This window comes from Lactuca serriola, chromosome 9 (assembly GCF_051521515.1).
Source record: "Lactuca serriola cultivar US96UC23 chromosome 9, Lser_US96UC23_V15, whole genome shotgun sequence".
NCBI classification, from domain to species: Eukaryota; Viridiplantae; Streptophyta; class Magnoliopsida; order Asterales; family Asteraceae; genus Lactuca; species Lactuca serriola.
This window is the reverse complement of record NC_136416.1, coordinates 152,703,213-152,775,301: the sequence shown is the minus strand read 5'-3', so window position 1 is coordinate 152,775,301 and position 72,089 is coordinate 152,703,213. Positions and strand designations below refer to the sequence as shown.

General features: G+C 39.2%; 2 protein-coding genes across 4 annotated transcripts; one reads left to right on the top strand and one right to left on the bottom strand.

Moving 5' to 3' along the window:
* The first annotated feature begins 40,930 nt into the window (after positions 1 to 40,930).
* On the top strand, positions 40,931 to 42,991 carry LOC145072683 (autophagy-related protein 18a-like). 2 transcript variants are annotated; one of them, XM_079019149.1, is made up of 4 exons: positions 40,931 to 41,917; positions 42,221 to 42,428; positions 42,530 to 42,653; positions 42,754 to 42,991. In XM_079019149.1, the coding sequence occupies exons 1-4, from the start codon at positions 41,084 to 41,086 to the stop codon at positions 42,845 to 42,847; spliced, it is 1,260 nt and encodes a 419-aa protein (XP_078875275.1). In that variant the 5' UTR covers positions 40,931 to 41,083; the 3' UTR covers positions 42,848 to 42,991. The 2 variants fall into 2 exon arrangements, with proteins under 2 accessions (XP_078875275.1, XP_078875274.1); XM_079019148.1 differs by having other exon boundaries at positions 42,527 to 42,653.
* Positions 42,992 to 54,092: 11,101 nt separating this feature from the next.
* On the bottom strand, positions 54,093 to 58,138 carry LOC145072591 (PWWP domain-containing protein 1-like). 2 transcript variants are annotated; one of them, XM_079019037.1, is made up of 3 exons: positions 57,997 to 58,138; positions 57,074 to 57,868; positions 54,093 to 56,161 (listed from the first exon to the last, which is right to left on the bottom strand). In XM_079019037.1, exons 2-3 carry the CDS (start codon positions 57,774 to 57,776, stop codon positions 54,303 to 54,305), a joined length of 2,562 nt encoding a protein of 853 aa, XP_078875163.1. In that variant the 5' UTR covers positions 57,777 to 57,868; positions 57,997 to 58,138; the 3' UTR covers positions 54,093 to 54,302. The 2 variants fall into 2 exon arrangements, with proteins under 2 accessions (XP_078875163.1, XP_078875162.1); XM_079019036.1 differs by having other exon boundaries at positions 57,074 to 58,114.
* Positions 58,139 to 72,089: the final 13,951 nt, after the last annotated feature.

The following is a 72,089-nucleotide window of genomic DNA, read 5'->3' as shown; positions in this document are numbered from 1 at the left end:
TAGCTTGAAAATAGTCGTTAGAGAAGCCAAGAATGTTAAGACCCATATTAGGGAAAAGGGTCTGGAGAGAGCTGAAGTTGGCGAGAAAAGGAAGTATGAAGGATCTTCAAAATCCAACAAAGAAAGGAAATTCTCAAAGACTGAAGGAGGAGGAAGAGGAGGTGAAGCTAAGTGGTGTGAGAAGTGTAAAAAGAAACACTTCAGGAAATGTAGCGAGGAGGTGACTTGTTACAAATATGGAAAGATAGGGCATTACGCCAGCAAGTGTACATCCAACAAGAGGGTGTGCTATAGATGTAACAAAGAAGGGCATGTTTCTAAAGACTGCCCAAAGAAAAACGAGGCGGCAAGGACAGAAACGCCACCAAGGCCAAGGGTGTCACACCCCAAAACCGGAACGGTGGAAACGTTCGGGGGTGGAGGACGCCATGTTAAGTATCACGAGATATGTATATGGTAAGCAAGAAATAAACAACCATTTCATTTCAAAAGAAAGTGTTTACAATGTGTGTTCACAAAACATAGAAGTTATACATAAATAACAAAACAAGACTCGAAGCTGTAATGCTTCATCTTCTAAATCCCCAGCACGAGCACCTGTCTAATAGCCTCCTGAGAATACAAGTTATTTGAAAGAGTTGATCAGCAATTAAGCTGGTGAGTTCATAATATTTTAGTGATGTGAGTAAGCTGTAAAGTGTTGTTGAAAATGTATAAGTAAAAGTGGTGTAAGCTGTAAAATGTTGTTGAAAAGGTATATGTAAAAGTGGTGTAAGCTGTAAGTTCTATTTTGAAAAGTTTGCTTGTTCCTCTAGAAAATCATATATTTCCTACTTGAATGAAAGTTAAGTAAAATGACACTATAAGCCTTTCTATGGGTGCTAAGTGGGTACAAGTTATATAAAACTTAGAGTAAACAAACAATCAATTGTGCGCTGCCCTAAGCTCACAACCCAACGGGGAACAGAAAGTAAGGCGGATAGCACACATCCCATTGGTTGTTAGATCGTTGTCATATATAACCCTAGTGTATTCACTTGTTACTCATGGAGTTAATTGTAATGGTTCCTTTATATCTAATGAAAAGTTCTTTAAGAAAACCTATATTTCTTATAGTAAAATAGTGACCACAGTGACTACTTTTATAATAGCTTAGTTTATACTGCTATATATAATCTGATATCGGATAGAAAGTTAATTGTGTGAATCTGCCCTAAGTCCACAACCCAACGAGGAACAGGAAGTAAGGCGGAAAACACACATTTAACTACATATTGGTTATTAGTTTTATATATAAACGTGGTGTATAAACTAAGGTATTATAGAGTTACTCACCTAAAGTCTTTAAAATTGTACCGACTTAATAAAATGGATTAAACCTTTTTCTGGGAAATTTCTAGTTTTGTATACCAAAAGTACTGACTTTGGAAAGTATGTTTTGTACTAGAAAAACTGTGCTTCGACTCTGTGTCCTATAACCTGACCCATACCTAGTACCCTTATGATGACTTAATGTATAATAAGCATACATGTATATAGAATCGGGTAGATAATAGATTGGGTGAATCCGTTCCAAGCCCACAACCCAACGAGGAACAGGAAATGAAGGGTAGAGCACACATCCTATTAGCTGTCGGAACCTATTAGTATATATGTATCCTGTGGTGTATACATTAAGGAATCATAAGACTAGCATTATGGTCCTAACTTTTAAAAGTAGCCTTCTACCAAGATCCGACTGTTTTGAAAGTATCCTTCTACCAAGACCCGACTGTTTTTAAAGTATTCTTTTAGCAAGACCTAACTGTACGACTATTATTATTGAAAGCTAATCCACCTCATCGATTATGTGAATATGACGCATAGTAAAGGTATTAATAATATATTAACCGGAAATGTATATCCTTTTGTAATTGTCGTAAATACTGTAGTATTTGTAATAAGTGACTACTTCTGTACTAACTACCTTAAACCAAATTTATATTAAGGTATTATGTGATTAATTGTACCATACTATTGACTGGTAAACACAACATTGAAGGTCGTAAAAAGGTATGACGTTTGGCACCCGCAGACCTGCAGGTCCGGCTGTAGCTAGCAGCAAGGTGTAGGATAGTCAATCTAGTATAGATCTATACGCAAACTCATGCTCTCCCTATAAGATCCTCTGGCTACAATTCGGGCCATGACATTGAAGGCATGCTCCGATACAGTGGATCACATTTATGTTAATGTATTCAGGTAAGTGTATTGTATTAGTATAGACTCATGAATGAACCGACTCTTTGTATGCTTCATTGTACTAGAAGTAATGAATAGCATTCTCCTAAACTGTACCTATTATAGTTTACTAATGTTCTACTTGGACTGTTATTGAAAAGACTCGTTTATCTACTAAGTTAGCTTGTACCTTAAAAACAGAGTTTTGTATAACTATAAAGTAACATAACCTTTAAAAGAGTTTTGAAACGTATTGACAACTTATAAATAACATAAGCAACATTTTGAAAGATGTTTGTAACAATGAATTACACAATTATCATTGTGTTCAACTTGTATTCCCCCGCCCCCCCTAAAATAGTTAAAACATTTAAAAGATTCATTATGGGGTATGAACTCACCTGATGTGGGTGATTCAAACGGGTACGCGTGTAAGGATGAGAAGTTCCATGAATGAAGTCCCGAGACACAGCAAGTCCTAAATGATATATAATGACACATATTGGCATGAATATAGTGTTTACAACAACTATAAGAAAGGAAACACCTTCCGGGACTAGGAAACACCTTGACCAAGTGTTAGAATCATATGTGATTCAACAAGGGAAGGTAGAATGGCCCTCACATGATTTTACTACCATGGGTTTATGGCCCAAGGGAGTTTATGGCCGTAAACTCATGGTCACTCATGTATAATGGCAAGTTTGAAGGCTGGGGAAGTTTTAGGGACTTTAGCTCTACACAAAGATGACAAAGACAACTTTCTTTGAAGCCTTTGGTGAGTTTACGACCCTAATGAGTTTACTGCCTTAAAATCATGACCATTTATGTTTATAAGAGTTGTTTAAGGTCCTAAACTCATCCATGAAGGGTCCTGGTTCACTAGCTTTGCATCTAGGAGGGTTAATGGCCAAAATGGCAACCTTTAAGGGGTTCACGGCCTTGGGAGATGGCCTGGCCGTAAACTCCATTTCATCTTGTGTTCTTGATGTTTTTAAGTGTCTAAACATGAGTTCTATCTAAATATGTGATATAGGGAAGAGCACTTACGATCTAGAAGCTTGAAATGGTTGATATTGGCCAAGAACACTAGTGTGTGTTCATGGTGAAACTTGAAGATCTAAACAAACATGATTTTCGTGGATGAAATCAATGTAAGAAGCTAGTTAATAAGATGTATCAACTAATCTAGGAAGAATACTTACGTTTTTTGAAGATCTAGGAAGAAGGTTGGATGATAGTTGTGAGAGAATGAAGGACAATCTGCCAAGGAATGATAAAAATGACTAAAATGACCATTTGCCTTATATATGCTCTTAGTTTACGGCCACATGAGTTTACGTCCGTAAACTCATGGTCTTGTGGTCGTGAACTCACTTAGATGAGGTTAGGGTTCGTTTTGCTACACATTAGGCTCAAAACTCCTTAGAATGACCTTAAACCGAGCTAGAACTCCGTACTAATGAGTTTGACACTCAGTTGAGTTGACCGATTGAGCTTATAAAATAAAAAAAATTCGGGTTGTTAGAATGGGCATTCCACATGATCCTCGACGAAGCAGAAAACAACGCAAGGAATCAAGGATGAGGACTTCATATCCAAAGATCGAGTTATGCAGTTGCCGTGTGGATAGTATCGTATGGTGTATTAGAGGCATAGTCTAGGGTGAACTTGAACACCTATGTAATAGTTTCAAGGAATAATAAAACCTTCGCTTTGTTATCTGGTGTGTTAAACTGTTATGTATGGTGACTTGGGAAATTCCGAGACAATACTTGGTACAAGTATGAGTAGGTGTGAATGGTAGTAGAGGCCTATACTACCGGAAGCACAGGACTCACGCTTGGATCAGGAAAAGTCACAAGGTTACCAAGAAGCTAGTAATTGATACCGTTTTATTCAAATATGTCGTTACCATCGTTTCGGTAATGACTAAGAGGATGATTGTTATTCCGACCCTAGTGGTCGTATCGAATTGAGTCCGACTACGATAAGTATGTTACTTGGTTCATAGAACCAAGTTTGATGTAGCATCTGACTAAAGTCAGAAGATTGAAATAAAAGATAATTAAAGAGATCGGTAGAGGTATCGTGATAGTTGCTTGTAGCTAGAAATGCTACCTTTTAGGATGTGATTAGAACATGAAGAAATGTATAGTCTGTTCTAGAAGACTCTAAGAGACATGAGTCTAAGCTTGGGAACATACAATGATAAGTCATTAGAACATGACACATTGGTCCATTGTAAAAATAAAATAACTTATCTTAAGGTTTTTAAGAAGAAGAAACAATCTCCAGTAAGGATCGAGAATGTGACTTGAAGGTCATAATTTGGAGTCTAACGTGAGATAGAGAACAAGTGCAAGATTGAGCACCGCCTGCAATCAGGAAGTCTTAGAGTTTGATACTCGTTCGAAGACACATCAAAGTTACGGTTATTACTTAGGATGAAGAGATAACGTATGGAGTGATCATGTGAGCCCTGTTTCATTGATGCTTTCGGGACGTAATCATCCCGGGGGGGGGGGGGGTAATTATAACGCCTATAGATCCGAGCTAGTTAATTTTGAGATAATAGGGGTTGAAAAAGACTTTTCGACAAAGGATTATTTAGAATAAATAATCTTAACCGGGTTGTAGAATATGTCTCAAGGGTTCCGTACATATAAAGAACGCCGAAATCCGAGTTATAACGAAGAAGTTATGACCCGTCGAAGTTTTACGGCAAAATTGGCACGACACCGGGAGACGTAAATAGTGAATTTTTGATAAAATACTTTTTAGTTTTAGTGATATAAACAAAATTTATAGTATACATTAAACTGAGAACATACAAAAAAATAATGCCCAAATCTGACTTCGTATGAGGAAGTTATGAATTTTCTAAGTTTTGGCGGCCCAAAACTCGAATTTTAGTTTGAGCTGTTTTTGGCCTACGCGACCTAAATGAGAGTTGAATACCTCATTACTAGGAACTCAAAGATAAAAAGACAGACGAAAACGGAGTTTGTATGTAGAAGTTATGAATTTTACGCGGACATTTAACAGTATAATCTCCTCCTACTGTTAAATTTAAGATCGGTCGAGAACCAGCCGACGGAGTCTAAATGAAAGTTGTAGTTCTTGTTTTTACCTACGCGTGGATATAAAAACATCAAAAACGGAGCTTGTATGTGAGATTTATGATTTTTCTAAGTCGGGAGGGTGTTATGCGAGTTTGGGTGACGTGGCGCGATCACAGCCGTTGCTTCCTCCCCAAGGCTAGCCACCTGATGGTGACACCTAGCCTAGAAAGCGACAACTTGGAGACCAAATCGATGAGTATTGGTGATTTCCAAACTATAAATAGAGTGTTGGGGCACCCTCATTTCTCACACCTTCCAACTTCTCTTTCTCTCTCCAGTTTCTCTCTCTAAGCCCCAAAACCCCCACCTAAAGTCTAGGTAAACCCCCTAGCACCCGAAGGAAGCCCTGAGGCTCCCGAAGCCCCGAGAAAAGAACCTTTCGGCTCAGGAACGTTGCTCCAGTGATGCCCGATTTTCGAGAAAACCCGCTGTAAGTGAGCTACGCTTACCCTATCTTTAGTATAAATTATGTTTCAATATAGTAATGTTATTAGGAGCTTATAAGGAATATTTGGGCTATTATTATGGGTTATTTAAGTATTGTTTAATGCTTATATAATACTAATAATAGCTAGACTATTAATTAGTGTCGTCAAACGTTAGACTAAACTCTAGTGGTAATGATACTAGGTTTCATCAAGGGATAATTGTTTTAAGAGTAACGAAGTGTTGTCCGAGTGTCGACTCACCACCTTACCCAGTGAGTGCATGGTCCCTTTCATATTACACATAGATATGAAGTATTTTATATAAACTACGTGCTATATGTGCATATTATATGTATAATTGCTATCTATGCTGGATGAACGATTTTATACAAGTTTTATATGATTTAAACAGTATATGTATTTATATCTACATAATATGTTGGGTAAAACATGGGTAGATGAAATATGAGTTGGATGATGAGTTGAGAGGCGATATAGACCATGAGGTAAGGGTGAGAGGTGGACGATGTGAGAAGCCTTGTTCCCAAATGCGGGCCTCGTCATCTAGCAGAGTATGGATGACAACAACGGACTATTCTAGACAGTCCAGTGGAACACTAGCAGGCTCGCAACCTGTAGGTGTTGTGAACGATGTGTTCACCCAGTGTACTCTAAACCTTGGCGATCATGCAGACTTGATGCCTAAACCCTGGTGACTATGCAGACTTAGTACCTAAACCTTGGAGATTATGCAGACTTGCTGCCTAAACCTTGGTGACTATGCAGACTTAGTGCCTAAACCTTGGCGATCATGCATACTTGATGCCTAAACCCTGGTGACCATGCAAACTTGGTGCCTAATCCCTTGCGACTATGCAGACTTAGTGCCTATTGTGTAAACCATGGCAACGATGGACTTCATGTCGATTCCTTGGGATGGTCCTGAGGAATAAATGAACGAAGAATAGCTGATTCTTAGGGTAGATCCTTAAGAGTAAAAAAGATAATGGGGATGTGTAATTGGGTTGATTGTTTGATGTTTAAACATAATAATTATATTATTGTGGGTTGAAAACCCTATGTACTCACCAGGTTTCCCAACCTGATCCACTCAGTTTATTTATATCACAAGTGTTGATATGAAGTCACATTACACTGATAGATTAAGGAGATATAAATCACTAGTGATAATGAATGTAAGTTCTCTTTATGTTTATGTTTCTGTATTGACGATGACATCCAAATGTTTTTAAATGAATAAAAATACTTTTCTTCGGAAATGATTTGATAATGTATTTATCATGTTTTACTGGGAACAAATTCCGCAACATTTTTATTGAAAGAGGTACTCTGATTTTTATAAAGCATAAACAAAAATCAGTCTTTTCTAGCCGTGAAAATGGGGATGTCATATAAATAATATAACAACCCGAAGTTGTTCATCACCGATAACCCGTACTACCCGTAAAGATTCGCTGTTTGTCAGTCGTTCCGTTTTCATTTTGGGTTGAATAATTTAAATTTATATGTTATTATAAATCCAATGAGTGTCCAAATCCTTTAGGAACTCATGAAATTAGCCCAAAATATTCATTTCATAAGTTTTAGAAACGTCCCCGCCGGGTGACGGAAACTTAATCGGGTGCGACCTAAAGCCCCGTTTAAGGCCGGTATCGGGTAGAATTCCATAGTGTCCAAGTTTTAGGACCTATATAAACGTGTTTAAACATCCATTTGAAGCTTTTTCTTCCTCTCTCTACTCTCTCTCTAACCTCTCTTTTAAATCCAAGTTTAAGGGTCCAAAACTCAATTTTAAGGCCTCAAATCTCTAAGGTACCTTTCTAAACTCATTGTATAGCATATTTGGCCTTCAAATTCGAGATTAATACATGAATTAAGACCATGTAGATGAGTTTACGGCCCTGGAAGGAGCTTGGGCTGTAAACACATATTTAGTGGGTTTTTATGCCTTTAAACCCCTCCTAAACAATTTTGGGACTTAGATATGGCTAGATGGCTTTAAGGAATGAACCTAGAATGCATTAAACTATCATTTAGAGACTTGTATAGGAGTTTACGGCCAAGGATGGTGTTTAGGCCGTAAACTCATAATAATAGGGTTTTTAAGCCCTTAAACCCTTCCTAAACCTCAACAAGACATGGATATGACTTCTAGATTAATTGCTTTAGCCTTGGAACACTTTAAACATAAATTTTGGGGGATTTATATGAGTTTACGGCCAAGGCATGTGCTTGGGCCGTAAACTCCTCAACCTTGGGTGTAAACTCATTTAAGGTGTTAGAAAGCCACTTTAACACCCCTAAAGCCTTAGAATAATTTTTAGAAGTGTTTACAAACAAGTTTTTGGCCTTAAAACATAATAAATCCCTCTCTAGGAAAGTTTACGGCCATGAGGGGGGTCTCATAGGCCGTAAACTCCAAAAACACCTCAAATGTTCCATAGAAATTCATGTAAGGCCTTGAAATAATTTTAGCAATCACATGTGATTTGTTTGGAATCAAAAACACAATTTTTCATGGGTTTATACGAGTTTACGGCCATGAGTCCTATGCTAGGCCGTAAACTCCCTTAAGTATGTCATTTGGTGTTTAAAAATTATTTAAAGCCCTTAAACCAAACCTAGAAATTATCCCCTAAGTGTTTCAAGCCATTTTGCACCATAAACTACCCCACCATGAGTTTACGGCCGTAAACTCATGGGGAGGGGGTCATTAGGGCCGTAAACTCCCTAAGGAGTTTACTCTTGAGGTCCCAAGTCATTATCCTAGCTAAATGTGTCCCCAAATGCCACCCGGGTCCCTCCAAACACTAGTATTGGGTTTTTTCGCGATTAGAAATAATTGTCCCTAACAAATAATCAATCTAAGGCCTAATTAGATACAAATATGTATCTTTACATTATACTTAGGAACCTCGTGCCTTTGCAAGCCCCGGACCAACGTTTAGCATCCGAAATTGTCACGTTTCTCGTCCGGTGAGTTCATACCCCTACGCTTTTTCCGTGTTTTTCAATATTTCCAGGGGGGAATACAAGCAAACTATAACTGTTTTCAAAAACATAACATTGATGTGTTTCATATAATATTTGGAAAATTTATAAACACTTTTACTCCTTATGTATTATGCTGAGCATAAGGAATGATTTATCAATTACAACTAAATGGATTTTAGTTAAGAAAATAACCAAACTAATCAAATTATTATGGGAATAATTTGGGAATTCTTTAGTGTTCGTTTTATCATGTACTGATATCTATATAAAGTTATTAGATAAACTATGTCTGATTCAGTTTATCTCCGTATCATTTGAATGTATTGCCAGATAGTTTCATTGTATGTATCTATATTCAATGTATTATGTTTCATAATCTTTTGTATGTTTGATATCGTATGAGAGCCCTATGAATAGTTTAGTACTAGCTTGTGAGTTTGTCACTACCCTTTATGGATGATCAGTAAATCCTCCCCGGAAGTGTAACCAGAGTCTCCTGGAGGGAGAGCGAGGAATTTGTGAATAGATCTATTCGGGACTGACAATCCCACACCTTAACTGCTAGCTACAGTTAGGCGGGCACGCCTGGGGTGACAAATTCTGGATATCGTCCGACGTCTGACAAACGTCAAGGAGGTCTCGTTGTCGTATCAGCATTGTTACCCGACTCACAATATGTATTAATATAAGTTTATTCACAGCTTTGGTTTTAGAATTTATATCTAGTCTGGGATGGTAGTCTAGTGCGGGATGTTAGTCCCATGGTTTTTAGTATGTATATATCTTATATCTAGTACGGGATGATAGTCCCATGATTTCAATCTATATCTTGTACGGGATGGTAATCCCATGGTTTGAAACTATATCTAGTTCGGGATAGTGATCCCATGGTTTTATCAAACAATCCTATATCTAGTTCGGGATAGTGATCCCATGGTTTTATCAAACAATCTTATATCTAGTTCGGGATAATAGTCCCATGGTTTTCAATCTATAATTTCAAGTATATCAAACTATCTTGTAACTAGTTCGGGATGATAATCCCAAGGTTTTCAAACTACTTTCTATCTACAATTCATGTATATCAAAGTATTTCATATCTAATTCGGGATAGTAATCCCATGATCCTCAATATATAGTTTTGTGTATTAAACTATACTCTGTGTTATTCAATCAATCTTGCATTTAGGAAAATATGGGATTTTCCTGGGGTTAACATATATCGTGTAATTGAACTGTAACGAAAGATAACCAAACTAACTTTACATAAGAAAATATGGGATTTTCTTGGATAACAAACCTTTTCGGAAAACTAAAGGAAACCGATACATTTTCATAAAACAAAACCGCTTATGAACTCACCAGCTTTATGCTGATTTTCAAACTGCTTGTATTCTCAGGTCCACATTAGACAGGTACCCGGCGATATCTTTTGGTGAAGACGGAGTGTTCAGAAGACTCGTCCCAACTTTTGTTTATATGATATATGTATAACACTTGTACAATTTACTTTTGAAACAAATGTAAACTTTCAAATATATGTAATGTAATGGTTGTTTACTGTGATTACTATGTACATTGGATTTGATATCAACATGGAGTCAACCCCGGAAATGTTTCCGCCTTTGGTTTTCGGGGTGTGACAGATTGGTATCAGAGCCCTTGTTTATAGTGAACGGAGTATACCAAACCTTACATGGTGTAAAACTATAAACATTAAGGGGCTTAAGTGTTCTGAACTAAAAGTATCCTACAGAATATAAGTATTTTCAAAAGTATTTAAGTATGCCAAGCCGTCGAAATTCGTAACTACAAGTAGAACAAAACATAAGTAAATGGGTGTTGTATGCTGCAGTTAAACCTGGGCAGTTATGTAGTCGTGTCTAGGGTCAATATAGCCTGGCCAACTATATTCATTCGAGACACGGCCAACATGTGCTTGTGAGTGACTGTGGTATGCGACATACCTAAAACTTACCCAATACCCTAAACAACGAGTCGTCGCTGCAGCGAACCATGAAATACTATGGGAGTATTTCTCGAGCCGATTCTTTGTAGAAAATCCTCGTATACGCGTTGTTCCTTGATCCTTTCTCTGGCGATAAAATGTTCTGTCTTGATAACTCCTTCCTGCTTTATCACTTAGTATGATGTTATATTTGTCTTGATGAGATATCCCCTGTTCCTTATCTCTTGATTCAATTTAGAGGACTTATGATCCTCTCTTTCCTGATCTTTTTAGATCAAGATGTCTCCCAGAAAGAGACCCAGCTCAAAGAACAACAACAATCCTCCTCCGCCACCTCCTCCTCCTCAAATTGATCTTGCATCGCTTCAGACGGTTCTGACTGCTGCAATGGTAGCAGCCATGTCGCAAATGAACCCCGGTAATTCAGGAGGTGGTCCCCAATCCTAAAACCCAGAAGATAGTCAGGGACACCAAAAAGGGGGCTCCTATAAAGACTTCATGAACGCGAAGCCCACATCCTTTGATGGCACTGGAGGTGTCATTTCCCTCACCTGATGGTTCGAGAAAATCGAATCAATCTTTGAAATATGTGCCTATTCGGAGTCTGACAAAGTAAAGTTCGCCGCCTGCACCTTCCTAGACAAAGCCCTGACTTGGTGGAACGGTCGAGTCAAATATTTAACTCTACCTGTAGCGAATGCTATGGGTTGGGAAGCTATGAAGGAGCTTCTACTCGCAAAATATTGCCCTCGGGGCGAACTCCAAAAGCTAGAACACGAACTCTGGAACCTAAAGATGAAGGGTTCCGACATAGCCGCTTATACTTCAAGATTCGACGATCTGGCGTTACTCTGTCCGGGAATGGTTACCCTGGAGAGTAAAAAGATTGAGAGGTTCATCTGGGGGTTGACCCAGCCAACCAAAGGTAATGTCTTAGCTGCAAAGCCAGACAAATATGACAGCGCTAAATGTCTTGCGAAAATTCTAATCGATCACGAAGACAACTCTGATGAGGAGGCTACCACCCTTGAGCCAGTCACAAGTGGAGGTGGAAGCAAAAAGAAATTCTGGAACAAGCGGAAGGCCCAGAGTACGTAAGGGTCTTCTAAGAAACAGAAAACAGTAGCAGTCCATGCTGCTACTGCCCCTATTGTTGTTTCGGCTGTTGGTTCCACGGCCCAAACTCCTACCAGTGGATACACTGGTACTCTTCCTTGGTGTGATAAGTGCAGCTACCATCACCGCATTCCTGGTCCATGTCGCGAAAGGATCTGTGACAACTGTGGCAAGAAGGGCCATCTTGCTCGAACCTGCAGAAAACCAGCCAAATCAACGAACCAATCATCCGGAACGGGAATCAGCCCGACCTGCTACAATTGTGGCGAAGCAGGGCACTTCAAAAGGAATTGCCCCAAAGCAGCTACAATCACTGATCCCTCTGTCGCAGCAGGTATACTTCTCTTTGATAATTCTTATACCTGCAACTCTTTACAATTCTAGTATCAGAAGGGAAACTTTTCACGAAAATACTTTGATGCTATGTTTAACATGAAATGACTGAGTCTCATTCATGTTGTTATCCTCGGTTTCGAAAGGGTCACTCGTCTAGATCTTTCCCTCGACCCGGTTCTCGTGATCTTCGACATCAAACCTTCGTATCATTCCATGCCTTAGAACTCAAAAGTTTTTCCCGATATAAATTACCACGCATCCCTCGTTTCTGTGATCATTGAGAAACGAGAAGTTAGCAGCTCTTTCCTCTAAATGTTTTTCCCGAAGGATTCCCGGGAGTTTCTTTCGAATGTCTAGTTTAGTTCCACATCAGACTTTTCGAGATCTTCGCAGAAATCGATTCTGCAATCGTCAGAATTCGGATGCCCTTAGAGCTTGGTAACATCTATCCAGTACATTATGTCTCGAATCCTTAGAAGCATCTACCCAACAAAACCCTAATGATTCCTTTGAGGAAATCGAAGTCGTCCAGGGTTAGAACTTCCATGAGAGAACCGATTGATATCGTGGATTGAGAGAGAGTCAATGTGCAAAACAAAGACACGTCTCGATAATGAGAATTCGCTAGAACACCCAGTAGAGACCTGATTCCACTTGAGAAAGTGAAGATCCAAGGCAACAAATCCATTCGTTTCTCATTCCAAATTCATGATCTGTACCTTATTCTTTGAATTTCGGGACGAAATTCCCTCTAACGGGGGGATAATGTAACAACCCGAAGTTGTTCATCACCGATAGCCCGTACTACCCGTAAAGATTCGCCGTTTGTCAATCGTTCCGTTTTCATTTTGAGTTGAATAATTTAAATTTATATGTTATTATAAATCCAATGAGTGTCCAAATCCTTTAGGAACTCATGAAATTAGCCCAAAATATTTATTTCATAAGTTTTAGAAACGTCCCCGCCGGGTGACGAAAACTTAATCGGGTGCGACCTAAAGCCCCGTTTAAGGCCGGTATCGGGTAGAATTCCATAGTGTCCAAGTTTTAGGACCTATATAAACGTGTTTAAACATCCATTTGAAGCTTTTTCTTCCTCTCTCTACTCTCTCTCTAACCTCTCTCCTAAATGCAAGTTTAAGGGTCCAAAACTCAATTTTAAGGCCTCAAATCTCTAAGGTACCTTTCTAAACTCATTATATAGCATATTTGGCCTTCAAATTCGAGATTAATACATGAATTAAGACCATGTAGATGAGTTTACGGCCCTGGAAGGAGCTTGGGCTGTAAACACATATTTAGTGGGTTTTTATGCCTTTAAACCCCTCCTAAACAATTTTGGGACTTAGATATGGCTAGATGGCTTTAAGGAATGAACCTAGAATGCATTAAACTATCATTTAGAGACTTGTATAGGAGTTTACGGCCAAGGATGGTGTTTAGGCCGTAAACTCATAATAATAGGGTTTTTAAGCCCTTAAACCCTTCCTAAACCTCAACAAGACATGGATATGACTTCTAGATTAATTGCTTTAGCCTTGGAACACTTTAAACATAAATTTTGGGGGATTTATATGAGTTTACGGCCAAGGCATGTGCTTGGGCCGTAAACTCCTCAACCTTGGGTGTAAACTCATTTTAAGGTGTTAGAAAGCCACTTTAACACCCCTAAAGCCTTAGAATAATTTTTAGAAGTGTTTACAAACAAGTCTTTGGCCTTAAAACATAATAAATCCCTCTCTAGGAGAGTTTACGGCCATGAGGGGGGTCGCATAGGCCGTAAACTCCAAAAACACCTCAAATGTTCCATAGAAATTCATGTAAGGCCTTGAAATAATTTTAGCAATCACATGTGATTTGTTTGGAATCAAAAACACAATTTTTCATGGGTTTATACGAGTTTACGGCCATGAGTCCTATGCTAGGCCGTAAACTCCCTTAAGTATGTCATTTGGTGTTTAAAAATTATTCCAAGCCCTTAAACCAAACCTAGAAATTATCCCCTAAGTGTTTCAAGCCATTTTGCACCATAAACTACCCCACCATGAGTTTACGGCCGTAAACTCATGGGGAGGGGGTCATTAGGGCCGTAAACTCCCTAAGGAGTTTACTCTTGAGGTCCCAAGTCATTATCCTAGCTAAATGTGTCCCCAAATGCCACCCGGGTCCCTCCAAACACTAGTATTGGGTTTTTTCGCGATTAGAAATAATTGTCCCTAACAAATAATCAATATAAGTCCTAATTAGATACAAATGTGTATCTTTACATTATACTTAGGAACCTCGTGCGTTTGCAAGCCCCGGACCAAGGTTTAGCATCCGAAATTGTCACGTTTCTCGTCCGGTGAGTTCATACCCCTACGCTTTTTCCGTGTTTTTCAATATTTTCAGGGGGGAATACAAGCAAACTATAACTGTTTTCAAAAACATAACGTTGATGTGTTTCATATAATAACTGGCAAATTTATAAACACTTTTACTCCTTATGTATTATGCTGAGCATAAGGAATGATTTATCAATTACAACTAAATGGATTTTAGTTAAGAAAATAACCAAACTAATCAAATTATTATGGGAATAATTTGGGAATTCTTTAGTGTTCGTTTTATCATGTACTGATATCTATATAAAGTTATTAGATAAAATATGTCTGATTCAGTTTATCTCCGTATCATTTGAATGTATTGCCAGATAGTTTCATTGTATGTATCTATATTCAATGTATTATGTTTCATAATCTTTTGTATGTTTGATATCGTATGAGAGCCCTATGAATAGTTTAGTACTAGCTTGTGAGTTTGTCACTACCCTTTATGGATGATCAGTAAATCCTCCCCGGAAGTGTAACCAGAGTCTCCTGGAGGGAGAGCGAGGAATTTGTGAATAGATCTATTCGGGACTGACAATCCCACACCTTAACTGCTAGCTACAGTTAGGCGGGCACGCCTGGGGTGACAAATTCTGGATATCGTCTGACGTCTGACAAACGTCAAGGAGGTCTCGTTGTCGTATCAGCATGGTTACCCGACTCACAATATGTATTAATATAAGTTTATTCACAACTTTGGTTTTAGAATTTATATCTAGTCTGGGATGGTAGTCTAGTGCGGGATGTTAGTCCCATGGTTTTTAGTATGTATATATCTTATATCTAGTACGGGATGATAGTCCCATGATTTCAATCTATATCTTGTATGGGATGGTAATCCCATGGTTTGAAACTATATCTAGTTCGGGATAGTGATCCCATGGTTTTATCAAACAATGCTATATCTAGTTCGGGATAGTGATCCCATGGTTTTATCAAACAATCTTATATCTAGTTCGGGATAGTAGTCCCATGGTTTTCAATCTATAATTTCAAGTATATCAAACTATCATGTAACTAGTTCGGGATGATAATCCCAAGGTTTTCAAACTACTTTCTATCTACAATTCATGTATATCAAAGTATTTCATATCTAATTCGGGATAGTAATCCCATGATCCTCAATATATAGTTTTGTGTATTAAACTATACTCTGTGTTATTCAATCAATCTTGCATTTAGGAAAATATGGGATTTTCCTGGGGTTAACATATATCGTGTAATTGAACTGTAACGAAAGATAACCAAACTAACTTTACATAAGAAAATATGGGATTTTCTTGGATAACAAACCTTTTCGGAAAACTAAAGGAAACCGATACATTTTCATAAAACAAAACCGCTTATGAACTCACCAGCTTTATGCTGATTTTCAAACTGCTTGTATTCTCAGGTCCACATTAGACAGGTACCCGACGATATCTTTTGGTGAAGACGGAGTGTTCAGAAGACTCGTCCCAACTTTTGTTTATATGATATATGTATAACACTTGTACAATTTACTTTTGAAACAAATGTAAACTTTCAAATATATGTAATGTAATGGTTGTTTACTGTGATTACTATGTACATTGGATTTGATACTCAACATGGAGTCAACCTCGGAAATGTTTCCGCCTTTGGTTTTCGGGGTGTGACAATAACATTGGTGATGTTTTTATAATAACGCTTTACAAAGACTTCCGCTAATGTATTTTGTTAAATAAGTGTTTTAAAAATAAAAAAATTGGGGTGAAAAATCATGACGTTACAACAATAATGGGCCCAACCTAACATGTCCAACCCAATAAAGCATGCAAATGGGCCCAACACTAGGTTCCAACCCACTGAATCATGTAAATGGGCTCAAGCTTAAGGTCCACCCTAGTAGGTCTAACGCAACAAAGCATGTAAATGGGCACAACCCTAGGGTCCAAACCAACGAAGCATGTAAACGTACAAGCAATACGCATGACCTTACTAGTCTGGCATACCATGTCATAAGTAATATAGTGAGAAGACTCACCTAAATAAAATAGCTGAATCAAACTAGTCGAATTCCCAAATAATCAACAACACGAATTGCCAAACCTTTCATATGCTAAAACTCAGTCTGTAACTTGAAATCCCCCGATTAACCGAAAGTCAATCCAGTCAAAAGTCAAGGGTCTTCATGCCATGACGAACTTCGGATCAAACCGAGATCACGACAAAGATAGTCGTGAATGCCCCTGAGGTCGCAGTGTGACCCTAGGTAAGTTGTGTTGTGATATCCAGCCTAACAACCTTCTTCATAAAGGACTCAATCCTTTAAGTCCAAAACCCTAAATTCTCATATCTGACTCTTCTAGTTGACTTAATGGATAAAATTTCCAACTTTATCCATTATCATGCCTAAATCTCTTCAAAACTTGTAACGTCCTGACTTTTACCATAAACTATTCATTTTTAGTTATTCAATTAAATCATAGTATACTTAAATTATGCGAAAAACATGATGTCAATGCATGTGTGTACAGTGAAGCCTTGGCCTTCTAATGATCCGAAGAAGTATCAGAAAACATTTATAATCAACTGGGTAAGCATGAAGCTTAGTGAGTTCCCCAAAATATCATATATCATGATACATATACATGCATACAAATAATGGCTATTGACTTTTTGCCGATCCACCAATTGGACCACGACCTTTCGCTAATCCATCAATAATACATATATCTAGACTTACGACCTACTTGCCATTTCGTCATCAACACTCGGGTTTATAGGCTCCCGAGATGTCGTTGTTCCTCCATCAACCTGTTTTCTAACTGTAACGAATAATTCAAGTACAATAACATTTAAGGACATAGAGGCTATACTTTTGGCTCTACTAGTACATAAACATAGGGACTATACTTCTTTCTCTACTAGCTTCAAGTACACTAACATTAAGCACCTAGAGACTATACTACTAGCTCTTATATCTAAACATACATGTATATATATTGTAATACATAGTATAATGAGATAACTCACTTGATTGAGGAGGAAGATCCTTGGGAAGCTAGCTACTGGGCTAATGCTTCAGCTTATCCCTTTTAAACAACCAAAGTACAAATATTATTGGGCTTCAGTATTCGTTTGTATTTATACTATTTTATCGATTCCTCAACAATCACAATGAATACATCAAGATTGATCAATTAAGGAACAATTAAATAATATAATATTGGAGGTAGGGTTCGTTTGGTATATATGGAATACTGTTTGGAAATCACACTTTAAACACCTCACTAAATCTAGCCTAGACATCATTCTTGTACGTAGATAAATCAATATTATGACTAGAATGATTGATAAATCTTATTTATAGATTCATAATAATGACTATGAATATAAATGTAACATCCCGAATTTCAGAAGTATGATTTAAGGGTTTAAAGTGTAATTTCCAAGAAGGGACTCGACGAGTAGGTATGCTTACTCGTCGAGTCGGAGCGGGTTTACGTCGTGAATTAAGTGACCAACTCGCTGAGTCAGAAGCTGGACTCGATGAGTTGGTGCTGGAATGAGAAAAACCCTAATATCAGGGTTTGCACCCTATTTAAAGGACATTATGTCCTCTCCTCAGCCCCCTTGTCGGCCAGAAGCTTCTATAAGCGATTCCAAACCCTAATTTGAGTAAAAGGAGGAGGAAAGTGAGCTTGGGGCTTTTGTAAGAGGAAGATTTGGAGGATTCGACCACTAAGGAGCTGGAGGATTCAACTCTTTGGTTGTGAGCATCAGTTGAAGGTAACAATCTGTCACTTTGCTTTGTTGCTTCTAGATCTTTCCTTGGATGATGTTTTGGGTCCATTTTGGCATGTTAAGGAGCCATTTCGAGTTAGAACTCCAGATCTGAGGTTGCTACATCAGATCTAGGCTTGTCTTGGTCCAAAAACCCATAAAGTATCAACCTTTGGTGTGTTGGTGAGGCATGTTTGTCATAAACCCTAGCCCTAGGGTGTTCTAAGCTTATAGCTCCTTGGTTTCACGTAAAGTTTGCAACTTTACATGAAGGGTGGGCCTTAGAAGAGTGGATCTACGGTTTGGAGACCCTGCATGGCTCGAAAAGCCATTGTATGGATTAAGAACTGAAGCGACTCGGCGAGTCACATGGGTGGACTCGGCGAGTTGTATGATGATGGGCAAGAACTTGACGAGTTGGAAGAACAACTCGACGAGTTTGTTGAAGATTGCCTTGGACTCGGCGAGTCAGGACGCAGAACCCCAACCTCTTTTGGTTAAAGCCTTGGATTAAGTGAGTCGGTTGGCGACTCAGTGAGTTGGGAAGAATGGGACTTAGAGATCGTTGGACTCAGCAAGCCTTGGGATGAATCGGTGAGTTAAGTTGTGCTATGAGAGCTTTCTGGGTATGGGTACTCAACGAGTCGACGGGTTGACTCAACGAGTAGATTCAACCAGGAAGGTTGACTTTGACTGAGGACTTTGACTTTGACCAAGAGTTGACCAGTTTGACTTCCAATGGTACTTTGGTAATATTGGTATTTATGGAATTGGTTCTTTGGTAGTGTTCTGTGGTGAAGATCGTGTCGGTGGTCAGAGCAGCTTGGTCTTATCTTTTCAGTCGGCAATTGCAGGTGAGTTATCCTCACTATACTAAGGGGTCTAAGGCACCAAGGCCGTCCCATTGGATATGTTATCCTAGTAGTGTTAAATGTTGAGTATGAGTTTGTGTTGCATGCTAGTGGTTATGCCAGTTAGGTATACCTGTAGGATTACCTGTGATGTTATATGATTATTGCATGCTTAGTAGTTATGTTATATGTTATGTGGGTTGGGTTGAGGTTGTACTGCTCCATGCGGTAGCCAAAAAACCCTAGGGTATTCCAAACATGAGCTGAGGGCCCGGTAGGCATTCCAAACTCATACTGAGGACTCGGGGGTATTCCAGATATGAGCTGAGGGTCCGGTAGGCATTCCAGACTCATACTGAGGACTCGGGAGCATTCCAGATATGAGCTGAGGGCACGGTAGGCATTCCATATTCAACTGAGGGCTCGATGGTATTCCAGATATGAGCTGAGGGCCCGGTAGGCATTCCAGACTCATACTGAGGATTCGGGAGCATTCCAGATACGAGATGAGGGCCCGATAGGCATTCCAAACTCGTACTGAGGGCTCGATGGCATTCCAGATATGAGCTGAGGGCCCGGTAGGCATTCCAGACTCGTACTGAGGGCACAGGGGGGTAGTCCAGCTTGTAAAGCTGTAGACCATTACATGTTGTTCAGTTTGTTATGATATGTTATTGCTAACATGGTTATGTGGACTGTATGTGTATCGGTATTTTGGGGGTAACTCACTAAGCTTTCGGGCTTAAAGTTTCAGTTTATTGTTTCAGGTACATCAGGGGATCGTGGCAAGGCAAAGGCGTGATCGTACCGCTCCTCATGTTTTATGATTTATGTGATATGGTTCTGGGGAATACTCTGATGTTTAAACTATTTTGAAAACAAATGTATGAACTTAATGGTTTTTGGAATGAATTAAAATGTTTTAATTTGGCTCGAATTTTATGGTCGTTACAATAAATATAAATTACACTTAAAGTGTAATGCCCGTAGATCCGGGCTAGTCAATTTAGAGACGTTAAGCGTCAAAAATGACTATTTGATAGAAGATTATTTAGAATGAATAATCTTAACTAAGTTATAGTATATGTTACAAGGATTTCGTACATATAAAGAACGTTGAAATCCGAGTTATAACGAAGAAGTTATGACCTGTCGAAGTTTTGCGACAGAACCGGCACGACACAGCGCGACGTAAATAGTGAATTTAAGTTAGAGTAATATTTAGCCTTAGCGATCTAAACGGAAGTTGTAGAGTTCGTTAAACCATGAGCGTGCATAAAAAGAACGGCCAAATCTGACTTCGTATGAGAAAGTTATGATTTTTCTATGTTTCAGCTTAGCAGTATGCAGCCCGAATACTCGATTTGAGATCGAGCGGTTTTTAGCCGAAACAATCTAAACGAGAATCAAAGATATCGTCAATTGTAGTGAAACGATAAAAAGATAGGCGAAAACGGACGTCGGATGAAGAAGTTACTAATTTATAACGGAGTTTTCCTATCCCGGCCTACTAAAATAATATAATAAAAAAAAGTCAAAATTAGCCGACGGAGTCTAAACGAAATATGTAGAGCGTAGTCTCACCTACACAGGGATATACATAACGTCGAAAACAGAGTTCGTTTGAGGAAGATATGAATTTTTGAAGTTTATTAAATAATTTCGATATTTTATTTAATTATAAATTTCGATATTATCCGAAGGGGGGGGGGGGGGGGAGGAGTCAGCGACCCTATCCACATTACGCCCATCGTAATGTAATTTACGCACAACGTAATTTGGGTTTTCAGCTCCCTATAAAAGGAAGTCGAGTGCAACCGAGTTCTATTGCTCCATTCTTCCTTCCTCTCGCGTTTTTACCTCGTTTTTCGTGCAATCCCGAAGCCCCAGTATCATTCCCGAGCCCCGAAGCAAGTCCCGAAGCCCCGAAGATCCCGAAAAGTGAGATTCTCGAGCTGAAGCTCTTCCCGCGAGAAGCAAATTTTTGTGAAGATCTTCCAGATCTACCGAAGAATACTACTTCTACAAGTCGTAGTGTTGTCCGATCATCTTCTAAATCAAGTGAGTGTATGGTCACTTTCTTCTGACACATAAATATTAAGTATTTTATATGAAATACGTGCTATGTGTATAATATATTGTTGTTTATTTGAGATGATTGTGTAATGGATGAATTATATAAGTTTTAATGAGTTAAACTATATATGTATTATGTATCTAAAAATATGTTGGGTAGAACATGAGTAGATGAGGTTGTTGGTAGGTGATAAAAGGTGGGTTGGGCCATGAGATAAAAGCATAAAGAGATAAAGTTGTTTTAGATCCGAGAGTATGGATTAGAGCAGGAGGTTATTTTTAGATCCAAGGGTATGGATCAGATCAAGAGGCTAGTTTTAGATCCGGAAATATGAATTAGGTAATGAGGCAAATTTAAGATCCGGGAGTACGGATTATGTATTTTAGAACTACGTGTTCATCCGATAAGGTATCATGTGTATAGTCCCTTTAAGGAAGGTGATTTTAATACGTGTATTGATTAAAGTATGAAATATACATATGTATGTGAAGTATTTCTTATTATCCGAAATACGGGTTAGATATATTTGATGATATACAACGTGCGAATCAGTTATGGTTCAATATGTGTTAAGATGTGAATATATGATATTATTACTTAAAACTCTGTGTTAAGTATACACTAGTTAGCATTGCCTAAACAAAGATAGTATCAAAAGTTGATTATAAACATTGTAGGTTTTCCTAGTGATGGGTTAAGACTTAAATGGAATGTTTAGTTCAATTAAGTTCGGACAATGGGTAGTCTCTTATTAAGAGTATGTGCGTTGCGAGATTGTTGATCGATGGAGTACGTCCTACGTATAGAAGTACATTTTATGTACGGAGTCTTTTTCAAAGCTCTGTGTCTTGGGTGCTTCTTGTGCCAGGGTACTATTATGTTCTCGGGTACGATTCTTTCGCATACCAGAGTACTATAATGTGCCAGAAGTACTATCATGTACAAAGTCTTTTTGACAATTTTGTGTGTCGGTTACGGGAGCGTACAAGAGTACTTTATTAGTATTTCCCCATACTTTTATTTTGAAGAGATTTGGAGTCAGCGTTTCTTTTATGAAGTGATCGACCGAGCTTCATATGTCAGCGTTTTCTTTCACGAAGTAATTAAGGGAACTTCGTAGACAACCTAATAAAGTGTGTCGGTAATAGACCATTGATAGGTATATCTGGTGTCATATTGCTGGATAGGGTGCGTCTGGGGGTGAAATACCTCATGTATTCAGGCCACTGCTAGGCAAAGTTCGATGCTGGGATAGGTAGAGTCTGGGGGTATAATACCTCATGATAGTCAGACCACGCCTAGGCATTGTTATCTAGATAACTACCCCTGACTTAACTATCTTGTGGTTCTTTCTTTTACGAATGAAGGTTCGTGGTGAAACTTGTTCCATTCCCCTCATTTGATGTCTTTAATGATCCTCGTTTGCTTCCAGGGAATTTCCGAAGCAGCTTCGTCAGTTTGTGGTTCATATCGATTCCTTAGGCTAGATCTCGTAAGATCATCGTATAGGGTCAGTATGCGGGGATCGACGAGAGGGGATATATTGTTTTAGAAATATAATTTATATGTGTTTATGACATTAGTGGTTTCGCAGGATCGAGATATACTTTATTATCACGTTGTTTGAACTAAGAGCTTTCATTCTCTGTGTTCCTTAGGTGATTGGGGTCACCAGGGATATTCGAACTAAGTGTTCATTAGATATTTGAACTTAGTGTTCATCAGGGATATTTGAACTAAGTATTCATTAAGTGTTTGTGAACTAGGTGTTCATTGGGTAATATTGGAACTAAGTGTTCATTAGGTGTTCTTGAACTAGGTGTTCATTAATTATTGGGAATTGCGTGTTCACCAGAGGTAATCTAAGAACCTTGGCAGCACTAGACCTTGTGCCAGTTCCTTAGGGAATGAATGGGAGAAGGGTAATCGGTTCTTAGGATAAATCTTTAAGAAATAAATGGAGATAATGGGGGTGCGTAATTGGATTGATTGTTTGATAATTAAATATAATAATTATATTATTGTGGGTTGAAAACCCTATATGCTCACCAAGCTCCCAAGCCGGACCCACTCAGTTTTCTTTGCATTATAGGTGATGGCACAAGAGTATAAGTTGGTGGACTTGACGAGAGATTTTGGATTATAGGCCAGTAGTTATGAATAATTGTTGTAAGGTCTATTTTGTTCTGTTTATGCTTTTGGTCTGTAATGAACATGACATCTTGAGATTTTGTTATATAATGAAAATACATTTCTTTCAATAAATGCTTCGATAATTTTTATCATATTTTGTTTTGGGAACAAATTTCACAAATGTTTTCTTTAAAAGATTACTTTGATTTTATAAAAAAAGCATAAACAAATCGGTCTTTTCTGGCCGTGAAAATGGGGATGTCACAGTTGGTATCAGAGCATTAGTTTAAGCGAACTAGGAATTTGTAGGAAATTTCTAGACTTAAACTTAGAATGCTAAGTAATGATTGTGAGGAGTGTGTCTAAAATATGTTAGGTAGTACACCTAAATTGACACAAACACTAGTTTATTTTAGGAATGATGCCTAAAATGTTTTTATGTGCTAAATGTTTTGTGTGATAGCTATTTTGATGCTATTATTTGTTCGAATCTATGGTTTTTTGCCGACCGGATCTGGAAACCTTATGTGTGTAGGATTCTAATCGTATGACTACGATATTAGACCTAGCATGTAAACGTTTCAGAGTGATAAGGAGATTTATATGTTTATCGTAAATGAAGCTTTCCTATCTTAAGTTCTCGCTTGGTACACCGAATGTCCGCTTGGGTGCACAAAAGGTCATGGTGAAGACTCGTAGAGCATTGAGTAAATGGAGGAAATGAAAAGGCTTATGATAGTGAATGACACCTATCGGGAGATATCATAAGAGTGGTATCTTGCCTTTAGAATATGTCTTATAAAATAACACTACGTTTAGAGGAGTATGGTACGTCTGAGGTACACCTTCGATTGGCAGGATGATGGAACGATTGATGAAATTCTTGAAGTTGTCTCATCGTCTGATATTTTCATCACCAATCGAGTTGAAGTAGAGTTGATGATTGAAGATTGAGCAATGAAGACGTCCTAGTAGAGTCTAGGGAAATTGTTTATGATTATTTGGACACATTCATAGGTGTTAAATTGTTTTGTGATTTTCTTGTATGGTGACTTGGTCGACTGCGGGACAATACTTGGGACGAGTATGAGTAGGTGTGAAAGGTAGTAGATGCATATACTACCGGAAGCACAGGAATCGCACTTGGATCAGGGAAAGTCACAAGGTTACCAAGAAGCTAGTAATTGATTCCGTTTTGTTCAAGTGTGTCATTACCCTTGTTTCGGTAGTGACTAGTAAGATGATTGTTAATTCGACCCTAGTGGTCATAGTCAAATTGAGTCTGACTACGGTGAGTATGTTACGTGGTTCAGAGAACCAAGTTCGAAATAACATCTGATGTAAGTCAGAAGGTTGAAATTAATGCGATTGATAGTATCACACTCGTTGTTAAAAGAATTTTGCAAGTAGAAATGCTACATGCTGTAATGTGATTATATCACATTAGAATATGAAGGAAGGTATATTCCATTTTGGAATTTGACTCTAAGAGACTTGAGTCAAAGCGTTACATCATGCGATGAGAGGTCAGTAGAACATGACCCATCAATCTGTTACTAGATAAAGGAAAGTATTTATCCTAAGAAGAAGAAGGAGTCCATAATAAGGACTTATTTGGTAACTCAAAGGTTACGATTGAAAAGTACAACATGGTACGATAAGCAGATGCATGATTGGGCATCGTCTGCAGTCAAAAAAGCCATACAGTTAAATACTCTTTCGAGGAAACATAGAAGTTATGGTAATTACCTAGGATGAAGAAATAACGTGTGGAATCATTATGTAAGTCCTATTTTGTTGATGATTTCGGGACGTAATCATCCTAAGGGGAAGATAATTGTAACGCTCGTAGATCCGGGCTAGTCAATTTAGAGACGTTAAGCGTCAAAAATGACTATTTGATAGAAGATTATTTAGAATGAATAATCTTAACTAAGTTATAATATATGTTACAACGATTCCGTACATATAAAGAATGTTGAAATCCGAGTTATAACGAAGAAGTTATGACCTGTCGAAGTTTCGCGACAGAACCGGCACGACACAGCGTGACGTAAATAGTGAATTTACTTAGAGCGATATTTAGCCTTAGAGATCTAAACGAAAGTCGTAGAGTTCGTTAAACCGTGAGCGTGCATAAAAAGAACGTCCAAATCTGACTTCGTATGAGGAGGCTATGATTTTTCTAAGTTTCAGCTTAGCAGTATGCAGCCCGAATACTCGATTTGAGATCGAGCGGTTTTTAGCCTAAACAATCTAAACGAGAATCGAAGATCTCGTCAATTGTAGTGAAACGATAAAAAGATACGCGAAAACGAACGTCGGATGAAGAAGTTACGAATTTATAACGGAGTTTTCCTGTCCCAGCCTACTAAAATAATATAATAAAAATAAAGTTAAAATTAGCCAACGGAGTCTAAACGAAAGTTGTATAGCGTAGTCTCACCTATGCGGGGGATATAAAGAACGTCGAAAACGGAGTTTGTATGAGGAAGATATGAATTTTTGAAGTTTATTAAATAATTTTTATATTTAATTTAATTATAAATTTCGATATTATCCGAAGGGGGGGGGGGGGAGTCAGCGACCCTATCCACATTACGCCCAACGTAATTTGGGTTTTCATCCCCTTATAAAAGGAAGTCGAGTGCAGCCGAGTTCTATTGCTCCATTCTTCCTTCCTTTCGCGTTTTTACCTCGTTTTTCGTGCAAGAAGTATCCCGAAGCCTCAGTATCATTCCCGAGCCCCGAAGCAAGTACCGAAGCCCCGAAGATCCCGAGAAGTGAGATTCCTGAGCCGAAGCTCTGCCCACGAGAAGCAAATTTTTGTGAAGATCTTCCAGATCTACCGAAGAATACTACCTTTACAAGTCATAGTGTTGTCCGATCATCTTCTAAATCAAGTGAGTGTGTGGTCACTTTCTTCTAACACATAAATATTAAGTATTATCTATGAAATACGTGCTATGTGTATAATATATTGTTGTTTATTTGAGATGATTGTGTAATGGATGAATTATATAAGTTTTAATGAGTTAAACTATATATGTATTTTGTATCTAAAAATATGTTTGGTAGAACATGAGTAGATGAGGTTGTTGGTAGGTGATAAAAGGTGGGTTGGGCCATGAGATAAAAGGATAAAGAGATAAACTTGTTTTAGATCCTAGAGTATGGATCAGAGCAGGAGGTTAGTTTTAGATCCAAGGGTATGGATCAGATCAAGAGGCTAGTTTTAGATCCGGGAATATGGATTAGGTAATGAGGCAAATTTAAGATCCGGGAGTACGGATTATGTATTTTAGAACTACGTGTTCATCCGATAAGGTATCATGTGTATAATCCCTTTAAGGAAGGTGATTTTAATACGTGTATTGATTAAAGTATGAAATATACATATGTATGTGAAGTATTTCTTATTGTCCGAAATACGGGTTAGATATATTTGATGATATACAACGTGCGAATCAGTTATGGTTCAATATGTGTTAAGATGTGAATATATGATATTATTACTTAAAACTCTGTGTTAAGTATACACTAGTTAGCATTGCCTAAATGGAGATAATATCAAAAGTTGATTATAAACATTGTAGGTTTTCCTAGTGATGGGTTAAGACTTAAATGGAATGTTTAGTTCAATTAAGTTCGGACATTGGGTAGTCTCTTATTAAGAGTACGTGCGTTGCGAGATTGATGATCGATGGAGTACGTCCTACGTATAGAAGTACATTTTATGTACGAAGTCTTTTTCAAGGCTCTGTGTCTTGGGTGCTACTTGTGCCAGGGTACTATTATGTTCTCGGGTACGATTCTTTCGCATACCAGAGTACTATAATGTGCCAGAAGTACTATCACGTACAAAGTCTTTTTGACAATTTTGTGTGTCGGTTACGGGAGCGTACGAGAGTACTTTATTATTATTTCTCCATACTTTTATTTTGAAGAGCTTTGGAGTCAGCGTTTCTTTTATGAAATGATCGACCGAGCTTCATATGTCAGCGTTTTCTTTCACGAAGTAATTAAGGGAACTTCGTAGACTGCCTAATAAAGTGTGTCCGTAATAGACCATTGATAGGTATATCTGGTGTCATATTGCTGGATAGGGTGCGTCTGGGGGTGAAATACCTCATGTATTCAGGCCACTGCTAGGCAAAGTTCGATGCTGGGATAGGTAGAGTTTGGGGGTATAATACGTCATGATAGTCAGACCACGCCTAGGCATTGTTATCTAGATAACTACCCCTGACTTAACTATCTTGTGGTTCTTTCTTTTACAAATGAAGGTTCGTGGTGAAACTTATTCCATTCCCCTCATTTGATGTCTTGATTGATCCTCGTTTGCTGCCAGAGGTAATCTAAGAACCTTGGCAGCACTAGACCTTGTGCCAGTTCCTTAGGGAATGAATGGGAGAAGGGTAATCGGTTCTTAGGATAAATCTTTAAGAAATAAATGGAGATAATGGGGGTGCGTAATTGGATTGATTGTTTGATAATTAAATATAATAATTATATTATTGTGGGTTGAAAACCCTATATGCTCACCAAGCTCCCAAGCCTGACCCACTCAGTTTTCTTTGCATTATAGGTAATGGCACAAGAGTATAAGTAGGTGGACTTGACGAGAGATTTTGGATTATAGGCCAGTAGTTATGAATAACTGTTGTAAGGTCTATTTTGTTCTGTTTATGCTTTTGGTCTGTATTGAACATGACGTCCTGAAATTTTGTTATATAATGAAAATACATTTCTTTCAAGAAATGCTTCGATAATTTTTATCATATTTTGTTTTGGGAACAAATTTTGCAACTGTTTTCTTTAAAAGATTACTCTGATTTTATAAAACAAAGCATAAACAAATCGGTCTTTTCTGGCCGTGAAAATGGGGATGTCACATAAAGCATAGTAAGTGCAACTCAACTTACATAAATTTAAAGCGAAAATCGTGAAGGTTGCGGGTAGAATGTCGACTAGAAAGCTCCTTTTCGGGCTCCTAAATATCTCAACGTCTCGCTGAAGTACTTCAAAAACTTACGGAAAATCAGACTCAAGGATTGGAGAAGTAAGAGAGAAAGGAGATGGAAGATTTGAACAAAAGATATGAATTTCGACTTCTATTTATAGGAAAATACAGGGGGTTCGTCATACCATATAATAAGGCGCACTGCGTCTTCAGCTGACGCGTGTAGTCTTGGTTGGTGCCACATGTCAGCGTTTCAATGGTCCATGCCACTTGGTCGACATTGCCTCCGACCAAGCTACATGTCATCCTATCGTGGCACCACGTGTCCTAATCTCATGGTGCCACATCGATGTGTCGGTTGGAAGACCCAGATCTCACTCGGCCATGTGGTGCACTCCAGTGCTGCTACATCATCATAAGCAGGTATTTTCTGAATTCTACGAAAGACCATAACTTTTGCATACAATATCATTTTTCGATGTTATTTATATCAACGCACAATTAATTCTGAGTACTACAAATTTCCTATGGACCTCAATAGCTAATTCTCACTCTATTTTAAATTCACATTTTTATAAAAATTAGATTGTTAAAGTACGAGCGAAAAACATAACACTTTCATATGAATTCCATTATCGACAGGTTCGTATTTGCAAGATCTTCAAGTATTGCTTACATTTTTTTGGCTAACAATCAACCGATCTAAATTTCAATTTCTATGTCGCACATTGCTGTACCATGTCGCATCGAAACTTTGAAAAATCATAACTTCCTCATACGAAGTCAGATTTGGATGTTCTTTATTTGCATGCTTTCGTTTTTAAGATTACTACAAATTTTGTTTACATTACTTAGGCAAATAAGCAACATATATATCTGATTCACTTTTTACGACACACTGTGTTGTATTGGGCTGAATATAGAAATTCGAAGAATCATAACTTCTTCATACGAAGTCAGATTTAAGCGTTCTTTATATCTATGGAAATCATATTGACGTCTACTACATGATTATGATGATTAATTTGGCTAAAAAGCAATTTATTTCTACTTTGAATTTATAAACCAAACTGTTATGTTAAGTTCTACTATAGAGTAAAAACAGGTGCAACACCTGGTTCCTGGAATGTAATTTAAACTAAGTATTTTTGCATTTTTAGTTGAAACTCGGCGAGTTGTAGGCCCGACTCGACGAGTAGGGTCGGGATATCGGGCACGTTTAAGTTGGCGACTCGACGAGTCCATATCCTGGACTCAGCGAGTCCGCCGGTCTGGAAGAAACCCTAATTTCAAAGGGTTACACCCTATTTAAATGTCGTTTTGTGCCTCATAACGGCCCCCATTGCGTCCAGAACATTCCCTCTCGAAGCCCTAACCCATCTTTTGGTAATTTGAGTGCTTTTGGTGAAATTCATTGAAGTTTCGGAGAGAAGAAGAAGGTAGATCAAGAGGAGAGGAAGAAGATCCAGAATCTTTGTGCCATTTCAGAGCTTCTAGAGGTATTAGACTCGAAACCCTCTCTGTTCCTTCAGTATTATCTCGTTAAGAGCTTATGATAGTCATTTTAAGGCCTCTTCTAGTCTTGATCTTTGAGTAATGAGCTTATAGTGTTAAGGGACTTTAGATCTAGGCATGATTGGGTTCTAGGAGCCCGGATCTACTGCCTTTATGGAGCCATATTGCATGAAAGCCCTAGATCTACTCTTTTAGTGCATTTTGAGCCCTAAAACCTTCATTGGTGTTTATATACACGTAAAGTTGGAAACTTTACGTGTTAATCAAGCCCTAAAAACCCAAATCCATGAATGGAACGCACTGGATTCAAGCAGAATCGAGTATATAGTAATTGCATGCATGCGACTCGACGAGTCGTTCTTCGAACTCGGCGAGTCGAGTCGCGAGTCACCGATTTTTCCCCTTTTGAGTTATGCCAAGTGGGATCAGTGAGCTATAAGTGGACTCAGTGAATCAGAAGCCAGATTTAGTAATGGAGGGACTCGGCGAGTCAATGCCCTGACTCGGTGAGTCCAAGGCAATCTTCTTGCCTCAAGAACAGACTCGACGAGTTGTTCATACAACTCGGCGAGTCACATACCAAAGTGTTAATCGGATGAAGAAGAACTTGAAGAGTTGTTCATACAACTCGACGAGTCGGATGAAGGACAATTGGATATCAGTTTAGAAAGAGAACTCGTCGAGTCTATGCCTAACTCGACGAGTAGGGACGACAGTGAGGACAATCGACTGGATAGGGACTCGACGAGTTGGCGAGCCAACTCGGCGAGTCGGATGAACTGGAAGTTGACTTTGACTTTGACCTGACTTGATCAGGGGTAAAATGGTAATTTTACTCAAAGAGTAGATATCAGACTTTGACTGTGTGTTTTGTGGGAATTATAGCCGGGGGATTTCCGGAGCAACAACAACAGCAGCCAGACAGTTCCCGCACGGATCAGAAGCTACTTCGAGGTGAGTTACCTTCCAGTAGCGGTGGGTCTAAGGCCATAATTTTGGCCCACCAGTAGGATACGTATGATAGATGATTGTCTCTGTGATATCATCTAGGTTTGATACTACCTAATATGTTATATGCTAGCATGATATGTATATGTGATAGAAGTAAAGTTCGGTTGTTAAGACCGAAGGGTAGTCAAACACCTCGGATACGTCTGACAGTATATGATGATATATTTACATGCTGGCTAGTTATGTTATATGCGATAGAGGTAGTAGGAGGGGACCAGTCCCCGAGTTCGGTTGTTAGGACCGAAGGGTAGTTCAGGCACCCCAGATATGTCTGATAATATGTTTCTGTGATGTTATATGTGATAGTAGTAGTAGGGGGTGAAATAGTCCCTGAGGTTTGGTTGTCACGACCGAAGGGTAGTCAGCACCCCAGAATGGCTCGACATGGGTAGGTCAACGCCCCAAAATGGCTTGACACGGGTAGGACGGCACCCCAGAATGGTCGTACGAGTAGGTCGGGCACCCCAGAATTGCCTGGCAGTATGTATGTGATATGATTGTATGGTATGTGGTATGATGGGGGAACTCACTAAGCTTCGTGCTTACAGTTTTCAGTTTTGTTTCGGGTACCTTTTCAGCGAAGGGGAAGGAGCCGGCGCGGTAGCGACACATCATACGCACACACTTTAGTTTTCCGTATTATGATATATTCTGGGATTGTACTCTGACACTATTACTATTTTCATGTGTTGGGTATTTAGACACGAGATGTGTTTATTGAAATGATATGATCGAATGACGTTTTACTACAAATGTTTTACAAAGTACTTAATTTTAATTGAAATTTTTAGGCGTGAAATTTGGGTCGTTACAAGTTGGTATCAGAGCCCTGGTTTGAGGGATTCGGACACACCTTCGGGAGTGTCTGGACTCAAATCGAGGGATTACAAGATTTTAAAAAAGGAAATGTTTTCTAAAAGTTAAGTAAAGAGTTTTTTTAGGAAAGAAAGAAGTGTGTGATGTGCGCGACCGGCCGAGCTCAAGTAAGTATTCCCTAAAGTACCCATACAATTTTATATTATGTTTATCAGATTCGATAGCACAGCATGCTAGAATAGAACTAAGGATCTAGGAGTGATGTCTTATGTGCCTGCTTTATATGCTTCAGCTTATGAGAGTGCATGCTAGATTTGAGTAGACAACAGTAGGATAGCCTCTTTAGGTTATGCCTGATAGTATGAGCTTAACATTGTATGCTAGTGCAGTTCCTGTTATGAGGATAGAGTTGCTTAAGATTGTTTCCTTTTGTTCGAATGTTGTTTGCTTTGTGCTTTGTGGGCCTTGAGTGATGAGAGTTAGCTGTTAGGTGAATACATTAAAGTCACATGTGATCAGGGTTAAATAATCTCATAGTGTTGGATTTGACCCTATGGCGTAGCTCTTGTTTGAGTCCTAACCGTTGTGGGATGAGTCCCTTACTCGAAGGATTATCCGAGCCTTGTTGCATGTGATTGTATTCAGGTAATGGCTAATTGGCATTACAAAGAGACCTTCAGCAGCTGAGGACAGGTTTGGTAGAGTCAGAGGTTTCCTAGGGTAAGCCTAGGATAAGAGTAGCAGAGATCAGCAGTGGTAAAAAGGGATCTGGTGGAGTCAAGGCAGTCCTTGAGGAAGGTACAGATAGATGTGGAAGGTAGTATGGGCCCGTACTACTGGAAGCAGAGGATCCGTACCCGACTTAGGGAAGGCTAAGACAAGACTGGGGAACTTGTAATAGATGTGATACCTTAGAGATATCAGTATCACTAATGGTTGCCTGTGTGTATTGCATAATGGTGGTACTACGTCAGAGGCCAGCAGGTGGCAGTTTTGGAGAGGGATCGGGTTCGGGATCAGGTTCCAAGCCAGCAGATAAGATGCTACGTGAGTTCAACGCGTCAGAGATCACCAGAGGCATCCTTGAGTCGACTCCCATTATCTTCGGGTCGATCAAGGAAGGGATAGTCGAGTTGATGGAGGATCGCCTCCGGGCATTCAGGAGCGACATGGCATCTGGCCAGTCGGCATCTCGCACACTGTCCTTTAAGGACTTCAAGGGCAGTGATGCGCCGGACTTTCACAGGGCGAAGGACCCCATAGCTGCCAGGCGATGGATTGCAGACATTGACTCTGCACAGTTGACTAGCTTCTGCCCTGAGGGGTCGAAGGTGAGGTATGCAACATGGTGTTTACGAGACCGAGCTAGAGATTGGTGGGAGTCCGTTAGTGACTCGTTGGGAGCCTCGGCTGTCGAGGCTTTGACCTGGTCGGACTTTGTGACCAGGTTTAGGGCAGAGTTTGCACCGGCTATTGAGCTTCAACAGCTGGCCAGAGAGTTCCTAGATATGAGGCAGACGACGGAGACTATGGCGGAAATCACCGCCAAGTTACGGGAGAGGGCGTTGTTGGTGCCCCAATATGCGGGTGATGAGGATATGAGGAGGACCCGTTATCATGACATGCTACGAGCTGATATTCGGGAGCATGTCAGTTTTTCAGCTTGCCCTACCCTAGACTCTATGATTGCCAGGGCAAGGGAAAGGGAGATAGATCTGGAGCACATCCGGAAGAGGAAGGCAGAGGAGGGGCAGGTTACTGGAGGGGCTTCGGGGAAGAAGCCCAAGGGATCAGATGGTAGGCCGAAAGGCCAGTCGGGACCGGGCCGCTGCAGGAAATGCGGCAGGCCACATGAGGGGGCATGCGGATTGGGATCTTCGGGCTGCTATAAGTGCGGCAAGGCGGGGCACTTTAGCAGGGATTGTATTGCCCCTGCCTCGGTTATTCAGACGTCTGAGTTGCTATGTTTCCATTGCAACCAGAGGGGCCAAAAGAAGGCCAACTGCCCCCAGTTGACAGCAGCATTAGTGCCAGTGAAGGCGCCAGCTCCAGCGACCTTGCGGATCACTAATGGCCGGCAGGGCAAGGCGGAAGCTCCAACGGTGAGGAGTCGGGCATTTCAGCTGACTACCGAGGAGGCACGCACCGCACCCGATGTGGTGAAGGGTATGATTCTTTCCCTCTATTTTATTTTTATGATGTTATGATATTGATATGTGCTCTGTGTATATGCGTTAGGCTCGTTCCATGTGAATGGTATCCCAGTTCAGGTGTTGTTTGACTCGAGTGCCACCCGATCGTTTTTTCTCTTGCGCTTAGCAAGAGGTTTACTGAGTCTTCGGGCATGTTGGATTGCCCTTTGGAGGTAGAGATTGCCAACGATCGATCGGTGCAAGCATCTTCAGTGTTCAGAGATTGTGTCCTAAGGTTGTTTGAGGAGTGCTACTTGGTGGATTTGGTTCCCATTCCGTTGCGTGGGAACAAGGTGATTATAGGCATGGATTGGTTGAGCCCTAATGGGGCGGTGATAGATTGCGCACAGCAGCTGGTGTGGATTAGGACCCCGAGTGGGGGAGAGTTGGTGATTCATGGTGAGAGGCCACAACGTGGACCCACAGTATGTTCAGCAGCGAGAGCTAGGCGCTACCTTCAGCAGGGTTGCGCGGGATATGTCGCGTATGTTATGGATACCCGGGAGTCGGGTAAGGCGACGGTGAGCAAGGTTCTAGTGGCACAAGACTACGCTGATGTGTTCCCAGAGGATCTTCCTGGAATACCTCCGGAACGACAGGTAGAGTTCAGGATCGACCTAGTCCCTGGTGCGGCTCCGATAGCCAAGGTACCATATCGATTGGCTCCTCCCGAGATGCAGGAGTTTTCTACACAGCTGTAGGAGCTGTTAGACAAGGGATTCATTATACCGATCAGTTCACCCTGGGGAGCCCCGATTTTGTTTGTGAAGAAGAAGGACGGGTCGTATCGGATGTGCATAGATTGTTGGGAGCTGAACAAGGTAACAGTAAAGAACCGTTACCCGCTCCCGAGGATTGATGATCTCTTTGACCAGTTACAGGGAGCATCTTGGTTCTCCAAGATCGATTTGCGTTCGGGTTATCATCAGATGAGGGTCAGAGATGAGGATGTGCAGAAGACCGCGTTTCGGACGCGCTATGGCCATTATGAGTTCGTGGTGATGCCGTTTGGGCTCACCAATGCCCCTGCCGCGTTCATGGACCTCATGAACCGCGTGTGCAGACCGATGCTGGATCGGTCTGTGATAGTTTTCATTGACGACATCTTGGTTTATTCCAAGACGCAGGAGGAGAACGAGGGGCATCTGCGAGAGGTGTTAGAGACCCTGAAGAGGGAGATCTTATACGCTAAGTTCTCCAAGTGTGAGTTCTGGTTGCGCGAGGTGCAATTTCTCAAACACCTTGTCAACCAGGACGGGATTTCGGTGGATCCAGCCAAGGTGGAGGCCGTGATGAGGTGGGAGGTTCCGAAGTCTCCATCCGAGATTCGGAGTTTCCTAGGATTAGCGGGCTACTATCGGAGATTCATTCAGGACTTCTCCAAGATAGCCGTACCCCTAACACGGTTGACCAAGAAAGTCGTGGTCTTTCGATAGGGGCCTGAGCAGCAGGCATCGTTTGAAGTTCTGAGGCAGAGACTGTGCGAGGCGCCAATCTTAGCCCTGCCAGAGGGCGTAGAGGATTTTGTGGTATACTGTGACGCGTCAATTTCAGGTTTGGGCGCGGTATTGATGTAGAGAGGGCATGTCATTGCTTATGCCTCGAGGCAGCTGAAGCCTCACGAGGCGAATTACCCGACGCACGATTTAGAGTTAGGGGCGGTGGTCTTCGCCCTCAAGATTTGGTAGCATTACCTCTATGGGGTTCGGTGTACCATTTACACGGACCACAAGAGCCCGAGGTGTCTCATGGACCAGCCGAATCTGAACATGAGGCAGTGTCAGTGGCTTGACGTGGTAAAGGATTACGACTGTGAGATCCTTTACCACCCGGGGAAGGCCAATGTGGTGGCCGATGCGCTTAACCGCAAGGCGGCGCCGATCAGAGATATTTGCGTGCGGATGACAGTGGTGACTCCGCTATTGGAGCGGATTCGGGAAGCCCAGCAGGAGGCCATGAAGGAGGAACACCGGAAGAGTGAGCGCATAGTGGTTCAGGTTTCCTCCTTCGATTATGATAGCCGAGGATTATTGACACTACACCGTAGGGTGTGGGTTCCGTATCACGGAGGCATGTGCCAGGTCTTGATGGAGGAGGCGCACAAATTCCGATTCTCCATTCATCCCGGGGCAACGAAGATGTATAGGGATCTTCTTTTAGACTATTGGTGGCCCTGCATGAAGCGGGATGTGGCTTGGTATGTGGAGCGGTGTTTGACCTGCCGTATGGTCAAGGCCGAGCATTAGAGACCGCACGGCAAGGTGCAGCCGTTGGATATCTCGTTGTGGAAATGGGAAGATATTACGATGGATTTTATCACGAAGCTTCCCAGGACCGCGCAAGGAGTGGATTCGATATGGGTCATCGTGGATCGATTGACCAATAGCGCCCATTTTATTCCGACTCAGGAGAGCATATCGGCCGAAAAGTTAGCCAACATCTATATCAGGGAGATAGTGGCGCGACACGAGGTGCCGGTATTAGTGATTTCAGATAGGGATGTGCGTTTCACTTCCAGGTTTTGGAAGAAGTTTCATGACGAGTTGGGCACTCGTCTGCATTTTAGCAGCGCCTTTCACCCGCAAATAGATGGTCAGAGTGAGCGGACCATCCAGACTCTTGAGGATATATTGCGGGCATGCGTGCTAGACTTTGGTGGTAGTTGGGATACCTATCTTCCTCTAGCTGAGTTCTCATACAACAACAGCTATCACGCGAGTATTGACCGTCCTCCCTTCGAGATGTTGTACGGAAGAAGGTGCAGGACCCCTATATGTTGGGGTGAAGTTGGCCAGAGGATCATGGGGAGCACCGAAGTGGTGCTCAAGACGACCGAGAGGGTTCAGTAGGTGCGGAGTAGGCTTCAGACCGCTCAGAGTCGGCAGAAAAGTTACGCCGATAAGCGCCGATCAGACCTGGAATTCCAGGTTGGGGATATGGTTCTCCTGAAGGTGTCGCCATGGAAGGGCGTCATCCGATTCAGGAAGCGGGGCAAGTTGGGCCCAAGGTATATCGGACCGTTCAGGGTTGTAGCCCGAGTGGGCAAGGTGGCATACCGGCTGGATCTGCCAGCTGAACTCAGTTAGATCCACAACACTTCTCACGTCTCTCAGTTGCGGAAGTTCCTAGTGGACGACTCAGCGGTGGTGCCTTTAGAGGATATTCAGGTTGATGACAGCCTGAATTAGACTGAGCGGCCAGTAGCGATCCTCGACCGGAAGTCGAAGGATCTGAGGAACAAAAGGGTGGAGCTAGTAAAGGTGCAATGGCAGCACTGGAAGGGTTCGGAGTGGACTTGGGAACCGGTGGAAGAGATGAGGGAGCACTATCCCGAGCTTTTCCAGGAGCGAGCGACAGACTTCGAGGGCGAAGTCTAAAATAAGTGGGGGAGATTTGTAGCACCTGGTTCCTGGTATGTAATTTAAACTAAGTATTTTTGCATTTTTAGCTGGAACTCGGCGAGTTGTAGGCCCGACTCGACGAGTAGGGTCGGGATATCGAGCACGTTTAAGTTGGCGACTCGACGACTCCATATCCTGGACTCAGCGAGTCCGCCGGTCTGGAAGAAACCCTAATTTCAAAGGGTTGCACCTTATTTAAATGTCGTTTTGTGCCTCATAACGGCCCCCATTGCGTCCAGAACACTCCCTCTCGAATCCCTAACCCCTCTTTTGGTAATTTGAGTGCTTTTGGTGAAATTCATTGAAGTTTCGGAGAGAAGAAGAAGGTAGATCAAGAGGAGAGGAAGAAGATCCAGAATCTTTGTGCCATTTCAGAGCTTCTAGAGGTATTAGACTCGAAACCCTCTCTGTTCCTTCAGTATTATCTCGTTAAGAGCTTATGATAGTCATTTTAAGGCCTCTTCTAGTCTTGATCTTTGAGTAATGAGCTTATAGTGTTAAGGGACTTTAGATCTAGGCATGATTGGGTTCTAGGAGCCCGGATCTACTGCCTTTATGGAGCCATATTGCATGAAAGCCCTAGATCTACTCTTTTAGTATATTTTGAGCCCTAAAACCTTCATTGGTGTTTATTTACACGTAAAGTTGGAAACTTTACGTGTTAATCAAGCCCTAAAAACCCAGATCCATGAATGGAACACACTAGATTCAAGCAGAATCGAGTATATAGTAATTGCATGCATGTGACTCGGCGAGTCGTTCTTCGAACTCGGCGAGTCGAGTCACGAGTCACCGATTTTTCCCCTTTTGAGTTATGCCGAGTGGGATCAGTGAGCTATAAGTGGACTCAGTGAATCGGAAGCCAGATTCAGTAATGGAGGGACTCGGCGAGTCAATGCCCTAACTCGGTGAGTCCAAGGCAATCTTCTTGCCTCAAGAACAGACTCGACGAGTTGTTCATACAACTCGGCGAGTCACAGACCAAAGTGTTCATCGGATGAAGATGAACTTGAAGAGTTGTTCATACAACTCGACGAGTCGGATGAAGGACAATTGGATATCAGTTTAGAAAGAGAACTCGCCGAGTCTATGCCTAACTCGACGAGTAGGGACGACAGTGAGGACAATCGACTGGATAGGGACTCGACGAGTTGGCGAGCCAACTCGGCGAGTCGGGTCAAATGAAATTTGACTTTGACCTGACTTGATCAGGGGTAAAATGGTCATTTTACCCAAAGAGTAGATATCAGACTTTGACTGTGTGTTTTGTGGGAATTATAGTCGGAGGATTTTCGGAGCAACAACAACAGCAGCCAAAAGTTCCCGTACGGATCAGCAGCTACTTCGAGGTGAGTTACCTTCCAATAGCGGTGGGTCTAAGGCCACAATGCCGGCCCACCAATAGGATATGTATGATAGATGATTGTTTTTGTGATATCATCTAGGTTTGCTACTACCTGATATGTTATATGCTAGCATGATATGTATATGTGATAGAAGTAAAGTTCGATTGTTAGGACCGAAGGGTAGTCAGATACGTCTGACAGTATGTGATGATATATTTACATGCTGTCTTGTTATGTTATATGCGATAGAGGTAGTAGGAGGGGACCAGTCCCCGAGTTTGGTTGTTAGGACCGAAGGGTAGTTCAGGCACCCCAGATATGTCTGATAATATGTTTATGTTATGTTATATGTGATAGTAGTAGTAGGGGGTGAAATATTCCCCGAGGTTCGGTTATCAGGACCGAAGGATAGTCAGCACCCCAGAATGGCTCAACATGGGTAGGTCAGCGCCCCAGAATGGCTTGACACGGGTAGGACGGCACCCCAGAATGGTCGTACGGGTAGGTCGGGCACCCTAGAATTGCCTGACAGTATGTATGTGATATGATTGTATGGTATGTGGTACGATGGGGGAACTCACTAAGCTTCGTGCTTATAGTTTTCAGTTTTGTTTCAGGTACCTCTTCAGCGAAGGGGAAGGAGCCGGCGCGGTAGCGACACATCATACACACACACTTTGGTTTTCCGCATTATGATATATTCTGGGATTGTACTCTAACACTATTACTATTTTCATGTGTTGGGTATTTAGACACGAGATGTGTTTATTGAAATGATATGATCGAATGACGTTTTACTACAAATGTTTTACAAACTACTTAATTTTAAATGAAATTTTTGGGCGTGAATTTTGGGTCGTTACAACGGGGTGTTACAAAACTGTACCCCTAACTTTAAGATGATTATAACTCATGCATGGCTTAAAGGGAATACATGCATACTCATTTTTTCCTTCAATAATCAAGTCTAGAATTCATAAAATCTAATCGTAAAGTTATAGAGTTCTCCAAACTCCAAGAGCTCCCAAGAAATAGACCAAAAAGGATCAAAATGACATAATAAATAGATCTAAGAACTAAAGATAAAGACTGAGACTTTATACTTACAAAGTTCTAGAAATATGAATACAAAGTTGGATCTAGGATTGAAACAAGGTTCCTTAGCACCACAATGATCTTCCTTCATCTTCAAGCTTCGCGAATCACAAATGGAATTTCAAGAACACAAGAAGAGATGCTAGGGCTGTAAGAGGATGCTCTCTAATGATGGAATTTGGTGAAATGATGAAACCATAGGGTTAATGGCCTTAAATATGCCCCAAATCCTAAGATATAGGGTTTGGTCCAATGGACCAATCGCACCGCAAATTCCATTAAGCGTCGTACCGCTACACTCCAAATATCACGATGCTACCAGCTGTACTCTCCAAAACTTAATTAACCTTGAACCAAAGGATTGAAAATACTAACCCAAAAAATGGATGTTACAATCATGTTCTTTTGGGTATTTTTGTTGCCATTTGTACATTTAGGTTGTTTAAATAAAGAAATAACTATAAAATTTTGAAGATTCTGATGGTATATATTAAAGTGTAGGGGGTTCTCAAGTGTAAAAGTTGGCATTCCATGATGAAGTCATAAGGAATTGGACTAATAGGCAATGATTTGTTTCTCATACTAAGTTCATAGACAATAGATTAAACTGGTTATTGCTCCTCCAAAGTCAAAAGTGAGAGTTTCCTTCTAGCTCACGATAAATTATAAGGTTGGTATTGAAGATGATAATATGTTGCTCACACATGAAATTTAAGTAGTAGGGTCAGTGTTTGTGTGAACCGTGAACGTTATTTTGGTTATGTAAAACAGATTCATAAATTTGGCTTTTTTTGTCAAATTGTTTTTTAAGATGTGTTTTAGTAAAATCAATTCACTACAGCCCGATCGCAAATCATGTGAGCGGTGAAGATGGTGGAGAGAGGAGGGGTGAGTGATGGTGTTGGCTGAGGAGATCGTGAGAAAGGAGAAGGGTGATCTTATCGACTGATTGTAGAAGAAATGTGTGATAAGTGGGACCATTTAATTATCTAATATATTATTACATATTATATGATAACAAATAAATTTAAAAAAAGAGAAAAAAGAAAGATAAGTAATATAGTCATATTCCAAATTTTTAAGAAAAAAGTCAGGGAGTAACATGTAATACTCCAAACCACATGGGTCATTACTATAATTTACCTATATTTTAGGTTCAATAACTTAAATTTCACATGTATTTTAGCGGAATAAAAAGTCTTGCTTTCAATCAACTAATAACTCCAAAAGGAGGTGAAGTCTGCAATCTTCTCTCATAAGAAGCTTCAGCTGTCTTCCCTCATCGCTCATCGCCGCCGTTGTCCTTCATCATCGTCATCATCATCGTAATCATATTCGTCTGAATTCGCTTGATACATATGACGACAATCTCAACCCCTCCATCCAATACCCTTGATTCAATTTCTTCCATAACGCTATCCATGGACAAACAGACCTCATCTCCATCGTCTTCCAAACCCCACCACCAACAATCACTCGATGACCCACCTCCTCCTTTAACCAAATCCCTCACACCCACCTCACCGGACTCCCACCACTCCACCGCCGCCATCGAACTACCAAACCTCCTTTACCTCTCCTTCAACCAAGACTCCGGTTGTTTCGCAGCCGGCACCGACCGTGGGTTCCGTATCTTCAACTGCGACCCCTTCCGTGAAATTTTCCGACGGGACTATGACACCGGAGGCGGTATCGGTGTCGTCCAGATGCTCTTCCGTTGTAACATCCTCGCCTTAGTCGGCGGCGGACCCGATCCACAGTATCCTTTAAACAAAGTGATGATCTGGGACGACCATCAGAGCCGATGCATCGGTGAATTGTCGTTCAGGTCGGAGGTTAAGTCTGTGAGACTCCGTCGGGATCGGATTGTTGTGATTTTAGCTCAGAAGATATATGTTTATAACTTTGCGGATTTGAAGCTTTTGCAACAGATTGATACATTCACAAACCCTAAGGGATTATGTGAGGTTTCTCATCTTGCTGGATCAATGGTGTTGGTGTGTCCAGGTTTACGAAAAGGGGAAATCAGAGTAGAACATTACTCTTCGAAACAAACCAAGTTTATAAATGCACATGATTCCAGAATTAAGTGTCTTGCTCTTACTCATGATGGCCGTTTGCTTGCTACTGCTAGTAGAAAAGGAACTCTGGTTCGAATCTTCAACACTCTCGATGGTTTATTGCTTCAAGAGGTATTCTAATTCTCCATTTAATTTTTTATTTTGATTGTTACTTCATTTATATCCAATAAATCATAGTTTTTAGTTTAAATTCATTAAGAAACATAGATTGTCTAATTTTCTAATAAGTTAGAAAGAAAAACATTAGTTTTAACAACGTTTTTAAAACTAGATATTAATTACTTATTGTATCTGTTGTATCCCTGATTTAACATTTATACATTTATGTTAAATCAAGGGACTTACAATAAGTAATTAGGTGTACGAATTCGTAGCACCTTCTTAGAACAAATTGTTCTGACATATGGAATGTAGGTAAGGAGAGGGTCAGATAAAGCAGACATCTACAGCCTTGCTTTCTCTCCAACCGCAGAAAGGCTAGCTGTTTCAAGTGACAGGGGAACGGTTCATGTTTTCAACTTAAAAGTTGATTACGGACAATCAGCAATCGAATCATCACAAACACCATCGGAGCATATTAACACAACTCCATCGGTGGTTTCACATTTATCTTTCATGAAAGGTACAGAAAAGGGTTCAAGTTTCAACGGTTACATGATAAAGTACCTGATTGATTGACATCTGACATGGTGTTTACTTTATGGTACTTTTCTCTTTCAGTAGTACTACCAAAATACTTTAGTTCAGAATGGTCGGTGGCTCGAATCCATTTGAACGAGGGTTTGCAGTACGTTGTTGGTTTTGGCCATCAAAAGAACACGGTTGTGATCCTTGGAATGGATGGGAGGTAATAATTTAGTTACTGATATTTGTTTTGAAAAGACATAAATACCCTTGTCATCTTTTTCTTCGATGAGCAAATTTAACAATTGATTTTTGTTTTGCAGTTTCTATAGATGCGAGTTCAATCCGGTAGGTGGTGGGGAGATGAGTGTGGTGGAAACACACAATTTCTTGAAGCCAGATGAAACATTCTCTTGACAAACAATGAGGTGGACATGGTCATGGACACGTGTCTTTTGTACTGTTCTTTTCCGGTCATTTAATTTGATGACATGGTTTCCACGTGGGTTTGTAAATATGTATATCCTCTACTCTACTCTAATAATAGTGAATTTTGTGCGATTTTACCTGTTAGGCTCATGAAAGATTTAATCAAATAGCTTGAAAAAATCTATTATAATTACAATATTCGTTATTGAATTTCACTTGGGCTTGAGGACAGAGTGTCGTATATATGGTAGAAAGATGATGACACATTTGTACAATACAAAGTCTGATTTGAATTTGGAAGATTGTGTAATCAATGCCAAATTGCAAATACTACAAAAAGAAGACAACGATGATGACGTAGTTGTAAAATGCGAAGTCTGGTTAAAATTTGGAAGATTATAGTTGATCAAATACTTCAAAAGAGAAGACAACAAAAATATCATAAACTACGATATCATCAAATTTCTTTTCTTTTTCTTAAAATATTGCAAAACATAACATTAAAATATAAGTAAACGATAGAGAAATTGGATGGAAAGGAGTGAAAAGAGGATAAACTTTTGAAGAATAAATGTATCTCCTTACTTCTCTCATATTCACAAGTCGCAATTTTCTCTTATTTATTTCCAAACGAATCCACATAAAAAACGGGAAAAAAAACCAACCCAACACAAATCTAATATTAGTTTAGTACAACAGGTGGGACCATCACCATGGCTAATGAACCCACCAAATCGGACAAAGTGGCCCAGCCACCTCCGGAAAACACATACCCACCATCTCAGGGTGGCGCTCCACCGCCTCAATATGCACCATATCCAAACCAACCACCGCCAAATGGACCATACCCAAACCAACCACCACCAAATGGACCATACCCAAATCAACCACCACCATACGCCGGATACCCACCAAATGGCGCATATCCAAACCAACCTCCGCCACCAAATGGGGCATACCCTCCAGGTTCCTACCCACCGGGCCAACCTTATCCTCCGCAACAGCCACAATATAGCGGGTATCCACCGGAATCAGGCCAACCACCTTATCATGGTGGTGAAAAGGAGAAAAAGAAGGATAAAGATAAGGACAAGGACCACAAGGACAAAGATCACAAAGATAAAAGCCACAAGGACAAAGACAAGAAAGATAAGAAAAAGAAGAAGAAAAAGAAGAAAGGCATCGGCGGAAGTTTGCTTGATTTTGGTGCCGGAGTCGGAGCAGCCTTACTCGGAGTAGCACTAGGGGAGGAGATTGAGGGCGGTGGTAGTTCTGATTCGGATTAGGATGTGGCGGATTTCTAGGTTCAGTGGTGCTATGGAAGTACCTCTTGGGTGACATTATAGTTGTAATTTGTGATTGAAACAAAAAAAAAAAAAAACAACATATTAACGGGCTAATTACCCACGCATCATCGGAGGATATCTATGTTGATCTTATATATTTTCATGTACACAATTATACAACTATATTTATGTATGTATATTTCATTATACCGCTGTTTTAAATTTTATAATTTGTAAACATTCTAATGTTGCTATGAATTTGAACAACGGTTGCGATGCAAGTGTTAAATTTTATAGGCATAATCACAATATCAATTCAAAATGGACATAACCGATCATGAGGAGTTGTCGGGCTGCACATGGATCTGGAATTATAACTGCAACTATTCTGTCACTAATATGTAGCGCAACTATTCCAGTATTCTGTCACTAATATGTAGCTATCCGTTGTTGATCAGTCGCTAATATGTAGCTATCTGTTGCTAATCAGCTGATAATCCGCCGCCCTTGCTAATCCACTGCTAATTCAAAAATGTAAGACCTTATTTTTATTTTTCTCACATGGCCTTCAAAACCCGTAGACCTAACGTGTAACTGAGTTGATACAACTCGCGAGATACTTGATACTGACTCGAAATTGATTCGGTTCAAGTTGAGTCAAGCTCGAGCTCGAGCTACTCGACTCATGAAACTCGTGAGCTTAATCGAGCAATGGTATATTTAATTTTTTACTCTTTATTTTATTCATATTTATATATTATAGAGTCGAATTGAGTCGAGCTCACGAGCTTAATCACATTTCTATTGTAGTTTAATGTAATTTTAATTTTTCTAATAGCTAACTGAGTCGAGTGGAGATGAGATCGAAAGTCTCAATTACTTTATCGACCCCGAGCTCAAGCTTGAAATTAAGGCTCAACTCCATGAGTCGAGCTCGGGCTCGATTTTTTTAGTTGAGACAAATTTCGAGCATGGTAGTTCGAGCTCAACTACTTATCGACCCCTAAGTAGCTTGATTCAATTACACCCCTAAGTAGATCTACCCTAAACATAAACACGATGAATCTTAGAACAAATGAAAAATACTTAATTAGAGAATATATCTTTTTGATTTTGAAGATGACGATCTCATGATTCTTTTAACTTCATAGAAAGGTGTTTTCATTGAGTTTATGATGGATATATATTGTTCTCACATGATGATGGTGTTTATAAGTAAAATATGAACATAAATGAAAATGATTGCACGATTACCCTCTTATGCATTTCCTAAATGCGTGATAAATTCTTATAATTGCACCTTATAGATAAATTATATAACTATTATAGTTTAGTTCTCTAATTTATAGACGTATGTCATATTCATCTTCTTACACAATCTAAAATCTAGGGACCAGATATGTAGATATGTCATTATGGAAAACATTATAGTACAAAATATAGTTGTACATAACATGTAATTAACATTACAAAATAGTCCTTAGGCAACACCATTGAGTTATTTTCCAAAATTCTTCCATTTGGTCAATTGACTATTTACATACATGTTTTATTATCTTGACCAAATTGCATTCATCTTGTTTCATATTAACATCAAAAGCAGAAAAATATAGCCTAACGTGTTGTTTTAGACATGATGTAACATCCATAAAATTCATGAAAAATTTTAAACTTTTAAAACCAATCCACAACCATCATGTAGAGCACATGGTTTCTCTGTAGGAATTACTTGAATCTGTGAAGGATATCTTGCCACATGTAGAGCACAGGCAATGTGCTAGACACATATGAAAATTTAAGAAAATCTTACACTGGCTTGGTGTTTAAGAGGTTATTATGGGCTGCAGCTATGATTTGTGTGGAAGGTGACTTCAAAAGACACATGAATTCAATTAAGGATCTCAGTCTTAGTGTATATGAGCATCTGATGTCCAAAGAACCCCATACATGGTGTAGAGCTTACATAAGTACTCAGTATGAGTGTGAAGCAGTGGAGAATGGTATTTCAGAGTGTTTCAACTACATCATTGTGGATGCTAGGAAAAACCATTGATCATAATGCTTGGGGAAATTAGGATATAAATCATGGACATGTTTGCTCACATGAATGAGTAATACACTAAATGGAATACCAATATCTATCGAGCAGTATTAAAGAAGATGAAGCTTTTTGGAAAGAACATGAAGTAAAACAGTTACACTATACTTTACTTTTTCTCTCATGAGGTGATATGCTAACACAATACTTGCAGATATAGGTTCTGGTTAATAATTCATATTCAAGGAAATGTCTTTGAAACCAAGAGATGATGTGATAGCTATATGGTGGATTTGGATGTGAGGCACTGTACTTGCATGTTATCTGATTTAGCTAGGATCCCATGTCTCCATGCTCAAGCAACCATTAACTATATCCATCAAATACCTTATGTATATATTAATGATATATTTTTGAAGAATAAATTCTTTGATTGTTATTGTACTTACATTAGTCCAGTCATTGGTTCAAATTTATGGCCTCAAACATCTTTCATAAAGCTCTTACCACCAATGGCAGGGAGAATGCATGGTAGGCCAAAGATCAGTAAAAGGAGGCGTGTAAGTGAGAATGAAGGAAGATTTTCTATAGGAAGAGTTGCGAGATGTGGTAAGTGTTTTGAGTATGGCCATAAATCAAAAGGATGCAAGAATGCAACTAGGGAACTAATTCCTAATCCACCAAAGAAGATACTAAGGCCAAGGAAGGTACCAATTAAGCATCGGGTGCGATAACTGAGAGGTAATCGCTTACACATATGGTATAACCACCAAAGAATATGAGGAAAAAGAACCAATCTGACCCAAATCAAGCATCAAGTTCAAGATCTATTAGAACTAAAAAGAAGTTGGGTATTAGAAGAGGTGGTGGAATTGCAGCAGCTAAAGTGACAGTTAAAGGAGTTGTTGATGGAGGGGTTGGATCTAGAAGGTAATGATGAAAGAAGTCAATCTAAGAATGAGGGTAATCTTGAAAAGATATCATTGAGGGAAATGCAAGTAATGTTCTCCCAGAGATAGTAATGTTGAATCTAGAAGGTGTAATAGACCTACTTGAGGCAAGATATAACATGGAAGAAATAGAGAGCATGAGAGGGGTGCAACTTGAAGTGGATGATATGCCACATGTTGAGATCATACTTATCACTTTATCATTTTCTTATATCTAACTGCTTATGCCCTTTGTTAGTAAGTATATTTCCAATTTAGATTCACATGAACTAAATAAAGTTGAGGATATTCCATATGTTGATGCTATTAAGGATGATGGTGAATGTATTAGTATTGAGCAACCACATGATGAAGAGCAGTTATGCGGGGAAATGATGTTGTTATGGATGATGGTGAGGGTGTTGGTATTAAGCAACCATATGATGGAGTAGATATAGATGGAAATAAGGTTGTTATGGATGATAGTGAAGGAGTTATAGTTGATGGTAAGGCTGATGATATTGAGCATCCACATGTTGGTGAAGATATGGAAGGAAATGATGTTGATGATGAAGGGCAGATACCAGTGAGAAGGACAAGAAAACCCTCTGAATAATTCATCCTTCTAAATTTGAAGAAGCCATGTTTTGACAAAGATGGAAAGGGTTCTACATCTACCTATCCAGTAGATTTGGAGTAGTTAGATAGGTATATGGGGGCAAAAGTGGGGATGGTATAGTTGGGAAATTGTATAGGTAGCCCTTTTTGGTACATCTTTTGGTATACACCCACACTACTTGCAACATACATCCATTTGTTTGTGTTACATTATGGGTTGCCTTTTTTTGGATATAGTTACGCTTTTTGGTACATATTATGGTATATAAATGGATGGCTGCTACATGCTAGTAGAAATTAAGTATTGGATGGTTTTCATTAAGATTTATAATTGATGCCCCCATTTATGCTATGGTATTTTGTTTACTTTTTATTTCACATGCATTCATCTTTTTCCATTTTAGTAGTGTATTTCCATTGTTAATGTTACCATTTCTGTAATGTAATCCCATTGTGAATTTACCATTTGAGCATTGTACTTTCAGTTGACCAACATCTGCATAACCTTACATTTCAGTTCTGCAATGTATTTTCATTGTGAATGTCACCATTCCAACAATGTACATTCATTGTGAACGTTATCATTTGAGCAGTGTACTTTACCCTTAACATCCTAATCTTCTGATCCTTTATTCTCAATGATGTTGCCATTAACATGTAAATAACATTCTCTTGCAAAAAATTGCAACATATACAGGAAATGGGAAATTATTACCATTAAAACATTGCAAATACATGTAAAAGTCTACATTACCCTTAATAGATTGCAAATACACGAAAATTACATCTTAATAACCACTATTACTACCATCACCATTATAACCACTAACAACCTTAAGATTACTTCTAACACAGTCTTAATCTGCTCTATGTGCGACAGATCCATCTTCTAAGCAACCTCTTCATCGGCCCATTTGAGAAAACCACAGTTGCCACCTTCCAACCTACAACAACCAAAAAATAGGGGGAAATTTTCATAGATTCCTCTCTAGAAACTTAGGGTAACCACAACTACAAACAGGGCCAGTCTAAACATATGTGGGACCCGAGGTGAAAAGAAAAAAAATGCCCCTTAAAGACAAATATAATAAATATGCAAAAAAAAAAATATCATTTATTTTTTTACTGTAAACACATTCAATTAGCAATAACAAGCAAGCCAAATTGTTCATCTTTTGAGCTAGTTTGAGTTTGAAAAACTTTAGGCCCTAAAAATCATTTAGGTAATAATTTGTTATATATATATACACTACACAGCCCAAAAAATTTGGGACCCTGGAGACGTGGGCCCTGGATGGTCGCCCGGGTTGCCCACCATCTGGACCGACCCTGACTACAAACAATAATTAGGGTTTTACTTGATAAATAAGGTCGTGTAACGCCCCGGTTATTTAAATATATTAATAAATGTAAGTGCCGGACTAGTTTATAAAGAATTTTGAAAGTCGAGGGTTAAAAGTGTACGTTTAGGACTTAAATTGAAAAGATTTGAAGACTTAAGGGTTTATTGGTGATTTAGGGATCTTTTATGAAAGAAATTTATTGGATCAGGGTTTTAAAAAGTAAGTTTTGGATTCAGTTGTAAAGAATTTCCTAGGGCAAGGTCTAAAGTGTAAGTTTTAGGGTTAAATGGAAAATAAATGGTGAGGAGGGGATGAAGTTGGATTTTTTGGATTGAAGTTTGGATGGACACGGGTTTAGACCCGGCACCATCCTTCCCTCCCGTCACCCTCTTAAGCTGTAACCATATTTAAGCAATGAAAACCCAAGGGAAACCCTAACCAATATGTTTCAGCCGCCACCATGTACTCGGAGCTTTCTCAGCCGCCATTGCGCTACCAGGTTCGCTGCCGTCGCTACTCCTCCATCGAAGCACCGCCACAACTGCCAGACGTCGTGCAGAATGTCGCAAGGGTTGTCGGACTGGGTGGCGCGATCGCTGTCTTCGTTCTTCGGCAAGGACTTAACCTTCACCTCCCATTTCTCCTCCATATCGGCTAGCTCATGTTGTTGCCGCCACCAGTTGCCGCTTACAGCGCCCTCGGCTGTCGCTGGTGCCGTTCCGACCACCGCCGCTACTGGGATCGTCCCAACAGCAGCTAGCCGCCACCTCCGTTTCAACGACATCCAGCCGCTGCCTTCCCCGAATGCCATCTTCTAGCCATCACGACACCGCTGCTGCTGCCTAACGGCCGACGAAGACGAAACGCCGCCGCTGTGGACGTTGGTGCTGCTGTTGCCGCCTCCTCGTGTCACCATCGCCACTGTACGCCACCAAGTAGGTGGCTGGAGTTTGTTTGAAACAGAAAACGTATGTGTGGGTGTGTTTATTGCAGTTAAGTGGTGTTTGGGTGTTGTTTAGCCGGAATTCTCGAAGAATAGCCTCAACCACCACCTTGAGGTGGTGGCTGCCGCCTTGTACCACCGTTGGCCACCACTAGGGTGGTTGTGTGTGTTAGTTAGTTAGTGTGTGTATAAAGCATTGTAATTGTAATTTCCAAAAGATTAATGAAAAGAAATGGAAAGCCACCACCTTAGGGTGGTGGCCGCTGCCGTGAGCTGCCATTGACCACCACTACCCGAGGCGGTAGTAGGTGGTGCCCCACAAGCAAACCCTAACGGGCCTAGCAAGACCCTAATGGGCTCAAAGATTAATTTTGGGCCTATTGGGCCATGTTTGAGTGGAAACCCTAATTAGGGTTTAGAAAACCCTAATTGTGAGTAATTGGGCCTTAGACTTATTGGATCCATCTTTGGGCCATTGGGATTGGAGTGTGTGTTAAGCCCAAATCACTCCATATCACTTATCTAGTAGAGTAAAGGACTTAATGGATTAAATCCTTAATGGGTTAAGTAAGAAACACTTAACCCTATCATTTGATGTGAAACCTTAATTTCACTTGGGCTTTGTGTTGGGCCATCCAAGAATAATCAAATGGACTAGAGTAATTAGTTGGGCTCTAGGGTAAGGCCCATATGAAGGATTGGGCCCAATTTGGAAAATTAGGCCATAGATGGGCTATAGTTGGGCCTAGATGGTTGTATGATATTGGGCCCTTAGAATGAGACATGTTGGACTGGACTGAACAATTGGGCCTTAAGGGAAGTCCATGTAGAGGTTTGTGCCTAATTTGGAAAGTTGGGCCATAGGTTGGGTTTTGATCCCTAGTTGACTTTGGACCTATAGATTGGGCCTTAGGCTTAGGTAAGCCAAGCTAGGGGTAATGTAGTAATTATCCAAAGTATGTATTTATAGTTATGAGTTCGAACCCAATTATTAATTGGGTGTTATTTTGGTGTTGACAGTTTGAGAATCTGTCATCCAGCAGCTAGGGTTGAGTCCGTGGGACTTCAGCAGTGTGGGATTGTGTCTACGGACTTCAGCAATGTGAGGTGAGTTTCCTTCCAGTAGGAACGGGTCTACGGCCACAATGTGGGCCCATTTAGTTAGCAGTAGTTCCGGACTACAGTCTGATGCAGTAGTTCATTATGCTTGGTGTCTTTGTGATACAGATGAGTTATGTGTTCCGGACTATGGTCCGATGCAGTATGCAGTATATGTGTTTATATTATATGATATGATTATGTTATGCTATGTTCAGTTAGTTCCGGACCTCGGTCCGATGCAGTAGTTAGAGTGCTTGATGTCTTTGTGATTGAAGCATGTTTTGTGTTACGTGTTCCGGACTCTGTTCCGATGTAGTATGCAGTATATGTATTCATGCTAGTTGATATGTTTATGTTATGTTATGTTCAGTCAATTCCGGACTTCGGTCCAATGCAGGAGACAAGGTCCCAATTAGTTCCGGACTTCGGTCTGATGCAGTCAGTTCCGGACTTCGGTCCGATGCAGAGGGCAAGGCCCTGGTTAGTTCCGGACTCCGGTCCGATGCAGTTTCCGGACTTCAGTCCGATGCAGAGGGCAAGGCCCTGGTTAGTTTCCGGACTTCGGACCGATGCAGTTTCCGGACTTCGATCCGATGCAGTGGGCAAGGCCCAGTAGATGCTTTATATGTTATTGTATGGTATGTGGTAGTTTGGGGGAGCTCACTAAGCTTTGTGCTTACGGTTTTCAGTTTTGGTTTCAGGTACTCAGTTTTCAAAAGAGGAGCTCGGGAAGATTGCAGTGCACACACCATTTGTTCAGCATGTGATGTTTATACTCTGATATATTTGACAGTTGTTAAGATATTTTGAGATACATTCTTTATGATTCTTATATGACGTTTGATGAATATGGTTTTATTACTAATTTAAAACGAAATTTTCAGACTGTATTTTTGGGATGTTATAGGTCGCCCCCAAATTTTCTTCCTAGATTATCTGGTGTCATGAGACTGAGATGCCACAAACATCACCACAATCACATCTTGTTACCTTATTGTTCCTCCTTCTTGAACCACCATTGAAGATCGATCTTGAAGATGAAGTTGTCATTTTATCGTTGAAGAAGGGAGAAGGTGTGCGTGAGACCAACTCTTGGGGACAAACATTTATAACCAATCCTAAGTGTGGGTTTGTTGCTTCCAGGTAGGATTAATGAGCTAAATGGCATCCACGTAGGCAGTTGGTAACCGACTAATGCAAGGTATACTGGTTAAGTGGTAAAAACGAAAAAATTACAATAAATGTGAGGAATTAATGACCCTAAAAACAACTTTATTAGGAAAATCTTTTAAAAAAAAAGTTGTAAACTTAAGGGTATTTATGACATTTTTCCTAATAAAGATGGGTGAAAAGTCTTGTCCTAGTTTGGAACAAGGAAAAACAAAGCCCACCAAAGAAGGAAATCACACATCTAAGCAAGTATTATGTCTAGGACAAACCACACCATGCACAGGATTTATTGAAGAAAGCAAGTTTCAAATCAATGATGGTTGCAACAGAAAAGATGCAATTAGAGGAGTATGATAGAGTTTATGCAAGTTATCAACACTAGATGCCAAAGGTAAGATGAGAAATCAAGAAATGAGGCATCCAATGTAGAGGCCAAATGACTCCAATTTTGAGTACAAATGTGAATGGTATACCAATTAGAATCTTAATTTATACGAGCTTTCATAACTTTGTTTCATTGTAAAAGTTATTTAGACACAAGATGACTAATGAAGATCGGATGATAAAAATCTTGAATTGGGATGCCACACCATTGGTGTGGGATAAGGCCCCAATGCAAAGATTGGTGAAAATACAGGCACAATATACTTATCAAAAGTGCCCATGGATGAGTTTAGACTATGCTTGTTATGGAGTTATTTGAAAAGGTTACAAATTTACCCAATATTGTTTGCTAATACTTTATACAAGCTAGATAGATGATGGGTTATACATGGTATAAAGGGAGTGAAACACCATAAATGGAATCACAGGTGATGTATGATGACTCGGGACATGCTTAAACGAGTTGAAGCCAAATAAAGTCAAGTGACTTATGTGCATTTAGGTGCTAAATGAAATGAACATCATCCTTGATATTTAGGGGGAAAATAAAGAGATCCACCAAAGCAAACCTACATGTGGGAGTGGTTGCAAGGGTAGTAAATGGGCAAGATGCAACTGTTGGGCATCTAGGCACAATGAGATCTCAACCGAAGAACGATGCAAACCAAAAACCATGGGAAAACAACTTGCACTCGAGATCATCTCACACCAAAAGGCATGCACGATGTGTATGTCATCAACTTAGATAGGACTAGGAGAGACTCTCAAGGCCCATCAAGTTTAAGGTTACATGTATGAAAGTTCACCCATAATTCCAAACAATTTCACACAAATCAATAGGGTTTCTTCCAAATGCCAACATTCAGCTGTATCCTCTAAATATTGCAACCAAGATAGGACATCATCTAGCATAATATCGGTTTATCACGATCGTAGTTGACTAGTGGTGGTATACCACTACGTTGGTTGTCTTTATGTTAGTTTCTTTGGTGGTTTCTATGCATATAAATAATAATACATAAATTGGTCTAATTTCTATGCCAACATTCACTAACAAATTCTTCATTCATTATGATCAAGATCTACTGATTCACATATGTTTTAACCTTTTTGTCTGTTGCATACTCCACATTTATCTCCCAATGTGTAAATCATGCATTCTTCATCTCATTCAAAAGAACCCAACAATTTCTCATCTACATTTCTAGTTTTTCCTACTACTGCTCAAAAACTTTAGCCCAACAAAAGCCGAAAGAAGAAGCTCATGTCCAAAATTTTGTACACGATAATAATTAAAAAAAAAAAAAAAGATTCCATACTATCAACTTGTGCATCACGTCCGTAAAAGTCATACACAAGATCAACAACCAATCAAGAAGTACAAGAAAAATCAAATTTAAACAAACCCAATATTAGCAACATAACGAAAGAAAGCAAGCTTACTTAGAAGATGGAACACCATAAGGTCACAATTAAAAAAATCCATCTCTATACTTTTGTTTTGGCATATATTCCCTTCTCAACTACAGTTAGCCTCAAATCATTTCACCACTTGTTTTACATTACACATGGCTATTTAATTTTCATGACAAAACCATTTTTTAACAACAAAGAACAAACACATGCTTATTTTACAAAGGATGGTAAGGCACATATCCTAAAATACCCGTAACATGTGCCACCACATCATTACATCTTGTCAAAAGGCTCACCATTTGCTGTGCAATATCAACATTTGGCCGCGGCGGTGCTGGTGGCATGGCGGCAGGTCTGTTTAACCGTGGCGCTGGAGCTAGTGGTCGTGGCGGTGGTGGTGCCACCAGCATCGACTGTGGCGGCAATGATGGTGGTGCCAATGGTTTGTTGTAGTTCATAGACCTCCGTGGTGGTGGCGGAGATGCTAAAGGCGGCGGCTGCAATGGAACTAGCGGTGGCGGCGATGACGGTGGTGCCACCAACATCGACTGTGGCGGCAATGATGGTGGTGCCAATGGTTTGTTGTAGTTCATAGACCTCCGTTGTGGTGGCGGAGATGCTAAAGGCGGCGGCTGCAATGGAACTAGTGGTGGTGGCGGCAATGATGGTGGTGCCGATGGTTTGATGTAGGTCATAGATCTCCATGGTGGTGGCGGTGATGCTAAAGGCGGTGGCTGCAATGGAACTAGTGGCGGCGGCGGTGGCGGTGCCACCAACACTCTTTCGTCTCTGGCCAAATTGAATTTTACACGAGAAATCTTTCTGCCGCCATCTTCACCACCACCGGATTTCTTCAAACACGATTTCACCGGCGTATCCACCGCCACCACCACAGCCGCCCTATCCTCCGCTGGCGGCTGGCGGTCAGAGACTTTGGCAGGCGGTTCAGAATTAGAAATCTCCTTGAGACTATACTTTACATTGGTGCTCCCAAACAGACTGCAACTTGAACTTCCGGTGGCGGTGACCGCCTTCAATGCCGCCAGAGCATCCGCCTTATATTTATAAACCACAAGACACGTGAAAGTCTTCCAATATATGCGGGTCCCATCATCATCCATAGTTCCATAACACCCCAACTTCGCCTTCAGCTCGCTAATAGACGGCAAAGATTCTCCCGATGGAAACTCCATCTTTAATGTAGTCCGTTCCTCTTCCTCTTCCTCTTCCTCTGCCCCTGCCCGCTGCCCGACCTCCTGCCCGGATTTCCTCGGTTTTACAACCGCCGTCTGCCGCCCGCCATCTTCATCGATTTTCTTTATCTTTTTCTTTTTCACAACGGTTTCTTCATCGCGATCCCGCTTGATGCCACCCGACGGTGACGGTGGCGGTGGCAGTGGCGGTGGCGGTGGCGGTGGTTTTAGCGGTGGAGCTCCGGCGACCACCGGGGATTTAATTCCGTTTTGAGTGACTGAGTTTAAGCTTTTTTGGAATACAAGTGACCGGAACTTTAGAAAAATCTGCCGGAGTTTTCTGTTATTAGTATGAAAAGGATCAAGAGCTAATGAATGCAAATCTGCCAGGACACGTGGCAGCTCCATTTCAGGGCTATGACCATCATGATCATGATCATGAATTAAAGATTCTTTTTTTCTTTTCTTTTGTTCCTCCGGGACTTCAACTTTCTCCATTGAAGATTCTTTTTTTCTTTTCTTTATCTTCTTCTCTGGGGAACTAATTTTATGGGGGTGTGAATTTGGAAAGCCATTTTGGGTGACAAATTTTTGGAGATTTGAAGACTTGTGAATTAGAGAAATAATGGGTATGTTGATCTCAAAATCAAGAGGATTATTGGATGATTCTGGAACAATAATGGGTTTGGATGTGTCTTCATTGGTTGAAACTTTTAATGTTGCAAGTATTGGATCTTCGATATCTTCAGGGGTTGACTCTTTGACTTTTTGTCTTCTTTTGAAAAGATATTTATCTGTCTTAGGTTTATTAGGTTTAGGGTTTGCAGGGGTTTTAAGCTTGCTTGGAGTGTCACTAAACACCTGTCGCCCACTCAATGGAGCTGTAAAAAGTAACAACTCATGTGAGAGTGAGATAATGGAATGAGTCATTGAATTCCATTCCATGATCATGTTTGGTTGGCTTGTGGTTTGTACTATGTAGGAATGGAATATGAATTTATTAGAATGTATTTTAAATAGAATGTATAATTATCTACTCTATTGATTATTTTAATTATAAGTTTATACCTATTGAGCTTTCATCAACAAAAGGAAAGAAACTAAACATAATAAATGCTCATTAAAACCAATAAAGTTTTCTTTTTTTCATTCAACGGAATGAACCATTCCATTCCATTCCTTCCCCGATTCCATCATACCAAACACTGGCTTATAGTTACATTCTAACTACCAAGAATAAACAAATTACAATAAGAAATAATTATAACTAACAAGGACATAAAAGAGGTCCAATTTTTGCATATCACCACAATAACAATGGTGAAGTGCATTTGCTCAAAAGCATGTGATATATGATATATCATAGATATATTAATTCTAACCCTAATTATGTGTTGAAGGTAGGTTTCGATTTGGCATAATGATGAGAATCAATATAGATATAAGTCTTTTAACTTTTATGATATCTCATTTTTTTTTCAGTTCATGCCATGGGAACATTAGTAAACTTGGCTAACTTGCTCCTTCATGTTTCCCAAGCAGTAAATTTAATCAGCCCTAAAATGTTCTTTGTTATGAGATAAAACCACTTTGACATGAAAAGAAAATACGAAACAATCATTCATGAATCTTCAAAACACACAACAAAATGCAATTTAACAAAGGTAAGTAAGACCACCATAAGAAGTTAAGAACATCTAATTTGTTAAAAAAACAGTAGGGGGTTTTCAACCAGTTGATATGAAAGAAGAAATAAAGAGGGAAAAGAAACAAAAAAGAACATTTATCAATACCTTTAGATGGCTTTTTTCCAGAGGTTGATACTTGTATAGATCCAGGTAATGGGCGAATAATATCACCACCAAATGCCTGATCATAATAAACTGCCCTTCTGTAAGACATAACAATGGCCTTGTTCTTTATAAAATCAATGTCATCATGTTCATCTGTAGGTTCTAAAGCCAGCTCCCTTACAAAATCAAGAGCTAATCTTGGCTGGAAACTTTCCCTGGCTTTCCGAATTGTGTTAATTGAATATACAGCTCCAGGCTCATAATCCACCACATCAACAGCAACAAAACCCTGTGCATCGGTCTTCCTGAAATTCTGCTCATTCCGACACATACAAGACAATCCAAGAGCACTCCGCCTCCTTACTTCATCAATTGCCTCCTCCAAAGCCTTAACAAATGTTTTTGAATTAGTCTGTAGAGACTTCTCGGCAAAATTGGAATCAAATTCTGAAGAATCAAACCATCCATAGCTACTGTCACCGAAAAACGCAACCAACAATAGACCATCCTTCTTTGATCGGCGGACTGAAGGGGTTGCAAGATCTTCACTGTACACATGGCCAGGCCACCAAGGATGGGATTTCACTTTTCCCCAAACCATATCCCCTACTTCAAATCCATAATCAGGAGATACCTCTATCGAATCCCCAGCTCCTCTGTTGTTTACATTACCGATATTTCCTTCCTGCGAAACACTACCCATGCTACCGTCGTAACACACCGACCTACACTTTCATGACGTTGTCGGAGGAGCCAATTCTTTATGCCAATGAAGATTTTACTGTACTATCAGTGCTGCCATCAACAACAGATTCTGATTATGTCTAGGGTTTGTAATTTGTACTATCGTTTGATTCAAGATCACAAAAACCGATTACAATGATGAAGAATAAAGAATAAGGGATGGAATTGGTGGAACATACAAGCGACAACGGTGGAAGATGTGCAACCACCGGAGGGGATGTGTGGTTATGAAAACCCTAGGAGAGATTCTGCCGAGCTTCGGCGATGCAAGGCGTTTTTTAGCTTTTTAATCGTGAGAAATTAAAATTAATAAATACTTCTGCAATTCTTTCCAATTTTAGCAATGTGTTAAAATATTTCGATAGTATTAAAAAAACATGATATCATGTGTTTTTCATGCATAACTGAATGCAATTCACTAAGGTCTTGCAAAGTTCTTTTAATTGTGAAGTATATTTTTTTGTTTATATTAGCAAATCGGACTGAGAATATAATTATTTAATTAAAATAATAATTTTTAACAAATTATTATTTAATATTTATATATAAAAATACAATGTCAGTATCAAATCAAAAGTTAATCTATTAAATGTCATAATTTTATATTAGTTGTTATTTTTATTATTAATTTATGATTTTTTAGACCGTTTAAGGTGTATAAATTATATATAAAATGTATGTTGATTTATATATATAACAAATAATAAATTAATATGAAAAATGGTTACTACAACTTTTGAGTGCGCTTGCATGTTAATATGATTTAAAATAAATATATTAATTCATATTAAATTTAATTCATTAAGCTTAACAATTTATCTAATATAAATGATATTGTAACTAATTGCATTAAAATAAAAAGTAAAGTAGAAATTTGTACTTTATATAATATCAAATATAGTAATCTATAATTAAATAATTAGTTTTTAGTAATTTACACGTGTATCAACTTTTTAGTTTGACTTATTATCCGACCCTAAAAATGGCGACTTCTCGATCAGAAAGGTAGCATACGTTGAAGGATTGCAGCACAACCTCATCAGTGTCTCACAGCTAGTGGTTGGCACCGGATTGAAGGTCTCCTTTGATGACGAAGGCTCATAAATAGTCGAAAAAGAAGTCAAATAATATTCTGCTGAAGTCGAAGCGAAAGGGAGAAATGTACCCTTTAAATCTCAAACCAATTTGAGGGAAACCAACTATTTTCCTGCTAACGAAGGCACGCTCAAACGAAAGCTAGTTATGACATCGAATGCTCTCTCATATCAATTTCAAAGATATCAACAAGCTGGTACTTGGAGATCACGTTCGAGGTCTTCCAGTTCTCAAATTTGATAAAGAACATCTATGTGCAGCTTGTGAAATGGGAAAGCAAAGTCGACAGAGTCATTCTTCTATTCTCAACACAAAGGTGATAGAACCATTAGAGCTGCTACATATCGATCTATGTGGTCCTTCCTCTATTGAAAGCATTGGTGGAAAAAGGTACATACTTGTTATCGTAGACGACTTCTCTCGCTTCACATGGGTATTTTTCTTGAAGCAAAAATCAGAGGCAACTCCCAAGCTCAAACTCTTCATAAAGCAAGTAGATGTTCAACTACGCAAAATGGTTCGTAATGTGAGAAGCGACAATGGCTTGGAATTCAAGAACAAGGATTTTGAAGATTTTCTGGCTGAGAAGGGAACAACTCACAATGATTCTGATCCATACACTCCACAACAGAATGGAATCGTTGAAAGGCGAAATTGTTCTCTATGCGAAGCGGCTCGAAGTATGTTGAGCTTCGCTTCCTTGCCTTTATATTTCGGGGCTGATGCTATTGCTGCTGCTTGTTACACGCAAAATAGATCGTATCTGAACAAGCGCTTCTCAATCACTCCTTATGAGATCTTGAACAACCGAAACCTAATGTGAAGTTCTTTCACGTGTTCGGTTCAAGATGCTTTATCTTCAACTCAAAGGTAAATCGAAACAAGTTTGATGCTAAGGCCGATGAAGGGATCTTTTTGGGCTACTCCTTGAACTCAAAGGCGTATAGAGTTCTAAATAAACGCTCAAAGAAGACTGAAGAAACATACTATGTCACTTTCGATGACAGTTATGTTAAAAAGCTGAAGACAACTGAAGATGCTATGCAAGAAATCTTTCCAAAGTCTGGTCAAGTCACAGTGCCGATTTCAAATCTTTTCGAGCAATATATGCTACTCTTCGATGAACCAGAAAAAGCTATTGATTCTAAATCCAAGGCTAAAGATAACCGAGTCAACAATTTGAAGCAAATTATTGACGATGCAGCAAAGAAGATGGTCGATGACCAACCGAAGGCAACTGAAAGGTCAGACTCAAACGAACCATCAGGTGATAGTCCTTACATCCAGGGGGAGGGTTCGTCTCTACCAAATAATCAAGGTTCATCATTCCAGGGGAGAATCTATCAACACAGTCAACCGAAAGTCCAAACGAAGGGGAGCGCTCTGATCCAGAAATTAAACTCGTGTCATCATTCGAGGGGGAGAATACGAATGTCAATAATGATGATACACAATCAGAATTTGAAGAAGAAATCAGTGCAGAATTGGATCCCTCTTGTGATCCAAATTACCCTCCTCTCATTAAATGGACCAAAGACCATCCTCAAAGTCAAATCATTGTAGAATCTTCTGAAAAGGTATTAACTTGATCACAGCTGAAAGAGAAGCAAGCTGCATTATTCTCTCAAGTAGAATTTTGCATGTTCAACTCTTTCGTCTCCAAAGTTGAACCGCAGATGGTGAATTCAGCTCTTCATTCTGATTGGGTTCAAGCCATGCAATATGAGCTGAACGATTTTGAAAGAAACAAAGTATGGCGTCTAATTCCAACTCCAAAGGATGCTTCGGTTGTCAGTCTCAAATGGGTATTCAGAAATAAGATGGACAAGGAAGGGAATCTGATTCGCAACAAGGCTCGGTTGGTTGTGAAAGGATACTGTCAAGAAGAATGTATAGATTATGAAGAGACTTTCGCTCCAATTGCAAGATTAGAGTCTGTTCGAATATTTCTTGCTTATGCTGCACACAAGAATTTTGAAGTCTATCAAATGGACGTGAAGTGTGCCTTTCTCAATGGAGAACTTGAAGAAACGGTGTACGTTGAGCAACCGCCTGGCTTCGTGAACGAGAAGCATCTAGATCACTGCTACATTCTGGACAAGGCGGTATATGGCTTGAAGCAGGCTCCCAGAGCATGGTATGAAACCCTTACTCGATTCTTGAAAATGTCTAAATTTAAACAAGGTTTGGTTGACCAAACCTTCTTTCGTAAGAAAAAAAGTAACCACCTTATGATAGTCCAAATTTATGTTGATGACATCATCTTTGGCATCACGAATCCCAGTCTAACAGCTGAATTCAGGAAGTTGATGGAAACTAAATTTGAGATGAGCTCAATGGGTCCGATTAACTTTTTCCTTGGCTTGAATATTAGACAGGGACCCAAAGGCATTTTTATCAATCAGAAGGCGTACATAAAGACATTGTTTGCCAAGTTTGGCATGATGGGAGACTCAAAGGTGAAAGTTCCCATGGCATTTGGAACTAAGCTTACATCATCACTGGAGAAACCAGCTGCTGACATGATGCTTTATCGTCAAATGATTGGGTCACTGATGTATCTCACAGCCAGCAGGCCAGACATCATGTTCTTAGTCTGCTATTGTGCCCGATTCCAAGCTAACCCACACAAACCTCACATGCTGGCAGTGAAGAACATCTTTCGCTATCTGAAGTGAACCTCCTCTCTCGGTCTATGGTATCCAACCAACTCATGATTTTTTGTCCTAGCATTCTCAGACGCTGACCTAGGGGTTGTGGATTGGATCGTAAAAGCACTACTAGAGGATGCCAATTTTTGGATGGAAAATTAGTAAGCTGGCAATCAAAGAAACAAACCTGTGTTTCACTCTCCACAGCTGAAGTTGAATATATTGTTGCAGCCTCTTGCACATCTCAGGTCATTTGGATACAAAGTCAGCTTAAAGAATATGGGCTGAACATGAAGAAAATCCCACTATATTGCGACTCATAAAGTTCAATTAGGATTTGTCATAACCCAGTGAAACACTCAAAGATAAAGCACATCGCATTGTGATATCACTTCATCAAAGATCATGTGGAAGATAGTAACGTAGAGATTCATTTCGTTAGAACCACTGATCAATTAGCAGATATATTCACTAAGGCCTTACCTGAAGTAAGTTTCAATAAGATCCTACAAGGCCTAGGAATGATGGAAGTCGAATCAATACCAAAATCTCCTTCGCTTCGTTAAAGGTTAGAAGAGAAATAGAGCGAACGCTCGGTCTATTTTGGGTTCGGTTCACACGGGAACCGAACGCTCGGTCTATTTCGGGTTCGGTCCTGCTGAACTCAGTTCGCTTCGTTTTCATTAAAAGAAATTTTTGTTTTATTCTTTTGTACATTCTTTTTCATACTCATTTTTATGTTTTTCTTTTCATTTTTATTATTTTCATAAAATCCAAAAATAATTTTCCTTTTGTTCTTATTTCTCTTTCTTTAGAATTTTTTCACAAAATACAAAAATATTTTCCATTTTATTTCATGTTTTTCTTTGTATACAAGTTACTCTCTATGATGGAGCTGAAGCAGGTGTAAATTCTTCTCTATTGATTAGTTAAGTGTCCCTAGATGCATGTTGTTGCATGTTGACTAAAGCCTCTACAGATTTTGAGTGAAGCCTTAATAATGTGATATATACAAATCATGTTTTCCCAATTAGGTTGTTACATTCACTCTAATCGTGAGCTACCTTACTCTTCTCATATTAAGATTAGAGTTTTCTGCGTGGTCCTACTTTTATAGCAGAGGTACATTCGCTTCTTAAACCACCTACATCATTTTTCTCCATCTCACTTCATATCATTCATGTAACCCTGGAGACTCTCAGCACCTACCACTGAGGTTTATGGTTACACAACACTCTGTGTTTATGATCTTAGTCTCGTGTCACTACGTACTAAGTGAAACCCACAATTCACTACCCATAATGTATTGACGGTGAACAATTACTATGTTCTAGCTTTCACCAATGAAATCTCTTTTTATTTTGAGTGATCCTTTTTGAAACTGTCTATCACCAAGATGTTTCTTCCCCAAGGATCAAGGTTTATTTTTGTTTGAGATTTCTTACTTTTCAACAAGTCACTGAATACATGTCAAACCCATTGTTCAATAGGCTATATTGGTCTCACAAATACTTCATTCTCTTTCGGTCTTATATCAAGATCTGAAACTTGAATTGAAGCGAAAGCCACCCTTACAAGCCTAATATATAAAAGATGCCTTTCATTGTCTCTTAAAAGGCACTTGATCATATTCTAACGGGAATCCACACAGACACTTTGAAGTCTCTCTTGACTTGAAAGGAAGCGATTTGTGCCCGGGATTCACTGTTTCATGTCTTAATCGACATCACAATATCCCACAAAAGTTTGATTTATTTCTTTATCATTCACACTCTATGCATGAAAATCTTTAATTTTCCAAAATTTGGTTCTATTTTATATGAGCTATTTTTTTTATAGTTGGGATTCTAAAAGCATTATGGTGATTTTCAATCGAAATAATCAGGGTGACGACGATTCATGCTATTTCTGTTGGTGACGTTTCAGATAAAGTACAACGGATGAGTCAGCAGTTATCCAAGAGTTTCGTCGATTTGAAAAAGGTGATATCTATGGAAAGGCGCGTAAAAGTGAAACGACTTTCTCTCTCCTACGTCATCATTGGGGTTGCCAACTGTCTAATCCCCATCGCATCAGGAGCCGTTTCAAAAAAGGCGAGATTTCAGACGAATTTTTCTCTCTCATACTCTCACGTATAAAAGGGTTTCTCACAATCAACTTTACTCTTTTACCATTCTCAATTCTTCTAAAGCAAAAGGCGATTTCTTTCACTGTTCATCAGCTTCTTCTCAAGCTTCTTTAATGGCTGAATCCTCATCTGTTCAAGACACCTCTGTTCGTTCAACACTTCTGGCCATTAAACCCAACCAGAATCTCATTAATGACCTTACACCATCAGCTTATGAGCCCTACATGGTGCAAGTGGTGGAGTGTCTCAAATACTCTCCACTCATTATTGCTCTATCCTAAGTGGAGGTTGTTCCCATGTCTTACTTCTCTCACATCTACTCCACTGCTTACTACGACAAAGTTGCTGAGAGACTCCACTTCGACATTCACAATGAGAAAACCTCGATTTCCAAGAATCGCTTCTGTAACCTGCTAGGTCTTGCCCATGAACCCACCACGGTAAACCCCGATTCCATCACTACTGGTCAATTGTTCTCAATGTTCTACAATATGGGGTACACTGAAACCCTAACCATAGTGACGAAGTTCAAGAAATCTTGCCTTCCTCCTCAATGGAATGGCCTCTTCACATTGTTGTTTAAAGGTCTTTCTGAGCGAAGCGCTGGATTTGATGGTGCCAGCAAGTCATTTATGACCATGATTTATGGTTTGTAAAATAGGGTATATCTGGATTTTGGTCCTATGGCAACAACTTGTTCAAAGTTTATCCTCTTCTTCATGCCATTCTGAAGTTTCATGTGGCAGGTTCTGGTCTATTGTCACAAAATGGGCAATGGATCGTCTTCATGTACCAATTATGGAAGATTCGCTTCTCTCCTCCATTGCCACATTCCATACAACCAAGATTCTAGTCACTGATCCGTCCAAGTATCTGTTTATTGGATCAATTCCGGCATCCATGTATGCCTGTGTGTCTGAAGAAAGTGCAATCATTCAAGAATACAAGAAACTTCCATCTTCGGGCCCAAGGGAACTTACACAAACAATGGTTCGTTCCATTGAGGAAGCAGATAAACCATCCAAGAGGGGAAAAAACAAGATAAAATCAAAGGAGCTAAGGGTCAAACTCCAAAGAAACGAAAGACTGAGAAGGCAACACCTTCACAACCCAAGCAGAAAAAGACAAAGAAGCCTGCTCGGAGGCTTATTCTTCAGTCTTCAAGCGATTCAGATTTTGATTATGTTCCTATTGGACATAAACGAACCTCTCCTATTGCATCTGAGAGCGAAAGCTCTGATGAGGAGGTTTCGGTTTGTGGTGATACCCCTCCTCGCTCGCCAACCCTAGAGGTACCTGTTCGCTCTAAAGCACCTTCTCCTCCACCTATGTTCCATTCCTATTTCCCTTCCTTCTACTTTCCCAATTATCACATCCCAACCTTCTTCCACTATTCCCATCCCTACACCTATTTTTGTCAATGCTACCACTACCACTACCACTACCATGGGAGTTCAAACCAACGTATCTGATACGGGGGTTCGTTCTTCTGCACCTGAAACCCCTGTCACTACTAAACCTCCATCTTCTACCCGTTTAACCGAAACCAACACTGTTCTTAGAGGTTAGGACTTGGAATTCGATTCTACTTACTTCAGTCCTTATCGTGTTCAGAGCGATGATGATGGCGCTCCTCTCACCAAGCGACATCTTAAGTCTGTGACTAATAAGCTTGATCAGTTACTTTCCTCTTCCTCTGCTAATCCTTACTCAGAAGCTGCTCTCAAGGCCATGTTCTCTTCTGCAGTTAAGGAGCATGACACCTCTATCTCAAAAGCAGCGAAGGCTATTGATGCCTCCACTTCTCAATGCCTAAAGGCTTCGCTTGCTGTGGAAGCCTCTACTAAAGACTGCAAGGAAGCGACCACAAAAGTCAAAAAACTAATTTCAGAAGCTCAAATCTTCCTTGATTCCCTTCAAGCCGTTGCTCAGAAAAATGCACATACCATTAATGCTTCAGTTGATTCTCTCAAACGCTCACTGGAGGACGAGCTGTCACAACTTGGCGTGGCTCGTAAAGCCATTGAAGCTGCTAATGAAGGCCTTCATTCCAAAGTTGATGAACGGTTAACTCAACTTGAGGCAGAGCTTGCAGTTGAAAACAAAATCATGGATGAACTGGACAAGCGAACCTCTCAGCTCAAAGTTCAGAACTTAAAGCTCTGTACTGCAACTCAAGAGCTTAATGATTTAAAATCTGAAAGCGAGGTGATTCACAACTTTGTTGGTGATGTCCATTCGATCCTGCTTCATCTCCTGGACGCCCATGACTCTATCGTAACCATCTCTATTCGCCGTCACTTGGCTAAGAAGCTCCGTCTAGCCTTGGATATTCTCAGTAGAATTGAAGGTGTTTCAGAAGCTGTTGTTCTTCCGAAACAAGGGATAGAAAAGAAATACCAATGAGGTAAACTTGACAAAACTCAACTTCCTCCTCCTCCAGAACCGAAAGCTACTGCTAGACCGAAGGATAATGAAGCTTCGGCCAATAAAAGTCAAAAGAAAAAGAAGATCATTGGAGAAGATGATGAAGATGAAGAAGATGATATTGATGATATTGTTACAGGAGCTCCTTCCAAGCCTAATCCAAAATTCAAGCCTTCTGAACAAGAGCTTCGAGAGAAGATGGATCGGTTGGAGAAAGAAATGAAAGAGAAGGAACTTCTTGATAAAAAGAAGTCAATGTTTCCTGAATGGACTATTGAATCACTCCAGAGGGAAGTCATTGATGAACCGAGTACTCATTGTCTTGAACCCGTTTTATCGTTCAGTCTTGAGAACTCGAAGGACACTCAGTTCGATATGCCAATCAACCGAAAGGTATTCATCTTTCACTGCTTTGCCTCGACTGCTGTTGTTCCTTCTCCAGACCCAAAGGTTGATCGGGACTTGCTGGAATTTTATCTAGATTTTGCTCAACCACAATACCTGACTTGGAGCTTGAAGAAAATTACAACGGTTAGAGTATTGAAGCCCTCTTCAGCTGGGAAATTTATCAATGTCAAATTCAAAGTGACCTGAGGCTCAGATAGCTCGGTCCAGACGATTTCCCTAGTTGACCTTACAAATCTAAACCCATACGACTGGATTCTCCTCAACAACATTCTGCTATGCAATCCACAGGAGTATCAGTCGATCATTGATCATATCAAGCGAATGCTTGTTTGTTACATTCATGAAGTAGCAAAGATGGATCAAGAGATTGCCACTGCTATTCACAAGCGTCCTACGGTCAAACAGATTGGAAGAGCTGGCAATGTAAACACGATGATCAAGGGCAAGATTGACTCAAAGTTTCATTTTGTGATGTTCATGAGGGGCGAAGGTCAAAAATGCCTATTCGCTCTTATTGACAAACACCTGTTCTCTACTGCTTGCTTGGAGCATATTTTGGAAATCATCCATAGGTGTAAACAGAACAGTGAAGCTGACAAGAAGCTGTTTTCTGATATGCTTCGTTGGTATATTCAGTTTCGGCAGACGCTTCTTTCTATTATCCCTCGGTTGTTTAAAGTTGTGAAGCAAGTCAAGGTCACACAACCGAAGTGAAGGTCTCGCCCCAATGGACGCAAAGGGGGAGATTGTTGGGATCATATTGTTGCGTCTTGGGCTCGTTCCTTTTAGCCCAATTTTGTAACTGGTTTGGGCCTGCCAACCGTACATTATTTTATTCTAGGGTTTTAGTATTTAAGGTGCTTGCATGCATCCTTTGTTTTTGACACTATTGATTATTCTCATGATAGTATTGTAAACCCTAGCTCGCCTCTATAGTGGAAGTTCTTAATCGAGCTCTGCTGAGGCGTGACTACATTTGAATCATAAGCTTTATATTGATTCTATATTGTGTTCATTGTTTTGTTTGATTTTGTTATTTGTTCTTCATTGATTTACTTGTGAAAGATCTATACGATCAAGAGATTTTATCTCATCAGAGTCCGAGGAAATCATTTGTTTGGACAGGAGAATGACAATTGAAGCTGTGGATGGCCTGCAAAAGGCACAGGTAACTATCTACCTTTGATGCATGTTTTCTAATATGCGTCATTTAAACTAAATTCCCAAATTGACCTTGCCAGAAAGTCTCGGATTATTCAAAGCTATCTGCAGAGGGAACTATCACTGAATGCATCAACCATTGCTTGATTCAGGTTTCGAAACCAAATAGTTTTAGGGATCATTTCAAACACCTTAATGTGATTCGTTTCCTTTTCTGGGATAATTAGGTTGGTTTTTATTTTTGATATGATTTTTTTCCACTTTGCGAATTGAAAGGTGACCTAATGTGGCTAGCTTTTCTGCAGGATTTGACGAGGAATTCACTCAACGGATGCTAATACTTACCATGAAGAAGGTAGTTTGGTTTCCTTTGGTTTCTTAGGTACATTTAAATGCTAATCGTGATCATAAAGAAGAGACTTGTATTGGATGTTTTATTCTATCCGATCAGAATTGGTTGAAGCCTCTTATTGGATGTGATGAACTGTACTGAGGAGTGGGTGAAAATGGAATCCAAATATGAAAAGTTGCTTATATAAGTGCCAACATAATTGAATGGTTACTCCTTACTACTTTATTTATTTTTTTTGCAGATTACCATCTTACTTTATCTATGTATCTAGAATGATACTGGTGATTTTGGTTTTAACAAAAAAAAAAAAATACTCTTTGCCACTTTGTTGTAGAATATAAATGTTGTAATTTAGGGTTTTATATTATATTTTAGTGGATCTCATCATGTTTTGAATCGTGTGGCAAGGGAAAAGAGGTATTGAGAAAAAGCCCTTTCAACTTCCTGACTTCATTGCAGCCACTGGGATTGAGAAAATTAGACAAGTAAGAATTTTTTTTGATGGAATTGGAATTTGGGATTCTATTCCAATCCTTTAAATTATGTGTTTGATTGATTTCATCCTTCTTGGGAAGGGTGTAAGGAATTCAATTTAATTCCTTTTTTAAATAAAAGACCAAAATACCCTCTTTGTGTATATATTGTATTTGTACGAATAATAAACAAAGATTGAACACAAATTAGAATATATATATATATATATATATATATATATATATATATATATATATATATATATATATATATATATATATATATATATATTCAACTATTGAATACGATATTCCATTTCTTGAAAGAACTTGACAAATTATGACTCCTTAGATTCTAATTTCTTTGATAGATTTAGTTTATTCCAAAATTATTTTATGAACCAAACTCCAAACATAATTATGAAGCCACCGGTTAAGTAATCTCTCAATGTTTAAATAAATGAATTTAACCCTTCTTTTGGTAAAATAGTAAATATAACATCAAGTCTTAGAAGAAGTATAAATGATCTTCAACATCTAAAACGATAAATGTAAATTAATTATAAATATCTATTTTGTTAACCTGGACAACCATAACTTTTATCGTTAGATCTGTCATTAAAGTCGATAACGTACCTTTTTATATACTGTCGTTACGTGAATTACAAAATCAGTTGCTGCAGATGCTGATCAAAATCAGTTGCTAAGTGATTCATTGACAAAAGAAAAAAAACGAAAAAACTAATAACATAGCTGATTTATTTTTATTTTTTATTTTTATTTTTTTTATTTTGCAAATTTCATCTCTAAAGGTTTTCTTTTGCAATTTGATATTAATTTTCTTTTGCACTTTTCGTTCCGTTTTTTTTTCATTTCTGGTTCTAAAAAACTTTTCATTACATTTTTGGTGCCAAAAAGTTTGTCTTTTGAAATTATGGTCCTCATTTTAAGTTTCTTAAAGTTCTTTTTTTTTTGTCTTCTAAGTAAAATAACGATATTACCCATTTTTTAATATTTGTTATTTAATTACCTGATTTCAATAATAATAGAACTACATGATAAATAATAAAAATACTATCAAAAAGTTAAATAAAGGGTAATATAATCATTTGCACATGGAAGAAGGACAAACATTATTATAATTCTCCAAAATAAGGAGCATATAGTAATATATGTTACAAAACCATTAATTTTGATGTGTTTGTATGTTCATGTTATTATAGGCTTACTAGCCTACTATTTCAATTATTTGGGGCTTTTAGGTTAGTTTGGTCAAATATGAGCTTACTTTAATTTAGGTTAGTTTAATTTATAAACTTTAACTTTTATTCAATATAATGATAGATTTGATTTTTTAAATAATCAACCCGACAAAAATATAATGGAGTGTTGATAAAAATGTATATGTAGGTACAATTTGGGCAACAACAGTTGCTACATCAATGGCTCACACAAGTGCTAAGAGAGTTGCACTTAAGCCTAGCCTTAAGCTTATCCATGCCACGTTTCTATTCTACAAATTATACAGTTTATATTGAAGCATTTAAACAATTTATATTTATCTCTGTGCTTATTTTTATATGTATTTGTTTTCTCCATCCTTAGGAATAGTGCCGGTTTGCCGGTCATTTTATCCCCACACCCATAGGTAATTGAAGCTGATTGAAGTAGGGGACAAAAATTGTTAAAACAAAAAACAAGAACAAATGAACAATAGCAAAAGATTTATGTTTGGGTTTGTAAAGAGTTTTTGTATTTGTTGAATTTACAATTTTAGATTGTTACTTTTTTGCTAATTACCATCACCGATCTAGGCATCTATTCAGATACTATTGTTACAATTTATAGTAAATAATCACACTGCATCAATCTCTTTTGTCTAGTATGCAACCACCCATTCAGTAAAATGTTTATCCTTTTTTTTCTAATAGGTCAATTCAAACGTTGATTTTCACTTCACCATGTAAGTGATATTCATGGTTTGATATCGATTTTCTGTTTATAAACCGGTGTAGCAAACTAAATCTTAATAAATCTTATTATATTTATAATAATTTTGTTTTTTGGTGTAGCAGGTGGGCCCGACAACATGGGATTGGATATATGCTTATGAACATCTTTTGGGGGCTTGGAACCGGTGGCTTCACAATGCCAAACAATTCAAATGGTAACTAACTTATTTACTTATTATTTAATCTGTCAAAATCATCATTCATATATCACAAATAAACAAACTCATATATTTTTCGCTTTTTATTAATAAAATAAAAAACACTGTGCCTCCGGAAGAATTGTATGCTACACAGCTGGCATAGCTACAAGAAATGAGATTCTTTGACACACGTGAGAATCGTCAAGCACTGACAGCCACTGCAGGTAATGTTCATGCTGCATATGAGAGTCTATTTGGAATTTTTGGTTAATGTCAGATATGGAATACTGATTATGTAATTGATGTCTTTTAGTTTATCATTTAAATGTAATGTCACATTTTAGTGTATGATTTATATGAGTGTTTTTCCCTAGAGGAAGAAGAGCAATGTATTTGCAAACTTGCAGGTAAGGCATTACATGCAATTGTTCTTCCTTTCATTGTCTGCAATTGTGTCCGTTTGTATCTTTCTACATTTTTTTTGTGGGACATCTTTTTTTGATGTGCATTCGTAATACTTTGATTACACATATTTCCCTTTTTATTGATCGTAATTGTTGAGGTTGGTCATGCAGTTTTTAAGGTGCCTTATATTTTTGAAGATACACATCTTGGTGGTGAATAGTAACGGAAAAAATTGTCGCATCCGACCCCCGCAACGCGGGGGTCCCCACCTAGTTATTATTACATTTAGACATTTAATTAATATAACATCATGACTAATTTGAATAATAGATAATATAACACTTACTAAAATCGAATCATTTAATGTTATCTACTCACGCTTTACGTGTGTATAAAATTATTTATATTTCTTATCTATTTTAATTAGGTAATGTAATGATTTATTAACTTTAAAAAAATTGACGACATTTAAATTTCATCATGATGATTATTTAAATTCTCAATCATTGTTTGTGATGTAATATAATTTAATTTATAACTTTATGTTATTTAAACTATTATTATTATAAATTAATTTTTTTAAAAAAAGCTTAACATAATTTTAGTTATTATAAAAAATAGTTTTTGGAGATCTTTTAGTTAATTTTACTTTTAGATTTATGTTCTTTTACGTTTATTATATTTTCCTTTTAACTTTTGTAAAAAATATACATTGAGTTTTTTTAAAACTTTATTTGATATTTTGCTTTAGGTTTAAATTTTACACTATATTTTAAAGTTTGTTTGATATATTAATTTAGGTTATGCATTTAACACTATAATGAAGTTATTGATGATTCAAGAAGTCTTTCATTTATGATAATATTTATTATAATAACATATTTAAGTTAGAAAGTATATTATAGGGAAATATGAAAAGTGGAGTTTCAAATTGATGTGGTAAAAGAAAAAATGCTTTCATGTTTATAAAATTAGTTATATTTCTTATTTATTTTAATTAACTAATATAAGACTGACATT

Coding starts and splice junctions, on each gene's coding strand:
- LOC145072683 (XM_079019148.1), top strand. CDS start 41,084: ATGACGACAATCTCAACCCCTCCATCCAATACCCTTGATTCAATTTCT. Junction 42,429..42,526: donor ACATTTATCTTTCATGAAAG/GTACAGAAAAGG, acceptor TTTCTCTTTCAG/TAGTACTACCAAAATACTTT. Junction 42,654..42,753: donor ATCCTTGGAATGGATGGGAG/GTAATAATTTAG, acceptor TTTGTTTTGCAG/TTTCTATAGATGCGAGTTCA.
- LOC145072591 (XM_079019037.1), bottom strand. CDS start 57,776: ATGGGTAGTGTTTCGCAGGAAGGAAATATCGGTAATGTAAACAACAGA. Junction 56,162..57,073: donor TGGAAAAAAGCCATCTAAAG/GTATTGATAAAT, acceptor TACTTTTTACAG/CTCCATTGAGTGGGCGACAG.